Source organism: Mercurialis annua, linkage group LG1-X, assembly GCF_937616625.2.
Source record: "Mercurialis annua linkage group LG1-X, ddMerAnnu1.2, whole genome shotgun sequence".
In the NCBI taxonomy this organism is placed as follows: domain Eukaryota; kingdom Viridiplantae; phylum Streptophyta; class Magnoliopsida; order Malpighiales; family Euphorbiaceae; genus Mercurialis; species Mercurialis annua.
Window position 1 is genome coordinate 34,646,443 of NC_065570.1, and position 72,089 is coordinate 34,718,531.

At 33.3% G+C, this 72,089-nt stretch overlaps 1 protein-coding gene across 1 annotated transcript; it reads left to right on the top strand.

Annotated features, from left to right (window-relative positions):
- Positions 1 to 32,513: 32,513 nt before the first annotated feature.
- Positions 32,514 to 33,039, top strand: LOC126668462 (uncharacterized). Its single transcript, XM_050361654.1, has 2 exons — positions 32,514 to 32,863; positions 32,958 to 33,039. Exons 1-2 carry the CDS (start codon positions 32,514 to 32,516, stop codon positions 33,037 to 33,039), a joined length of 432 nt encoding a protein of 143 aa, XP_050217611.1.
- The last annotated feature ends 39,050 nt before the right edge of the window (positions 33,040 to 72,089 follow it).

Here is a 72,089-nt window from a genome sequence, read left to right on the forward strand (position 1 = left end):
GGATTCGTTTCGTAACGTTTGTAAACGTTTGACATAAATCGCTAAAAAGGTGAAACGCTTGGATTCGTTTCGAAACGTTTGTAAACGTTTGGCCTAAATTGCTAAAAAGATGAAACATTTGTATTCGTTTCATAACGTTTGTAAACGTTTAGCTTAAATTGCTAAAAAGGTGAAACGTTTGGATTTGTTTCGTAGCGTTTGTAAACGTTTGGCTTAAATCGCTAAAAATGTTAAACGTTTAGATTTGTTTCATAACTTTTTTAAACGTTTGGCCTAAATCGCTTCAAAGGTGAAACGTTTGAATGTGTTTCGTAATGTTTGTAAACGTTTGGCTTGAATTGCTAAAAAGGTGAAACTCTTGGATTTGTTTCGTAACGTTTGTAAACGTTTGGCTTAAATTGCTAAAAAGATGAAACACTTGGATTTGTTTTGCAAAGTTTTTCAACATTTGGCTTAAATTACTAAAAAGGTGAAACGCTTGGTTTTGTTTCGCAACGTTTGTAAAGGTTTGTCTTAAATTGCTAAAAATGTGAAATGTTTGAATTTGTTTCGTAACGTTTTAAACGTTTGGTTTTGTTTCATAACGTTTGTAAACGTTTGGCTTAAATCGCTAAAAAGGTGAAATGTTTGGATTTGTTTCGTAACGTTTGTAAATGTTTGCCTTAAATCGCCAAAAAGGTGAAACGTTTGGATTTGTTTCATAACGTTTGTAAACATTTGGCTTAAATCGCTAAAAAGGTGAAACGTTTGGATTTGTTTCGCAACGTTTGCAAACGTTTGGCTTAAATCGCTAAAAAGGTGAAACATTTGGATTTGTTTCGTAATGTTTGTAAACGTTTGGCTTAAATTGCTAAAAAGATGAAATGTTTGGATTTGTTTTGTACCATTTGTAAACATTTGCCTTAAATCGCTAAAAAGGTGAAATGTTAGGATTTGTTTTGTACCATTTGTAAATGTTTGGCTTAAATCGCTAAAAAGGTGAAACATTTGGATTGGTGTCGTAACGTTTCTAAACGTTTGTCTTAAATTGCTAAAAAGGTGCGCTTGGTTTTGTTTCGTAACGTTTGTAAACTTTTGGCTTAAATTGCTAAATATGGGAAACGTTTGGGTTTGTTTCGTTAAGTTTGTAAAGGTTTAGCTATCAATAGCTAAAAATGTGAAAAGTTTGGATTTGTTTCGTAACGTTTGTAAACGTTTGGCTTAAATCACTAATAAGGTGAAACTTTTGGATTTGCTTCGTAACATTTTAAACGTTTGGCTTAAATCGCTAAAATGGGTAAACGTTTGGATTTTTTTTCGTAAATTTTGTAAACGTTTGGCTTAATTCGCTAAAAAGGTGAAACGTTTGTTTTTTTTGCAACGTTTGTAAACATTTTGCTTAAATTGCTAAAAAGGGGAAACGCTTGGATTTGTTTCGTAACATTTGTAAACGTTTGGCTTAAATTGCTAAAAAGGTGAAACGCTTGGATTTGTTTCGTAACGTTTGTAAACGTTTGGTTTTGTTTCATAACGTTTGGATTTGTTTTGTAACATTGTCAACGTTTTGATTAAATCGCTAAAAAGGTGAAACATTTGGATTTGTTTCGTGACGTTTGTAAACGTTAGACTTAAATCGCTAAAACGATATTGGTCAAAAAGTACTTATCAAAACCCACTTCGAAAGATAAAATTTACAAAATAGATTTCAAGTTCATGTCGAGCCCCACAGTTTTAAACATCATTTTCCGGAAAATCTCTTTTATAAAACAATAGATATAATTGTTCCCAAACGCCTCAATTTAAAATCATCGAGTTAGCTGAGTGATTACCACTTCCAAACTCAACTCCAAATTTTGGTGACCCAAGTCAAACCCATAATATCTAATTATAAAACGTATGAAACACATTTTCAAATCCAAAAAAAACGTCATTCGTAAATAAGTTTCAGTATTTTCAAAATAGGTAGCTCGACGTCACCCAAAGTAATAACATCAACTCATCGCCCAAGTGGAAAAATAATTATTTTTTAACAATTTTTTCAGAAATACTGGCATTAATCAAAATTACTAAATCAAGCATAAGACCAACAACACCAAAGTTTTGACAAATCGAAATATGGTAAAATTACAAAATTAATGTTAAATTTTTAAATCGGTATCGCCTTTAAAAATAATATTATTTCAAAACAATCATTTTGAAAACAACAAGTTAAACGTAACATTTAAATTTTTAAAATACAAGAATTTCATTTTATTTCAAAATAACAACCCTTTTTCAATCCTTAGTCAAATGTAAGACTTTGAAATAAACGGATTTCATTTTACTTGCAAGATATTGAAAATAATATTTTAGGGTGTTGTGTCCAGACTATCCATTTGACTTTTTGCGTCAAAACACCAGTTAGACAAAAATAACATCCTTAAGGTAATTTAAAACCAATACGTGGCCAACAACGTAATTCACAAAACATGAATAAGATTTTTCGGTCAACAATCTTTTAATCCAAAACAATGTCAAAGCCTAACATAATATTAATTTTTAGAAACTAACGCTCACGGACAAAGGCAGAAATACTCATAAATAATTTAACGTCAACAACATCATTAAAGGCATAAAAGCCAAAGTTTATCAAATAACATCATACCCAAGTATGAATCTAGGAAAATCATCAATCTTAAGATTTCCTGAGAAATCATAAGCAACTAAAATCACCTAAGTGAAATGACCTCAAATGATAAAACATAGCAAGCAACCTCCAAGTAAAAAAAATTATCAATCATAGCATCAACACTAAACAATGACTGACACACATCACCTATAGGATGTAGGCTGAAAGTTTGAAACAAAAGATGACGTTTCAAAGACAAGACTCGAATCCTAATTCCGCAGTAGTTCCTATGACTCAATAACAAACTAAACAGAGTAAACACATAGCAAGCAATGGCCTTGGTTTGAAACCAAAGCTCTGATACCAACTTTGTCACGACCCAATTCATGGATCGCGACCGGCGCTAGGGTATGGGTATGGTTGTACAAAAACCCGTAGCAATCCTTGCGGAAAACCACTAATCATATAAACCTGCAGAAAATCCAATGCGCAGGGGCAACCGAGACTCCAACTTAAACTAACAGTTTAAAATATAAGTAATTCCATTAAATAAAAATAACTAGAATTAAACAATAATAATGCCAAAGCATAAAATAAATCCAGTCAGACAAATCTGACAAACAGACTATGGTAGTATAGACTTCTAGTTTACTACTGCCGTATAAGAATAAAAGTAGTTTGACAATTTATTAAAAGAAAATAAACCTCCGAGGAATAAAGATTTGGAGATCTGCAGACTCCCTCAAAATAATAAACCTGGAAAATTTGGGAAAACAACGGGGTCAGATATACTGAGATGAGTTCTGTAATACCCCAAAATACTTAATTATTTAATTCGACCACGTGTCCAGTTTTGAGACGCCAGAGTGGCGATATCGAAAGATTTTCCGATATCATTAAGATAAATAAGTTTTAAGTAGGTCGGTTTTGAAAGGTTAACAATGACGTATTTAATATTATCTCCTAGCTAGAAAGTTGGAATTGGAATGAAAAGGGAAAATGTCAAGAAAAGTCCCAAAATAAAGTACATGGAGTAAAGTGGTAATTTAGCCACTATGTTTCGAAAATGAAAATTTATAAGTTTTGACGGTAAAATATTAATATCGGGTTTCGTATTATTTATCGGGTATAAATAATACGTATAAGTTATAATAAAAGAATTTATTGATTTAGCTATGTACTAAATCGTACGAAAGAAAAGTTTGAAAGATAAGTTGTAACAAAGAAAGAAAGGAAGGATCAAAACGGACTTTATACCAAAACATATAAGTAAAACCAAATTCAAAGAAATGAATTAGAGAAGAAGAAGGATCTAGAGAGCTCCATTTTCACTGATCACGATCGTTTCGCCGCCGTTTCTCCGTTCGACGTCCGATTCGAGCGATTTTCGCGGCAATCTCTTCGGAATTGAACGCTCTATCATCTCCGAGCAACAAATCGAGGTAAGAAATCGATATGTTGTTCGAAAACAGTAGGTTTTATGGCTGTTTTGGTGAGATTGGGTATTAAGCTTGAATTTGACATTTTTGATGTTATTATAGCGTTTTGATGAAAACAAAGTTACGGGTTTTGACCGTAGGTGCGTGAGGCACGTCGGGATGGTGGCGAAACCCCGGAAATCGACTTCCGGGGGGCTGTTCACGTGGTGCACGACCGTGAGCCAGTGAGGTGCACGAACGTGCACTTGGTTGCACGATCGTGCACCCACCAAAGGGCACGCCCGTGCACCCCGACTCGTATCCACGTGTATGTGAAGCATATTCGATTTAGAAATTCTACATTTTCGAGTAATTTGACTTTAAAAGACGAGCTTCAGACTTTGAGAATTATAAATCTCGAGCTAAGCTCGACGTTTTAGATAGTCAATGATAATGGAAAACGCTAAGAACGTCATACGATTCTTAAGTATGAGAAGCGGTATTCGTTAAATCGTTTATACGACTAAGAGTTATTGAATACGTAAATAAGAATAAAAAACGAAACTAAACCCTAAAACCTAGAAGTATTATACGTGCAAAAATACGAGTTTCACGTCTAACTATTAAACGATTTATCAGACGTGTCAGCGAGTAGTGGGGTCAGTAGACGTGGACTAGCGAGAGCATACTATCATATCGACCACATCATTACTTGGATAGCGGTCACTGTGAGTTGCATTTACTTTCGCGTGTTATCAATTAAACTTATTTTGATATCATATTATATATTATTTACACGCATCGCACTATATAAATGAATTGCTGATTTGCTATACGTTTTGATTAATCTTTGTAGACAAGGACCTAGTATACGATCCAACAAAACTAGCTACCTATTGGTTGTCAATAGGCTCTGTGATCACCAGTAAATGAGTCAGTCTAGTGTGTTTAACTATGAGGTATGTTTTGATATTCATGCATGATATGATTATGAAAGCCGAGATATGAATGCGATGCGAGAGTGAACTCGGTTAGAGTGACCTGAGCCCCGTATCTAGTAGGTTGGACCTACCAGTGGGTTGGACCCACCACTTTGGAATTAAGAGATCGGTCGCGATCGACGTGGTAGAGTGTGAACACTCCCGGGTCGGACCATTTGGATCAGTATGATTTGATAATAGTGAATTGAGTTATGTTTCAGGATTTTAGTTTCGAAAGGATCGAGTACTTATTCGTAGGTATTTTTGTATTGATATTGATTTGAAATGCGATGCTATATTTTCATAATAATATCGCTAGTAAATGCAAACTCACTTTTGATGTATTTCAGGTGCTTACTGTGTGGACTTAGCTAGAAGCCAGTTTTGAAGTCCAGAAGTCAGTTGTGTATGTATAGTCTCCTGACTTCTGTGAGTGCTGCAGTAGTGGTCCCGTGTTGACAGAGTCGTAGCCTAGACAACAGTACAATTTGAGTGTACATATTACTTGCTGTCCTGTTTATATGTTTTTGATAGGCTACATGTAGTATGTTTTATCCACGGCCCCAGATGCCGGTGATATGTTCTGTTACACTAACTTTTGTATATAGTACCGCGAGGCCAGTTCGTACAGGGTACGGTAACTAGAGCCCCGGAGGTTTTAAATAGTTAGTGTAAATACTTGATTGTATATCATATATATGTATATTTGCTATCGTTGTATTATTTATTTATTATTTGCGAAAAATTAATAGTGGTTTGAGGCTTTCTACGGGTTCCGGAGCTACCACTCCCGTTCCCTAGCGCCGGTTGCGGCTCAATATTTGTGGTCGTGACAATGTTGGTATCAGAGCAGTTGGTCCAGTTACCACTGCAAGTTTGTTTCAGTGTTTGTTTGAGAGCAGTTGATCCAGTTACCACTGCCAATCTTGTTTGAATATTTGTTTGAGTTGGAATACTCTGTCAAGTAAGTAAACTTAGGAACTACTGCAGCAAGAGAGTCGGACCTTAGTTGCCTGCATTTGTTTGATATGTGTATTAGTAATATGTGGTACAGCGCGCACGAATTAGGGTTACCAAGCTATTAAGTGATTTGTATCCGTGTATACGAACGATTTAGGCAACTAAGTGGTTATTATTTAAGCTAGGAATGTTAAATGGTTATTTTCTTGCGAACTACATGCAGTTGGATAAGATGCTAAATGTTTACAGCACCTTATGAGTTAATATTGGAATTGCGTGTGGAAATAGGCTCAGATGGTCGCATATGTTTGAAATTGTTTCTTTTCAGCATGTCTGTGTTAGTAGTATGTGCCCTATGGCCATTTAATCGTGTATATTTGTAGAACAAATCCAATGGCAAAGATATATATGCTTTATTTTAACTAAGTGTCTTATCAACTAAGTGTTCATTTATTACGTATTGTCCTTATCACATTGTGATAGAATCTATTCTTAAGGTGTTAAGAATATGAGTAACAGTTTCTATTATACAAGTGATCTAAATAACCGTTCACGATCGATGGGATCCTACGAATAAGGGCATCGAATTATCCCAGAAAAATCGCCACCTCTGTTTATTCTCCTGATTAGTAAAGAGTTACTAAATTATAGGAAGTAGTGTGTCTCATACTACTTGATGGGGATTAGAATAAACATGTGGACACTCAAGGTGTTGAGTGAGTCGAACAAGTGACACTAGATGACTTATATATGGTAATTCATTAAAGTCAATTTAATGTCATCTAGTTCATAATTGTACATATGTCCTTTGACTTGCGGTGACACTATTTTGTATATAGGTGATTAGAGTTTGATACTCCTTAACCCTAGATCTTTCATGAGATAGGGCCGCTGGATGTGTTGGCTCTATTTAGTTGTATATGGAGATAGGGTTTTAACCTAGAAAGGATTCATCACTCTGGATGAACGGAGACAAGATTCTATGCTATCTCGAATTGTTCTTAATGGATGATAAAACCTGCGCAGGTGTATATGACTTACTTAGAAAGTTGTTTCTAGTGGAAGTCATATTTATCAAGAATTAGAACTGAGAGATGAGGTCATATAATCAAGACAAATAGTGTTTGACTTAACTGTGACACTAGTCGAGATTGAAATCTTAGATGAAGGGAATTTTGAGTGTACGGTAATTATGAAAATTGGTTCATAAAGAATGCATCGAAACATTCATCTCTATTTAGGGGTCGTGATATGTTGCTAGATATCACTCTCGATCTACGAGAATTAATAATTAAATGGGATTTAATTATTTAATATAAGAAAGGGGTTTCTTATAACTCTCGTTGCCATATAGATGTGAACCTAGTTAGTCACACACAATAGAGTGTGCAACTGATTGAGTTTACGAAAGATCGATTTCATATGGATACTAGCATATCTCGGAAATTAATCTAAGATGAAAAACAAGTACAAATTAGGGACTAATTTGTAAGAGTTATAAATTAGTAGGAACCTAATTGTACTATGTCCAAGTTAATTAGGGACTAATTTATAAGAGTTATAAATTAGTAGGAACCTAATTATATTTTAACAAAGTTTTATGATTAAAAGGCTTAAGTAATTAATTAATGTAATTTATGATACTTAAATCATTAATCATAAGCTAATGGAATGATGATGTCATGGTGATGATGTAATGATATAATCTTATGTCATATATGTGATGTCATATGATGACATCACCTATATGATGTTATCTATATGATGTCACCACATGAAAGGTGTCATGTGGTGGCAACACCTTTGCTTGGTGTGTGACACCTAGCATGCAAGGTGTTGCATTCTTAAGACATGATCTAGCCTATAAATAGAGCATGTCCTTGCTCATTTCAACACACCGCACAACACACATCTCACTACAAAGTTGTAGAGAGAGAAAGCACGTGAAGGAGTTCAAGTAGTCATCAATCACGGGAAAACTTGACGACGTTTTTCATACATCCGAGCAAGGACGTAATCGCGTCGAGAATTTGAGTTTAGGGCTGCTCGGCAAGTGGAACTCTTGCGGATTACTTAAAGGCGCGGATTCAATCGGACACATACTCATGTGGACGAGCTTGAGGTCGCCGTACTTTCGGGACTACAAGAATCGTTGGAGAATCGACATAGGTATTCTTCTTTCGATTCCTAGATGCGTGCTTTAATTACTAAATGATACGACGATCCATTTGTTGTTGATAGGATCAACTTTAGGATTCGGATTGTTGGAATTTCAATTTTAAAATTGAAATTTACGATCCGGACCCTCGCGTCCCGCTGCGCCAATTGTGGTATCAGAGCCACCGTATCATCGAGTATTAACGCTTTACGATTGAATATATGTATAAATAATCATGGACTTAGGGATTATTATTGGGCATGTAATTTATAATTCTGAGGGCTTATTTTTTTCCAAAACGAACAATCGCTATTGTGATATTTATTACATTTGATTAAATTCTGTCTAGGAGATTGGTACTTAAGTGGTCCGCTCGTGACCCTCCAATCTATCCTGGGAATTTTTTTAGTGTGATCATTTAACACAATACGTGATTCGCTTGTGCATTATGTTGTCATCGACCGAATATACGGAAAAAGCGAAACCAAAAAAAAAACCCAGAATTTTTTTTTCATAAAAACCAAAAATGCTGAAAAACGGGTTTTACACCCAGAAAAGAGTGTTCGGCCCGATAACAAAATTATTTGTTTTCCCTAAAAAAACCGAAATGCCGAAAAAGGGGTTTTACACCCATGAAAAAGTTTCCGACTCGGAAAAAAACCCGTAAAAATAAGGTAATTGTTTTTCTTTTTTCGAGGATCAGCAATCGGTTGAGGCTTTCGGAGGTTCTAGGATGAATCCTCGATACCTAAAAAAAAGTAGATATTACATAGTAAATGATTAGAGAATCATTTTCGAGATATGTAATAGTTTGCTCATTATTATGTGGCTAAAGAATGAGACCTATAAAGTCCATGATCATGCAGTGTGATTGCATGATTTATTTTAGCTTTAATTTATATGGGATGCATGCTAAAATGTGTTGTGTGTTTAGTGAGACCAGAATAACTTAAAACCCTAAGAAATCTTCCTAAAAGTTGAAAGATTAAGTTTATATTGATTAATCATTAAATTGTTTATCAATGGCTCTCTATTGGAGCAATAAACTAACACGCTTTGAGTTATCATCTTGTCGGCTATGGATACATAGGGGTGAGATGATATCGTCAAAAGATGTTGTTGAGTTTATTGTTAAGCATGAAATGTTACGGGTGTAGTCGATATAATATAAGGCGAGAAAGGCAATTAGGCGTACCTGAGTCGAATATTATTCAAATCGATACCTCTTAGTTGATTCAATGGGTTAGACTTAACTAATGTGGAAACGTAAGAATAGCATTAAGTACTTGAGGGTGAAAGCATTAGGAGCCGAAATTGATTGAACCTCATATGAGATATGATGAATAAGTAGTTGTTCACTTATATATCATTTTGATCCCAAGAATAGCATTAAGTACTTGAGGGAAAGATAAATGAATATAAGAAATCAATCACCCGCTTGAAATCTTTTCCAACGAAGATTTACGTTTCCTATTTTGGAAGTGTAGGATTCGAAAAAGATAGTGGGAGGCCGTTTTGATAAAGACCAAATCATTATGGTTAAATATACAAAATAACATGAATACTAAATAGAGATCTTTGCTATCTAAAGGATAATAAGATTAAATAGAATCCTTTATAGTGACATTCACGATAGTAATCGGCTAGTGGTTGAAAATCATTTTTGATTGATCAAGATATTTAGATGCCTCCAAGGTCATTGCGAAAAAGAAATGCACATCGGTTAACAAAGAAATGTGTTTTCATTTGTTAAGATGTAGGACAATATAAGTCATTGCCGGAAATATTTGGAATATTTAAAAGGCGGTTAGGTCAGTAAAAGAAAGTGTTTTCTTTTGTCAAACCGAAAGACATTGAAATGAAAATTGCATTAAGTATTGTGAATACTTAAAGGGCAATGACGAGAGGAACGACAATTCCATCAAGAATGTGTCTATCTCATGTTCCAATGTCAGTTGCTCATTTAAAAGTTTGGGTGTTGGATACCGATGCTAATCCTCATATTTGTTTATCCTTCATGGATTTGGTAAAAGTGAGAAAGATAGCAAAAAGATGAAGTAATCTTAAAGCTAGGAAATGACGCAAGCGTTGCGACAAGAGCTATAGGATCAACTTCAATTTTCTTAAATAAACATAAGTTGTACTTAAGCAAATATTTTTGTACTTGCCCAATATATATAGAAATATCATGTCCAAACTTGTATGACAAATTTGGTAGTTGATTTTCTATTTACAAAGGATGTTTGTAGTATTATGTTTGATAATACAGAGTTGGGTATAGATATGTACAAAATGTTCTTTATGACTTGAATAAAGATGTTTAATGAAAAAGATGTTTTGGAAATTAATACCATAAGTTATCAAACTTCTAAACAACTTTGGTATTTATGATTAGGACATATTGCAAAAGATAGACATAACAAGTTAGATAGGATGGGAATCTTGAGCAATCAAGATTTTGCATCGCTTACGACTTGTGAGTCATATCTTAAAGGTAAAATGACCTGATTATTCTTTGTGGGACAAAGTGGTAGAGCCAAAGCCGTTTAAAAGATCATACATAGTGATGTATATGGTACGTTTAAAGAAACAGACCAAGGTAGATACTTATACTTCATTTCCTATATCGATGATTTATCACGATATAGTTAAGTTTGTCTTGTGAAGAACAAATGTGAAGCTTTTGAAAAGTTCAAAGACTTCAAGAATGAAGTGGAAAACCAAATTGGAAAAGGTATTAATACTTTACGATGTGATCGAAAAGGGAAGAATACTTGACTACAGAATTTGGTACGTTCCTAAAAGGAATATGATATTATTTTTCAACTTACTCCTTGGGAACACCATGATTGAATGGTGCGTCTGTCAAGAAGGAGGTATCGTACATTATGGGACATTATACGATCAATAATGAGCTAAATACTGACTTATCCATCTTGTTATGGGGTCATGCAATTCTTATTGCAAATAAAATTCTAAATTAAATTCCAACTAAATTTGCACCATAGATACCTTATAAGATATGGTATGGAATCAAGTCTTAAGGATGTTAAGATTTGAGGGTGTTCGGAACATATCAGGAAACTGATATCCGATAAATTTGGAATCAAAATCAATCATGGAAAGGTTATGTTGGATATCCTAAAGACAGTTTAGGATATTATTTCTATATTCGAACCGAACAAACAATCGTTATTTATCGGTGGTAGTCTTTCTTGATAAAGCGTTTATTCAAGAGGGAGACTAAGAAAGGAATATAGAAATAGATGAGGAGTCATCTAGTTACCAACAAAATAATGAATCAATGAAGATTGATCAAACCCACTAAAAGCCGGAGTTAGTAAAAAATGTATCTACATTAACATCTCGAAGATCAAGTAGAGTATCTCGTCCACCGGAGAGAGATGGTTTTCCCGCATGATAAACAAGAGTTGTTTAGACATGGAGAAAAAGATCAAGTGTTGATCCCTCTACTTATGACGAAACTATATGCGATATAGATTTCAAAATGGTTTGAAGCATTAAAATCTAAAATGGATTCCATGTATAGTTACCAAATTTTGGGAACTAGTCCATCCAAAGGTATTATACCAATAAGGATTATATGGATGTTCAAGTGTAAAATTGGTACTAATGGAAAGGTGAAGACCTTTAAAGCTAGACTTGTTGCAAAAAGGGTTTTGCTAGAGGCAAGAAGTCGTATTGTGAATACACTTGCTCGCCGGTAGCCATGCTTAAGTCCATCAAGATTTTTCTTACCAAGGCTACCCATTTAGATTATGTGGATGTAAGAACCACATTCCTTAATGGTTAAATTAAGGAGTATATCTATATAGAACAAGCCGAGGATTTTGAATCCAAATAAGGTTCCAAGGCGTGTAACCTATAATGATCCATAATGGATGGAAAGAAAGCTTCGAGTTTCGTCGTCTTGTTAAAGTCGTAAGAAGTTACAAATTTATTAAAAACGATGATTAACCCAATGTTTACAAGAAGGTTAGTGGGAGCAGACTCACTTTCGTGATCTTGTATGAAGATAACATAGTTCTAATAAATAATAATATCAGAATGTTAACTTTTGTAAAACTTTGGTTTATCTAATACGTACTCCATTAAAGACCTTAGAAAGGTAGCCTAAATTCTCAGTAGTAGACTCTATGAAGATAGGTCTAAGAGAATAATTGGTTTCTTCTACAGGCTCTTCTTAGAAAGATATTGAAGTAGTTCAATATGGAAGTTCTAAGAAGGATTGATACTAGTTAGGCATGAAATTCTTCTTTTAAACGGAATGTCTTCCGAGACTTCTGAAGAAAGAAAGAATCTAGCAAAGATACCATAGGCTTCGGCAATTGGTAGTTTGATGTATGTGTTGTCACTTACAAAGCTAGAAATTGTTTATGCGTTTAGTGGGACTAATCGGTTTCAATCCATTCCACGTTGAGAACATAGGATGGTTGTTAACGATATCTTTAAGTACTTTTGAAGAACTAAAGATATGGTATTAATAAATGGAGAACGAGATTTTTAAGTAGACCGTTTTACAGATTATGATTAATAATCAGATATGGATAATAGAGAGTCTATATCCGGATTCATCTTTATTTATAATAAAGGAGTAGTGAGCGAGAAGTGTTCTAAGCAAGAATCAACTCCAGATTCTATTATAGAAGCCGAGTATATTATGACATGAGATATCTTAATAGAAGGTGTTTGGATAAATTATTTCGTAACTGAACTAAGTACGGTTTTCTTCCATTAAAGTCGACAGTTCCTCTTTTATGCGACCACAATGGTGCTACTGCCCTAGCAAAAGAAACCGGGTCTCACAAATTATCCGAACATAAGGAAAGGCATTATCATATTATCTAAAGAAAGTGTTGGAAAGAGAGAAATTGTTTTTCTAAAAGATAGCATCAGCCAATAACATGGTTGACCCACCGTCAAAGCCCATGACTTAGAGTCATTAAGATTTACATCTTGTGAAGATGGGGCTTAGATATAATTGTCAATGGCACTAGTATAACTGGGATATTGTTAGTAGTATATGCCCTAGGGCCATTTAATCGTGTATATTTGTAGAACAAATCCCAATGGCAAAGATATATGTGTTTTATTTGAACTAAGTGTCTTATCAACTAAGTGTTCATTTATTACGTATTGTCTATATCACATTGTGATAGAATCTATTCTTAAGGTGTTAAGAATATGAGTGACAGATTCTATTATACAAGTGATCTAAATAACCGTTTACGATCGATGGGATCCTACGAATAAGGGCATTGCATTATCCCAGAAAGATCGTCACCTCTGTTTATTCTCCTGATTAGTAAAGAGTTACTAAATTATAGGAAGTAGTGAGTCTCGTACTACTTGATGGGATTAGAATAAACATGTGCACACTCAAGGTGTTGAGTAAGTTAAACAAGTGACGCTAGATGACTTATACATGGTAATTCATTAAAGTCAATTTAATGTCATCTAGTTCATAATTGTACATATGTCCTTTGACTTGCGGTGACACTATTTTGTATATAGGTGATTAGAGTTTGATACTCCTTAACCCTAGATCTTTCATGAGATAGGGCCGCTGGATGTGTTGGCTCTATTTAGTTGTATATGGAGATAGGGTTTTAACCTAGAAAGGATTCATCACTCTGGATGAACGGAGACAAGATTCTATGCTATCTCGAATTGTTCTTAATGGATGATAAAACCTGCGCAGGTGTATATGACTTACTTAGAAATGTGATGTCATATGAATATGATGTCACCTATGTGATGTCACCACATGAAAGGTGTCATGTGGTGGCAACACCTTTGCTTGGCGTGTGACACCTAGCATGCAAGGTGTTGCATTCTTAAGACATGATCTAGCCTATAAATAGAGCATGTCCTTGCTCATTTCAACACACCACACAACACACATCTCACTACAAAGTTGTAGAGAGAGAAAAAACTTGAAGAAGTTCAAGTAGTCATCAATCACGGAAAAAACTTGACGACGTTTTTTCATACATCCGAGCAAGGACGTAATCGCGTCGATAGTTCGGCAAGTGGAACTCCTGCGGATTACTTAAAGGCGCGGATTCAATCAGACACATACTCGTGTGGACGAGCTTGAGGTCGCCGTACTTTCGGGACTACAAGAATCGTTGGAGAATCGACATAGGTATTCTTCTTTCGATTTCTAAATGCGTGCTTTAATTACTAAATGATACGACGATCCATTTGTTGTTGATAGGATCAACTTTAGGATTCGGATTGTTGGAATTTCGATTTTAAAATTGAAATATACGATCCAGACCCTCGCGTCCTGCTGCGCCAACAGTGGTATCGGAGCCACCGTATCATCGAGTATTAACGCTTTACGATTGAATATATGTATAAATAATCATGGACTTAGGGATTATTATTGGGCATGTAATTTATAATTCCGAGCGCTTATTTTTTTCCAAAACGAACAATCGCTATTGTGATATTAATTACATTTGATTAAATTCAAGGCGCGGATTCAATCAGACACATACTCGTGTGGACGAGCTTGAGGTCGCCGTACTTTCGGGACTACAAGAATCGTTAGAGAATCGACATAAGTATTCTTCTTTCGATTCATAGATGCGTGCTTTAATTACTAAATGATACGACGATCTATTTGTTGTTGATAGGATAAACTTTAGGATTCAGATTGTTGGAATTTCGATTTTAAAATTGAAATATACGATCCGGACCCTCGCGTCCCGCTGCGCCAACAGTCTGGGCAGAACTGAGCTCAGTCACATGCTGCTGAAGAACGGGAGGAAGCGCCTCCTATATTTTAAAATGGGTTTCACAGCGAAATAGGCGAACCATCTGGGGTCCATCAGAATGGATTCCACGCAGATATTAGAAGATCGCCAGAAATTTATCAAAATGGCTATATGTCTATGTCAGAGATTGGCAGTTCATCTGACAACAGAGATAGAGTACACTTGCCTGAAATAGAGTATAGTGAAGAAGAAGAGGAGGATCCTGAGGAAGATCCGGAGGAGGATCCTGAGGAGGATCCAGAAGAGGAGTTAGAGGAGGAATCAGAAGAAGAAGATCCTGAAGAAGAGGACATTGAAGAAGAGGTATTGTTAAATGAATCAGATATTAAGGAGTACAGAAGTGAGCATTTCTGGTCTAATGTGCGGAGGTACCGCAATTTGAGAGAAGATGCAGATATAGCAAACGGTCAAGCACAGATAGCTTTGAATCAAGTTAGAAGACAGATGCGCTCCTTTTCTAGAGGAATGCTAATAGTAGGGTTGTATTCTTCTGATTTTCTGCGAATGGTTGAGGAAGTCCCACATCTAAATGAAGATAACCGAACAATCAACCGTAGATACGTCAGGGGCTTAGGACCCGAGTTTGGTGAGCTATATGAGCATGTAGGTGAACATTTTGGGACGCTCACTATGATGGCCCATAGGATCGAGACAAACCGTGAGTGGGAGGGCGATCCCGTATGACCCTTCTATTTTAGGCGTGAGTTTCATCCTGATGACGTTAACCCATCCTCTGGTATTAGGACTAACCCCCACTTTGTGAATAGAGGCGGAGGCAACTCCGGTAGAAGAGTTAGGGGCCGACACACTATTATTGGTGGGCTTTCTTCTGCCAACAAGAAATGACATGTCTCTTGATAGTAATAACCTATTAAGGTCGGTTCAGTCCAGGAGGCTAGTTTGAAACCCGGACTCGCTGAGGTTCAAGCGATAGAGAGAGGGGTTGCTAAGTGACCGCGACTTTATAGAGTGAAAGACCTGGCTCGTAGAGATAGCTTCGCTAGCTTGCTCGTTTCCTTTCAACTTCCACTTCGATTGCCTTACGGCGTAAGAACACTGCATCTCCTCTTCGATGACCTTCTTTCTTCCCTTTCTCGTAGTCATTAAGGAACTTAGTGTTCCGCATCAGGCACCTCCAGGTATTAGCGATTTATATGCTTTGTGTATTTATATTTATATGTTTGCATTGCTGTGTATATGTTTGCATTACTGTGTATATGTTTGCATTGTTGTGTATATGTTTGCTGCATTGCATAATAGAATATTAGTATTAGGATATGCCTATAGGATAATACCTCAGATAACGAGAACCTATAGGAAACAATATTAATAAACACGCGACTAGTAAAAGAACATATAAACATGATTTACAAAAGCAATCATATAATAAACAATACATAATACATTATCGCGAACGTGATTCCTATATTACGTTCCAGAAGTGTTGAAGGAAAAGATGGGCTACTAAAAAAGGGAATCGATGTAGAACATCGGTACCTGCGTTTGTATATGACATGATACAGTGTATCAAGGAAGTGGATGTAGTGATTACAGCAATATAGAACTTTGAATTGAATTGAGTTATCAGAGATATGGAAAAAGAAGTGATGTGATAGAAGAATAGTCGAGAAAATAACAGAAAGTGACAGCAATACAAAAATTTATAATGTACCAAATAACAATAAAGGAAGCCGTTAATAGTCGCAGAGTGTACAATCTAGAGTAAACTTACGATTTTATGAAAATTATGACATCGCATAATCACGATAGGAATGCATAAAAGAATGATTTTCAAAATATAGATCATGCATCATATCTTTACAATAACAAAGAAAAATGTGATTTCGAGCAACTCTTTGGTGATGAGAGGCGTCATCACTGTGAGCTACAATTGTACTAACGATTTCAAACGATTTATGAAAAGTAGCTTAAAGAGCTGGCCAGCCAAATAATGTTTTGAAATCTTTTGTTTAGTAAGTGAACTCAGATGTGAAACTCTGCGACGGATAATAAAAGATTCTTAATAAATAAGAATAAAATTATAAAAGAAACTCCAATAACAAAACAAAGCCATGTTAACGATTAATTGCAACAAAGCTAACGGGGCTAAAGTAAAATACGAGGGAGGAATTATCGCCGGAGAGCATACGCAGATAAGATGCGATATGTGGCAATGTCTAAGGATACAGTATTTATCCTCATGTTAGAACAAAGGATGAAATGACAGAGAGTCATGTTAGACGAAAGAAACGTAATGAATACGCAAGGATGAAGAATATAATGATTATCAAGCAGTATTTGAAGAATATGTAATCTTATTAATGTCAGCGTTAAAAGACATAGGAATCACATTAAAAAGGAAGTAAAGGATACGAAACGACGAAGAAGATGATCTTATAAGATATGAAGGTTAGAAGTTAGATAGATCAAGAGATAAATGATGCTATATGACTGATATTAAGTAAAGTTACTAATATCAGCATTAAGAGTTATAAGTTGCGTTAATAGAAAGGAGAAAAGTTAAGTTGTAGAATTCTAGTATAAAGAGAAAGGCCACACGTATAGACATACGTATTAGTAAATGTAAGAATGGTGAAAATTATAAAGGAAAGTGTAATTGGAAAACTTTGATACCCTCGAAATTTAGTAAGATGATTAGAGAAGTAGAAAGTTCTAGAAATATATCAGAAGGATTATCAGAATAGAATAACCGCAATAGCGCTATTATAAACGGAGGGAAAACATAGTGAATGCAATGAATAGAGAACGAAACGATATTTCATTACTATCGAATGGATAAAAATGAAATACGCTTAAGAGACCATGACAGGATATAAGGGCGAAAGTTCATACTGGTACAAAGAGATCAAGTTGTTTAAAAGACAATTAGAACTATGTTATAAGTACTAAGACGATACCTTGAAGAGTGAAAATAAGATCATGGAACTACTCGAAAGTAAGAAGCGGAAGTGTAAGATGAAAAAGAAAGTTGTTTATACAGTAAAAAGGAACTACGATAAAGAAAGTAATGAAAACCTTTAGGATTGTAAGATTTAGGACAACTTAAGTACAAAAGAAGATAAGCCATTAAAGATATATTGGATCAGCTAGATCATAAAGGTAAGGATAAAGTTGAATGAAGGCTAATTAGTGAGAAACATTCTTGAGACAGTCAAATGTTAAAAAAACATATAAGATTCTTACGAGGTTACCATGAATAAGTGAAAGACAAACTTTGACTGAAAAGTCAATAAGAATTTCGAGGCAATCTTTAAAAAAAGTAATAAAGAAAGGTAAAAGAGATAAGAATGCGAATAGTATCAGTGAAGGAAAGCAATTGTACAGGCTACACGATCGAAAGTAATGTGAAGCGAAACGTTTAAAGCAATGCTAAAGGATGAAGGATCACGACCAACAGAACGACGTAAAATTCACGATAGCTTAAAGGAGCAAAGGAAAAAGAAACTGAAGATAGTAAAAGATGTATCAGCCTCAACTACGTTAATAAACAGCAAATGTAATAGACAAGATACAAGTTGAAAGAGATTGGTTAATGAGGAAAGAAGCGTCAGATAGTGAGAGAGAGAAGTAAAAATGATGATAGTCAATTAAGGAAGAAAAGCTACAACGACAGATGATAGTAAGGATTATGACCGTAGATTGCGATTACAAGAGAAAATACTCATAGAAGTATGGATAAAGTAAGTACGTCATTAAGGATGTAGCCGATACGTCGTGACTATTCACGTACAAAAGAAGCGAGTAATAACCCGATGACTACTAAGAAGGAAATGATGAATCGAGACGAAAGTAACAGTAAGAGGATTCTCAACGACATAACAGCAATAGGCTATTATAAATTGGATAGCCAATTGATTAGCTACAAGTATGAAGTCATAGCTATACGTGGGAAGGTAAGAGTTAAAGTAAAAGAAGAAGCTAGAACTGACCCGCAATAATGAACATCGAAGACGGTGTAAGAACAGTTGTAAGGTCCCAACAAGTTTTAGGAAAATTCGAGAACGAATTTTTGTAAGGGGGAAAGAATGTAATACCCCAAAATACTTAATTATTTAATTGGACCACGTGTCCAGTTTTGAGACGCCAGAGTGGCGTCGGAAGATTTTCCGATATCATTAAGATAAATAAGTTTTAAGTAGGTCGGTTTTGAGAGGTTAACAATGACGTATTTAATATTATCTCCTAGATAGAAAGTTGGAATTGGAATGAAAAGGGAAAATGTCAAGAAAAATCCCAAAATAAAGTACAGGGACTAAAGTGGTAATTTAGCCAATATGTTTTGAAAATGAATATTTATAAGTTTTGACGGGAAAATATTAATATCAGGTTTCGTATTATTTATCGGGTATAAATAATACGTATAAGTTATGATAAAAGAATTTATTGATTTAGCTATGGACTAAATCGTACGAAAGAAAAGTTTGAAAGATAAGTTGTAATAAAGAAAGAAAGGAAGGATCAAAACGGACTTTTTACCAAATCATATAAGTAAAACCAAATTCAAAGAAATGAATTAGAGAAGAAGAAGGATCTAGAGAGCTCCATTTTCACCGATCACGATTGTTTCGCCGCCGTTTCTCCGTTCGACGTCCGATTCGAGCGATTTTCGCGGCAATCTCTTCGGAATTGAACGCTCTATCATCTCCGAGCAAAAAATCAAGGTAAGAGGTCGATATTTGGAGCGAAAACAGTAGGTTTTATGGCTGTTTTAGTGAGATTGGGTATTAAGCTTGAATTTGACGTTTTTGATGTTATTATAGCGTTTTGATGAAAATGAGGTTACGGGTTTTGAGCGTAGGTGTGTGAGGCACGTCGGGATGGTGGCGAAACCCCGGAAATCAACTTCCGGGGGGCTGTGCACGTGGTGCACGACCGTGCACCACGGGTGCACGAACGTGCATCAGAGGTGCACGAACGTGCACCATCATGGTGCACGACCGTGCACCAGTGAGGTGCACAAACGTGCACTTGGTTGCACGATCGTGCACCCACCGAAGGGCACGCTCGTGCACCCCGACTCGTATCCACGTATATGAAGCATATTCGATTTAGAAATTCGACGTTTTTGAGTAATTTGACTTTAAAAGACGAGCTTCGGACTTTGAGAATTATAAATCTCGAGCTAAGCTCAACGTTTTCGATAGTCAACAATAATGGAAAACGGTAAGAACGTCATACGATTCTCAAGTATGAGAAGCGATATTCGTTAAGTCGTTTATACGACTAAGAGTTATCGAATACGTAAATAAGAATAAAAAACAAAACAAAACCCTAAAACCTAGAAGTATTATACGTGTAAAAATACGAGTTTCATGTCTAACTATTAAACAATTTGTCAGACGTGTCAGCGAGTAGTGGGGTCAGTAGACGTGGACTAGCGAGAGCATACTATCAGATCGACCATGTCATTACTTGGATAGCGGTCACTGTGAGTTGCATTGTACTTTCGTGTATTATCAACTAAAGTTATTTTGATATCATATGATGTATTATTTACACGCATCGCACTATATAAATGAATTGCTGATTTTCTATACGTTTTGATTAATCTTTGTATACAAGGACCTAGTATACGATCCAACGAAGCTAGCTACCTATTGCGTGTCAATAGGTTGTGTGATCACTAGTAAATGAGTCAGTCTAGTGTGTCTGACTATGAGGTATGTTTTGATATTCATGCATGATATGATTATGAAAGCCAAGATATGAATGCAATATGAGAGTGAACTCGGTTAGAGTGACCTGAGCCCAGTACCTACTAGGTTGGACCTACCAATGGGTTGGACCCACCACTTTGGGATTAAGAGATTGGTCGTGATCGACGTGGTCGAGTGTGAACACTCCCGGGTCGGACCATTTGGATCAGTATGATTTGATTAATAGTGAATTGAGTTATGTTTCAGGATTTTAGTTTCGAAAGGATCGAATACTTTATCATAGGTATTTTTGTATTGATATTGATTTGAAATGCGATGCTACATTTTTATAATAATATCGTTAGTAAATGCAAACTCACTCAGTATTTTCCCAGATACTGACCCCTCACTTTTGATGTATTTCAGGTGCTTAGTGTGTGGACTTAGCTAGAAGCCAGTTTTGAAGTCCAGAAGTCAGCTGTGTATGTATAGTCTCCTGACTTCTGTGAGTGCTGCAGTAGTGGTCCCGTGTTGATAGAGTCGTAGCCTAGACAACAGTACAATTTGAGTGTACATATTACTTGATGTCCTGTTTATATGTTTTTGATAGGCTACATGTAGTATGTTTTATCCACGGCCCCAGATGCCGGTGATATGTTCTGTTATACTAACTTTTGTATATAGTACCGAGAGGCCAGTTCGTACAGGGTACGGTAACTAGAGCCCGCGAGGTTTTAAATAGTTAGTGTAAATACTTGATTGTATATCATATATATGTATATTTTCTTTCATTGTATTATTTATTTATTATTTGCGAAAAATTAATAGTGGTTTGAGGCTTGATACGGGTTCCGGAGCTACCACTCTCGTTCCCTAGCGTCGGTTGCGGCTCAATATTTTGGGTCGTGAAAAGTTTGCATGTAATACCCCGTATATTTTTCAGTGTTTTTTTCGATGAGTTTCCGATTACAATTTGGAGTCGCTTCGAGTTCATGTTTCGTTTCGTGGTTTGAATAAATTAATTGGTTGGCCCATGTTTCTGTTGATTAATTTTTTTCTTTGATTTTGGCCCATGCACCTTGTTCTTATACAAGTGTTTATGAGTTATTAAGTTTATAATTTTGGCCCATGAATATCATGAAGCCCATGCACATTTGGCCTACTCTTGTTCTTGTTTTTCAATAGCAGCGTGCTGCACTTCTTTCATCCCTTTTCCTTCTTCTTTTTTTCATTCGTTGAAACCCTAATTATTAGACAAACCCTAGCCGACTCATTACCCTAAACTAATCTCAGAAACACTACCATCCTTATTACAATCTTCATTCCTCTTCTTGGCGATTCAGTTAGGTAAGTTTCTATCATTACTTTGATTGATTCGTTTCGATATCGTTAATATCGTTCTTGATCCATATCTTGTTTGTTTTAGCTATAATCTAAGATTCTCTTCGATTATTCATCTATACTTGACTCCCTCGTTAATCCCTACGTGTTGGAATCGAATTTGATACGTACGAATCCTTTCATTTTTGTGTCGTCGGTTCATTGCCTTGTGATTCATGTTCTGCCGCTGTTTTTAGGGAATGATTACTGCTGTTTGTTCCTGTAAGTTGACGATTGCTACACCTTGAATCTCTTTGTTGTTTTGACCTAATTGATGCTGCTCGGTTTCGATTTGGATTTGTCGAACCCCACCATTGTTAAGGCTCATGTACATGCATGGTTTTTGGTTGCCATCTTCTTACTTAATAACATTGATAATACATGTTTTCGTTAATTAAGGATAGTTTGAGTTTAGTAATGAAATTGTGAGATTTGGAGGATTGTGCTTGCTGCTGTCAGTATTGGAATCATGTTCATGAAGGATTGTCCTTGGCGGGAATTTTGCATATTGTTTAAATTGTTGAATTGTTGTCCCTGTTCATGGTTGATGGCCATTTATTTCTTAATTTTAATTGATGATTATTGTTGTTTACTCTAAGAATGGATTTGTTCTTTTGGCCATTTGAATTTTTATTAATTAGTTGGCTTTGGCGAGAATGGTGATTTCAATTATGTGTGGCCATTTTGGTTATTGATTCAATTATCCTGGACTATGTCCTTATTGTTTTGGGCAACTATTATTTTATTTTTGTCATAGGCTTAATGATTGATTTATTAATCAAAGTTTATTGAATTGGTTAAATACCAATTGAAACCGTACTTTTTGATATCGTTTAATTTTCTAAATTGGTACTGATAATATTATTTTGAAATACGAAAATAATATTTGTTAGAAACTTTGATTATATCATTTTTGATAATTTAAATTTGAAAACGATATTTATATTTATAATCTATAATTTTATAATTACTCGGGTAATTATAGTTTTGGAATTATTGACTTAGCGTGCCAATTTGGCTAAATTACAATTTAGCTTTTAATTTATTTATTTTTAAAACTTATTTGATTAAGTTTTTAATTGTAACTTGGGTTACTTAAAGTTAAAGTTATTGGGTTCCGTTTTTAAATATTGATTTATTATTTTATCAAGTTGATTCTATAATTATAAACTATGGTTTATAATTGGATATAATTATATTTATTTTATTAAAGTGATTTTTGGGAATTATAAACTCTGTTTTATATTTTGATAAAATATTTTGGGTCGGGTTAGACTTGGGTCACCCGACATGTGAGGTAGCTTGGTAGTTAATGGTAAGTCGGCTAACCCAATATTTGAGGAAATGGATTTAAGTTATTATTTACTTATTATTTAAGTAATATTTTGAAGAACGGATTTTAAAGCGGAAACCCAATAGACTTGGCTTATCTATTTATTGGGTATTGCGGTACTCGATGTGGTTTGTATTTTGAATCGGGTCATTATGTAATCAATTGTTCTTTTTGCTTTAGCTATGCTTGAGCGAGACTTGGTATTGTGCTAGTCCTATGTGGTATCTAGTATTTGTAGAGTTAGGGGTTGAATGGATTTTAACTTATATATTATTTTAGACCCGTCGACTGCTCGTGCTTCGGAGTCTACGCAGGGATAGCTGTTTGCCAAGATTCACGTGGATAAGCAAGCAGTGAGTTTGTAGTGCTATTTACCGCTTTATTAAGTACCGCAATTTATTTTAGTACTATAAATGCTTTTGAACTGTTTTTAAGCGATTATGGATCTAGATTGAAACGAGCTAGTCGATAGGCTTGTATCGAGACTGTGTGCACCGGTAAGTACTCTGGGATCGGCAGACTAATGTCTTGCTTACGCTGGTATATGACGAGGATATGTTCCCGTCCACTCTGGGTTTATCAGTATGCTATGTCATACTTACGCTGGGATCATTTCAATATTGTTTTCCATAATCATTTTATATTAGTATAAAATGTTTGATTTCAGGGTTTTAAACTTAATAAATGTAAATAGTATTGCGAACTCATCTCAGTATATCTGACCCCGTTGTTTTCTCAAATTTTCCAGGTTTATGATGTGAAAGCTGGTCCACTCCGATTCTTTTGATTCCTCAGAGGTTTTATGTTATTTAAACTAGTCACTGTTTTCTAACTCTTAGACCGCAGTAGAATTAGTTTAATAGTTACTTTGGTTATTGCACATTGGGATTGTCGGTTTGTCCGATTGTTTATTATTGGCATGTCCACTCTGGATTATATTTTATTAGTATATTTAAGGCATGTTGTTGAGCATTTCAGATATTTAAGTTATTTATATTAGAACTGTAATTTAAATTGCTAGACTTAGGTTGGAGTCTCGGTTGCCCCCGAGCAAAGTTTCTGCAGGTTTATATGTTTAATAGTTTTCCGCGAGACTTGCTACGGGTTATGGTACGACCATACCCATACCCTAGCGCCGGTTACGATTCATGAAATTGGGTCGTGAATAACTTGGTATCAGAGCTTTGGTTTCAAACCAAGGCCATTTGCATGCTCTTTGTTTACTCTGTTAAGTTGTTATTGAGTCATAGGTACTACTGCGGAATTAGGATTCATGTCTTGTCTTTGAAACGTCATCTTTTAATTTTATACTTTCTGCCTATACCGATAGGAGTGTGTCGAGTCAGTCATTTTTATGTCTTGATTTGATGCTAATATTTTTGATGTTGATGCCGTTTCACTTGGGTGATTTTAATTGCCTTTGATTTCTCGGGAAGTCTTATTTTGGTAATTTTCTTTAATTCATGCTTAGGCATGATGTTATTTTCCTTATCATATTGGTGATGCGTTTTACTGGGTGATAGTATTCTGGCTTTTACGCCTTTAATAAAATTGTTGACGTTGAATTATTTTGTAAGACTTCTGGCTTTAGCCGAGAGCCTTGATTTAAAAAAAATGAAAAAATGATATATTGTCAGGCTTTGACATTGTTTTGGGTTAAATGATTTTTGTCCGAAAAATCTTTTTCACGTTTTGTGAATTACGTTGTTGGCCACATATTGGTTTTAAATTACCTTAAGGATCTTATTTTTGCCTAATTAGTGTTTGACGCGAAAAGGTCAAATGGGTAGTCTGGACACGACACCCTAAAATATTATTTTCAGTATCTTGCCAGTAAAATGAAATCCGTTTATTTCAAAGTTTTACATTTGACTACGGATTGAAAAAGGGTTGTTATTTTGAAATAAAAAGAAATTCTTGTATTTTAAAAATTAAAATGTTACGTCTACCTTGATGTTTTCAAAATGATTGTTTTGAAATAATTTTATTTTTAAAGGCGATACTGATTTGATAATTTAACATTAATTTTGTAATTTTACCATATTTTGATTTTTCAACACTTTGGTGTTGTTGGTCTTATGCTTCATTAACTATTTTTTATTGAAGCCAGTATTTCTGAAAAAATTGTTAAAGAATAATTGTTTTTCCACTTGGGCGATGAGTTGATGTTATTACTTTGGGCGACGTCGAGCTACCTATTTTGAAATTATTGAGATTTATGTTCAAAAGGCGTTTTTTTTTTTCGGATTTTAAAATGTGTTGCATACGTTTTATAAATGGATATTATGGGTTTGACTTGGGTCACCCAAACTTGGAGTTAAGCTTGGAAGTGGTAATCACTCGGCTAACTCGATGATTTTAAATTGAGGCGTTTGGGAATAATTATATCTATTGTTTTATAAAGAGGTTTTCCGGAAAATGATTTTTTAAAACTGTGGGGCTCGACATGAACTTGAAATCTATTTTGTAAATCTTACCTTTCGAAGTGGGTTTTGATAAGTACTTTATGATCAATATCTTTATTATTTTGATTTAAGTTGATGTGTTAAAAATGTTATTGTATGATTTAAATTTTCATCAATTACGGGTTGTTTTGAGTTGTCACCATGTCGGTAAGAATTCTTGGATCACATAAGATGATCTATGCTCAATCCTTTGAAATTTATATTAGTTATCTATCTTAATGAGTAATTGTTTTACTGCAAGACGCTTAAGTGCTTTTTGGATGTCTGAGCAATTCTTGACCTATATTACTACGTTATTATCCTTGCCTCTCATGTTTGTTTAAGTTAAGCCTTATCAATTTTGTCCTTGTTGACCTCATTGTGTGGAGTAGCACGTGAGGGTATTCCTCGCTAGTTTTTCTTTGGCTTAACTTTGGCGTTGGTGTCGATGTGCCATTCAAACATTGTTTTGACCCTGCGATTAGTTTAGATGTTCTAATTGGTTTCGCCGGATCGAACGTTTTACCCTGGAAATAGAAGTGATTAATTTTCTTATCAATAAATTGGGTCTTTCTCCATATACTTTGTTTTTTAACAAAGTATCTTACTTGTTTTTAATATTAGCCATCGATCTAACAAATCTAATCTGCACCGTTAAAATAAAAATAGAAAAGTGACCTACTACCTATTTAACTGTATTCAAATAACCACTTAATCACGATATCAAAACTCTATATCGTTCTTAATCAACTCAACTTTTTCATTCCAAAAAATTTCAACAACTATTTCTTATTTGATCATGAACAATTCTCAGCAACTTGACATTTAATCAGTCTACGTTTCATATAATCATCAGGTATTCTGCTTTTAATTACAAACAAAGTGATTATAATCAATAATATTTTGCATAGAAAAAGCTATACATATATCAGTATTTTGGATAAAATTACAACAACTGGATCTTCTAGTAATCGTTTGAGCGATAACATTGCTTTTGTTGATTGGATTTCAGTGTCTGATACACTATGTTTTTTGTAATTAAATTTTTATCAATTTGTGTTTTCTTTTTTTGCTATTTAAGTTCATAAAGGATATTATATTACCTAATTCTTAGATTATGTATTTGATTTGTTTGCTTTGATGCGCCATCCTTTTCAGCCTTTTCACCGATTCTACCGACAACCATAATTTTCCCCTCCTCCATTTGCTGCCTAGGTAAATTTTTTTGATTTTTTATTACTGAAAACATATTGCTGAAACTTTAAATTTTTCTTATTCTTCTTTTAATTCAATGTCATAGAGTTGCAGAAATTTATCAAACAAATTCCAAATTTGGCTTTGGAGATTTTTGGTCTTCAATTAAGGTACATTATTGCTGCAACTATGTTGTTAAATCTTAATGTCTCTCAGTTATCTGTAGAGGTTCGTACTTGAGGTAAGTTGTAACACTCGACGAGTATGTAACCTTATCACGAGTAAAAACTTACACAGATATGTTTTTACTCGAGTAACTGGAATACTCTGCGAGTAAACTGGTTATCTCGAGTAGGAACATATCTGCAGATGTTTGTACTCGAGGTAAGATTCATCACTCGTCGAGTTAGAAACATTACCTCGAGTATAAAATACTGTAGTTTTATTAGTTAGATTTGTAAAAGAATTTTATTTCATAAGATTTGTTAATCCATTGTCTAATAGTAAATTCAAAAATACATGATAATCATGATTTTCATGTGTATTAGGATCATAGTACTAAGCTTTTTTAAACCATATTATTATGACTTATCATTATTTAGTTTTTTTTAACTTTATTATTATGACATATTATTTTTTTGGTAATATGGTGATGGAAGTGTAGAATTTTTACATATATTTGATTAATTTTAATTTATTGAGTTAATTATGAATGTATTTATTACACAGAACAATGATTGATAAGGAAGTCGTTGAATCAATTTCTAAAACAAAGATGGAGCATATGACATCATCCAAGGTATGCTCATTTTGAACTAAATATGTATATTTTTAATTGAAATTTTTTGTAAACTAAATAGTGTATATTTTTAATTTTTAATATTTTTCAAATATTATTTTTTGTTATATCAATTTTGACGAATATTTGTTATGTTTGGATGTTGTTTGTTTTATTGTTTTTATTATAATTAATTTATAAAAATATAACATCATAAGCAATTAAATTTTAATGTGCTTATAAAATATTTCAGGGTTATTTGGAGACACGTTGTGCGGTGCGCAAGTTTTGTAATGTTGTGGAAAAATTTAATGATGCCAAGATCAAGAATGTTAAAAATCTTGGATTTGGTGGGCTTTTAGACATCCAGAGTCAAAATTTAAAAAATAGCTTAATTGAAGGTCTTGCATTTAGGTTTGATGTGAAAACATACGAATTATCTGTGTATAAAGATAGAATAAAAATTACCACAGATTATGTTGAACGATCTTTAGGGTTATCTTCGAGAGGCCTAGATGTTTGTGAATACTTAGGAGCTTGTGATTACGATGTCTTCAAAAAGTATAATATTCCTAAGGCGACTTGTGATATTAAATACCTAGCTAAAGAGCTAGGTAGGCTACCTGCAAATGATGAGTTCAAAGTCAAATTTTTGTTGTTCGCAATTGAAACGATTATATCACCTAATACGAGTCATTATGTAAGTACATTTTATGGTGGTCTTCTGAAAGATATTACTAAAATTCAAAAAAATGAACTGGGCAAAATACACCATTGAATGTCTTGCTAGAGGAATTCAAAAGTTTAAAGAAACTGATTTTGGTACTAGCAATATCAAGAGATTGAATGGATGCATCTTGATACTCCAGGTATTATATAATCTTAATATAAATATATTTGTGGTATAAATTTTACTGATCGTTTGAAACTTATTTACTTACATATTTTTTGTTAGTTTTTTTATCTGGAACATATTAATGTTGGTTGTGTAAAATTACCAAACGATTATGAGAAGCCTTCCATCCAACATTGGGATAGCAAAGTTGTAACAAATGCTTTGTCTAAAGTAATGAGATATGGAGGTCTTGATAGTGACAAGGTAATGTTATTAATTATAATTTAGCAATTTAATTTCTCTGTCTTAATTTTTGTTTTTGGAGTTAATAATTACTTTTTCATTGATTATCTTATTATAAAAAGGTGTTGATATCAAAAGGCGATGATAGACCGATGGACCATCTATTAAGTAGTAAAATAATTTAATTGATTGAATATTTTAATATAATGATATATTATTTATAGAGTATTATGTTTATTGCAGGATGCAAATATTGTGACTTTTGAGATAAAATGTGAATTGTTGAATTTTAAAGAAGAAGTTGTGAATATTTTGAAAGGTATTACTGAAGGAAAACAACGATAGACATATGGAGAAAGTTAAAAGTGTGAGTGTTATTTTACATTTTAATTGTTATAATTCAGTTCACTTAACACTTAATATATAGATATTTAACTTTTATTTAATAAATCAAGTGTTGAAAACTAAAATGCTTGAGATGAGAAATGAGCTCACAGAATTTAAACGGGAAACTTTCATTACTATGAGAAATATTTTAAAGGACAACATAGAAAGTACCACAAAAATACAAAATGTGAGTTGATTAATTTCTCAATATGGTAACACAATGTATATTTTGGTTTTCTAATCATTGTTCAATTTTTTTTAGGAATTGAAATTTGAGATCCGTGAGCTCACGAAGGATAATGTGGATTCTGATATGGGGAACAAAAATATAGCTGGTGACGTAGAAGGGTTGATAAATGCTAAGAAAGAGTTAAAGGATGAGTTTACAAATTTCAAAAGTGAAATTTTAGATATGTTAGTGGAAGTAAAAAATGGGTTAGAAATTGTATCTCGGAAGATTAAAAAGAACATTGTTGATGATAAGGTGCACAATTTGATTGATTTTGATGCTGAGTTGTCTGAAAATGAATATGAAGTTCAGGTTAAGGAGAATAATGACTGTTCTGTCATTAAAGTACAAGATATGAATGAAATATGCAATAAAGATGATTGTAAGAAGTACTTTAAGAAAAAGGCAAAGATTTCGTTTCCTTCAAAAGACATGGAGAATTTTGGATCTGCATCTATGAATTTAGACAAGTTGGACACCAGTTATGTGAGTAATGATCATAAACTAGCAAGTGAGCCAACCGATCAGTTAGAAGGTAATGCAACTGTTGATGACAATCTTATTTTATTTGGCGGTAAAAAAGTTAGAGGTTCTAGAACTCAAAAAACAAGGCCGCGAATAACCCAGGTAACAATTATTTGAATTTGATCATTTTACTTGTTAATGATTGATATCAAAACTGTTTAGAACACCTAATTTATTGTGTATTATTTTTGTTTCTCAGCCACTAATTCAAAATTCTATACAAAGTTCTGGGTCATTTACTTGTGCTTCTAAACAAAAATCACCTTCTTGCAAACGTTCTAACTTGCGCAAAACGTCAGAACTAAAACCGATTAAGATGAGAAGATCAAACTTTATTATTAGTTCTCGTGGGAAAAAGGCAAAAAAGCGTCCATCTTCATTGAAGGTAACTGTTAAAAATATTACATGTTTTTCTAATATATTATAATTATAATTTTTTTGTGTTAATGATATGTATATGTATTTAATAATATATATTTTTATCTATTCTTACAAACTTATCGACGAGCCCTCTGAAAATTGGAATCCTATTATAGGTTTGGATGACAGTGTCAAAGAAATATGTGATGTTCTTTTTGAAAAATATTTTAAGAATGACTAAGTGTGATTAGAGGCTTAAAATTTATTTTTTATTTTTTATATTTAAATTTTATCAAAATTTTATTTTATTTTTTATATTTTGCTAGCCAAATTGTGTGCCGAATAGGTTGTGAATATGCCACGCACAAATCGATTTGTTCTTTAAAATCCAATGAATGGGTTAATTCTGAGGTAGCAGCTATTTTTTTTATGTTGATTAGATTTCATTTATTCATATTATGTTCAAATATATACACTAATTGTCAAATTTTATTCGGTAATAAATGTTATGATAAATGCCGCAATATCTATAGAGAAGGGAAACATTGAATGGAAAAATTGGTACTTACCGTTACATTTTACGGTATGTTTTATATTATATTTTTTGAATCAATTATTTTATTTGATATGTACTTGAATTGTATAAATTGGTAAATATTTTTTTGTATTTGTGAAAAATGTTAGCAAAAAGTTTTTCAAGATGTACAACCTCCACTTAGTAACTTTGTCAAGCATTATAGAAGTAAAGAAACTTACATGGAAAACTTGGGAGTATGCGAAAAAGTAAGTATTAATACTATTTTTATTATTGTGCGTACTTTATATTACTCAAATGTTAATAAATTGTTGTTTTTTCTAATAGATTTGTATTCCTATCAATTTGAAAGAAATACATTGGTTTTTATTGGTCATCGACATGAAGAAATGTAAAGCATTTATTTATGACAGCTGTCGGAGTGTTGACGAAGTGACAAGATCAATGATGTCCATAAATTGGTAAACAAATGCTGGAAATAAATTGTTTTAATTGTACTCTTTTTATAATTATTTTGTAACCTTACTTGTAAATCAAATGCAGTTAGTTTTTTTCGATGAACTGTTATCTCTTCCGGAATTGCAAACATGTGAGCAAGCCGCGCCCTTGAATATTAAAAGCTATTCTATTGTTGATGTGGACGTTTTTCAACAACCGAATACGTACGTAATTTTTGTTAATATTCAATTATTCTTTATAAAGAAAAATTTATAGATTTAGACATTTGAATTGTTGGAGTTTACTAATATATCTTTTAAATGACTTTAGGTATGATTGTGGTGTGTATGTACTTCAATATTTGAAAGACATGATAGAAGATAATAATGTGGTATGTATGCAAAATTGTGGCACAATATAATTTGTAACTAAATATTTTTTAACTGTGGTACTCACATATATTTTATAGTGTTTGCAGGTTAAAAAACCGTTACAAGAACAAACTCGTTATATTTTATTATCGTGGATGATACTATTGCCAACTAACAAAGAGCGAGAGGTTATAGTAGCAGCGGCTATTAATCACAAATTGAAAAAGACATTAACCAAAGAAAAAAAGTCTCATCATATTAGTTAATAGTTTGTCTTTACACTCTAGTTATGTCTCTTCGCTTGGAATCTTTTTATTTTGTTGGATGCATAAGTTGGTAGCTTTCTATAGTTTTTTAGCATTGATATATTGCATTGGTTTTATTTTTGGTTTCATATTTAACTAAAATGTAATTAGTTACAAATAAGTTATTTTACAATATTTCTAATCATATATTAACAAGCAATTTTAAAAGCAATCATAGGCTCATAGCATAATTTTATTGGTCCTCGTACTAAAAGGATCTATATTCAACCACCCCCAACATGTAGTTATTAGTTGTAAATATTTTTATGTGCAATTACATCAGATAAGTACCCCCTGAGTGAGCATGCAAGTCATATGTTGATCTATCTAGAATACGCACACTCAATCCAGCCATATGAACATTCGATCTCAGCAACCCAACAATCTGCAGCATAATGGACCATTTAATTGCAAGAGTTTCATTATTGACAATTCCCTAAATCTAGATAGAATGAGTTACTATTTATTTTAAAATTTGAAATGTAGTTATTCAACTATAATTTAAAGAAAGATCAAAATAAACATAAAACTTGGTCTTTTATAATCAATAATTTGATTTAAACTCATTTTGTAGAAATTATTAAAGTTCCATGGAGAGTAATAAAGAACATCACACTCAAGAAGATCAAACTCTGCATGTAGACAAGGATAACGTTGTCAATGAGTCTTCAATTTTTACAAATATCACTGATGATGATGTGCGAAAAAAAGTGTTTGAGTCATGGATGGATGCAGAATTTTTTTACAAAAATTACAGCAGACGAGTTGGATTTGGAATTCGTAAACGTGATTCACAAATGAACAACAAAGGTGAACCAAGAATGCAGAAATGGGTTTGTTATAAGGAAGGAAAAACAAATGAAGCAGGTAACGACATTGTCCAACGCAAAAAGAAGCATTCAGAGGTACGTCAAGAATGTCCAGCTATATTTCATGTAAAGTTGGATAAAAAAAACAAATAAGTGGGTCGTACAAAACTTCATATCTAGTCATAATCATGCATTGGCTGAATCGAAACATGTTCATTTTCAAAGATGTCACAGAAGTATAGATGATAGTGAACTTGCATTGGCTAAGGCCATGTGCACTGTAGGAATTAAACGAGTAAAATTATAGCGTTTATTGCTCAACAAAATGGTGGTCATCATAACATGGATTTTTTGCCGAAAGATCTTTATAACTATCTTGATTCTAAAAGAAGAGCAGAGACTGAAGAAGGTGATGCTAATAAAGTAATAAGATATTTTAAAGCTAAAAAGGAAACAGACCATGGGTTTTACTTTAATTATACAACTAGACCAAACGGGCAACTTGAAAAATTATTTTGGGCTGATTTTATATGTCGATTGGATTACTCATACTTTGGGGATGTGGTTGCGTTTGATGCATGCTACAAGAGAAATGTTTACAATACACCACTAGTCACTCTAGTGGGTATGAATCATCACCGCCAACCTATAATTTTTGCTTGTGCCTTGTTGGAGAATGAACGTACTTCGTCATATAGTTGGTTGTTAAATGAGCTTTTAAATTGCATGGGTAACAAACAGCCAACTTCAATTGTGACGGATGGAGATTTAGCCATGCGCTCTGCCGTCCAACATGTTCTTCCTAATGCGGTGCATAGATTATGTATTTGGCATATTGAAAAAAATGCTAGCAAGGAAGTTAAAATTGCCAACTTTAAAGAAGATTTTGTTAAGGTAATGCTTGCTCCTGTTGATGTTGTTGTTTTTGAATCTTTATGGACGTCATTGATTGAAAAGTACAGCCTGCAAAAGCACACATGGATCGAGTATATGCATAATCTTAACAAAATTGGCTTTTAAACACTCAATTTTCTGTAACCATCAACGCTTCAAACACAAGTTCATTGTGTTACCTAAATATTTTGATGATAATTTGTTGACAAAATTAGGCTTAAAATCCAAAATTGATGAAATATTTAGTAAAATGGGTTTGCAAGTGTTAGGTGGAGCTAGGTATCAAGTCTATAAAGAGTTAACTCTTGAATTTTATACCACCTTGAAGTATACTAGTAAGAATGGAAATCACATTGCTTTTAGAATCAAAGGGATAGACTATAGCATAGGGTATGAATTCATGATTCATAAATTTAGACTTCCTAAAGGTGGCTTAAAAGGTTGTCCTTCAAATTTTGATTCTTCTAGAGTTTGGAAGCAATTGACCAATGAAACATGTTTTGACACTCAACGTGCACCTAATGGACTCATTATTGAACCATCGCTTCTTTTATTTCATAAATATTTTTGTCATTCTATATGTGGAAAAAAAGAGTCCAATAAAACTACGAAGGAGGATCTACTAGTACTCGACCATTTGGTCCGACGTAATGCAAAAAGCGTTGATCTTGTACATTTGATCTTTAAAAGCATGATGGCCATGGCCACTCGTGCTACAACAGCCCTTGGAAATGGTCATCTAATTACATTTATAGCCTTGCAACTTAAAGCTATTAAGGAGGAAGATTTGGATAAGATGGATTGTTTGGGGGATGACTGCCTTAATGAATTTGTGCTCCGTAAAACGGACATCCTTGACGAGGATGGGGCAATAATTGATGTGAAGAAGCGAGATTGTTATTTAACTAGAATAGGAAAGCCGAAAAAGGGAAAGTCAAAAGTACAAGAAAGTGAAGATGAGAGTGAGGAAGATGACGAAAATGAAAGTGGAGTACGTGAGAGCGAGAATGTTCAAGATGTGGTGACAGGGGAGGATGTCGGTTTAGAGCAACCGAGAGAAGAGGAAGTGAGGCGACCAAGAAAGCCGAGGCAAAGGGGAACTTTTGAAGAGGAAGTACTTAGGCATTTAAATGAATCAAAAAAGAGGCTGACTGCCATGGAAGAAACCAACCTTAATATGTCTAAACATCTCACAGACTTGAGTAAGGACGTAAAAGAGCTTCGATGTGCACAAAGAAGGGCAAATCGCCTATGGAGGACTTGTTTCGGCACCTTGGGAGCACATGATCTTTCACCTCCACATTCACCGGATAATTAAGGTATGTATATTGCATAGTAAATCTTATTTACGATCCCATTTTGAATTTATTATGTTTTGCCTTTGATGAACGACTGTTGTGTTTTTTTTATAATATATTTTGACTGGTTTTGTTTTTCTAAATTCAGGTTTTAGAGCGGACTTGCTTTTATGATTGCATATTTGCTCATAACAATGATGATTTTCAGTTTGTTCATAATTATTTGTAATACCCCAAAATATTTAAGTATTTAATTTGGACCACGTGTCCAGTGTTGCATCGCCGGAGTAGCGATATCGGAAGGATTTCCGAGAAATTAAGATAAGTATAAAATTTTAGCAGGACGGTTTTGAAAAAAGATTATTGCGAGGAATTTAATATTATATTTCAATTCTAAAGTTAGAATTGGAATTAGAAGGAAAAATGTGAAGAAAAGCTCGAAATAAGGTACATGGACTAAAGTGGTAATTTAGCCACTACGACTTAAAATGGAAGTTATTTCGCCAAGGTCCGCGAAATGTTTTATAGTATATGTGGTAAAAGTTTCGGGTCAATCGGAGACCTTTTAAAATTTGGACGCGGATACGTTTTGGGCTAAATTGTAACTTTTGAAAAGTTCAAGGGCCAAAACGTAAATTAGCCAAATAAATCTCGAGAATAGTAATTAAAAGATTATTGACGGGAAATAATAATTATGGATTAGTATTATTTATTTGGATATAAATAATACGTAAGTAATTGAGTTAAAAGAATAATTTAACCGTTTGGTTAAATTAGAAAGTTTAAAAGAGAATTGGTTTAAGTTAAAGAAATGAAGGATTAAAAGGGACAATTAACCATGATATATATGTGATTCCTTAGGAAGAAGGAATTGATCAGAGAACAAAAGGAGGGTTACAGAAGGTTTTGACGAACGATTACGTCCCGCCGCGATTTCGCCGTTTCTCGTCCAAATCGCGAGTTCTTTATATCGATTCGCCCAGAATTTGATTCTCTATCATCGTTAAGCTTCAAATCGAGGTAAGCTTGACGTTTTTATTGTGAGAATTGGTAAATAAGGGATATTTTGTTTTAACGAATTAAACGAATCGTAATCGCGTTTCTATAGTCGTTTTTAGTGAGAATTGTGTTGGGTTATATATTAAAATGAAGCGGAGGCATGTCGGAAGTGTCGGAAAGCGGCGAAGCGCCCGGAAAATGACTTTTCCGGGGGCTGTCAAGGGTGTGCATTCGCACACATTGAGTGTGCGTTCGCACACTCCTTGAAACTTAGGGTGTGCGTTCGCACACTCATTGTGTGCGTTCGCACACTACCTAAAAGTTGCCAGATTCAGAAACCCTATGGTCAGTTTATAGATTTGCCTCTTAGGAACGCCTCTGTCCAATTTTATCTCGATCCAACGGTTCAATTGGGAGAGATCTTCGTTTTACTAAACAGTGTCAATGCGCAGGCAGCACCTGCGCATTGTCCTGAAAACTACTTGAAACTTCATCGGAATGAAACTAAACCCTAAAGTTTGAAGGTATCATACGTATTGGAATACGATTAAGAGATATAACAAGTATCTCGACTAAGTATTAGAATACGATCAAGGTTAAAAGTCGTATTTGAACTACGATTATATTAACCTAAGTTTATAACTTAGGGTTTTGATACTAAGCCTACGTTTATGGATTAAACGTACAGGTAACTCGACTAAGTAACGGACGTATCGACGAGCTACCAAGCCATTGGGCCGGAGTGGTTACGTGATTGGACAATGCATGGAGCTTACGCTTGCGGGATTATAATAATGCAGTTTTGGATAGCGGTCACTGTGAGTGGCAATTTACTTTCGCGTATTATTATTATAAAAGTTATTTTCATATATTACGAATATTATTATTATATACATAGTATTTATATGATTTGTTCATATAAGATATTGTGTTTGATGAGTTTGATTATATGTACGTTCTTGTATTCATTGTTGGAAGATGAATGTCTAATGTGCGGTCCAAAGAGACCAACTACCTATTGGGTGTCAATAGGCTGTGTGATCATTAGTGAGTCACTCTAGAGTGTCTGACTTTGTAATTAAGAAGTAAGATAATATAATTATGCATGATATGTTATGATTTCGATACGAGAGTGAACTCGGCTACGGTGTAGTCTGGAAGTCCCCGTATCTAGTGGGCTGGGCCCACCAGTGGCTGGGCCACCAGTGAGTTGGACTCACACTTTATGATTTCGATACGAGTGAGCACTCGGCTACGGTGTAGTCTGGAAGTCCCCGTATCTAGTGAGTTGGACTCACACTTTTGAAATTAATAATGTTTGCTTATATCATAAATTTATATATGTATTCAGCGTGTAACGCTATATTTTGATAATACTATAAGTAACTTGCAAACTCACTCAGTATTTTCCCAAATACTGACCCCTTACTCTAATGTTTGCAGGTAAGCAGAGTCGGATCAGACAAACCATCTCCATTGTGCCAGAAGTCATTGGACTTGCACAAGCATGAGTTCCTAGAGCTGCAGTAGTAGTAGATGTCAGTATTAGATAGACATTTGGATTTCAAATAGTTAGTTTTGAATGTAAACTGTAATATGATATTTTAATATTTACAATTATATTATGTAAAAGAGTTTTCTAAAAAGGTTTATATATGATATTATAATTTTAAATGCGAAAAATTAATAGTGGTTTTAGGCTTGCTACGGGTTTCGGAGCTACCACTCCCATTCCCTAGCGCCGGTCTCGGCTCAATAATTTGGGTCGTGACATTATTGTATGTAAAATGTGTAATTTCATAGAATACCTGATATATTTTAGCACAAAGGTCCAAGTTGGTGACAAGTTCCAAATACCTATTTTATGGCTGTGTGACAGTAACTGCCCTTCAATCACGTGATCGTGCATTTTCTGTGCCATCAATTGGGATTTTTCAATTGTTATCATCTTTTTTCCACTCTAAAAGATGCAATAGTACTAATAAGTTATAACCAAGGCCCTTTCTAAAGCTGTGAATTTTCATAAGTTGCTGTTTTTTATGTATATAGAAACACTTATTTTGTGATGGATTGGCTTTCTTGGTTGATTGAAGTTCAAGAAACAATGAGGTTCCAACTAGAAAGATAAGGTAATCATTGAATTCTAATTTTACTATCATGTAAAAATAGTGCTGGTGTAGCTTTTAAAGTGAGGGCCCTTTTGGTTTTAAATATGAAGCTTCTAGCTTAACAGTGTTAGTGTGCAGTTGAGAGTTGAAATTATGAGAACTCAATTACATCATGAGAAATTCGGATGTGAATATTTCTTGACTTTAAGAGTTTTCTTTGCGTTTTTGTAAAAAACTTAAGAAAAAATATCCCATCTTTTTCCTAAAAGAGTTTGGTGGAGATGTGATAGAGGTGTGGATGGCATGTGAATTTATTGGAAAGTGAGCGAATGCGACCTGTTTCTTCATCATCTTCGTCTCTGTTTTTGCGGGTATAAAGCAGGCATATGAATGAGTGCCTGGAAAATTCATGTAATTGTTCTTTGTGAGTGTGTGTATGTCTAATTGCACCTTCATTGCAGAAGTTCAACAACCATTGTTTAAAGCCCAAAGTCCTATATATCTGTTATATGTCCAGTTCACTGATATCTTCATTTATTTTCCTAACTTGCATATAAAATGTGTAATTTCATAGAATACCTGCTATATTTTAGCGTTATGATGTTTTTATATGCAATATTTTGGGTGAAATATTACTGAATACGTGCATTATCTCTTCAGGTTAGTTACCTAAATGGACTTGCAGATTTGTGCCTCTTCTATCACTAGTAGCTTTATGTTCTCAGAATAGCATGGTGGAGAAGGCCTCTACAAGACAAAAGAGGCCTCATTTTGAGTTACACCTTAGGGAAGTTTATTTTCTGATTTTGAGTTTCAGAGCTTCATATTTGTTGGGGCAGTGTTTTTACATGTTTGTTTTTGTTAATAACTATAAGTTAGCTTTTGGTGGAGCTGAGACATAGTCAAACTAATGTTGCTTTGTTTGTATTTGAAACTTAACGTTTTCTTTTACAATATTTGCATTGTGTTTTTGTAGTTCCTAAAATGTTCACCCTTTTTTCATCTGATTTGGTATACCTTTTTATTAGCAATTTTTATTTATTTATTTATTTTTTTACAAGCATTTAATATGTTGGAACTTTATCTAGTCTTTAGTAATGCTCCTTTGTCTCGAAGATTAGGCATCTTGTATTGTCCTTACTGCTTACATAAAACTTAACCATTCAAGCCACCTTTAAAAATCTATATATCTCTTGAAGAGCTAAAGTAACTAAATTGGAATTAATTGGGACATATTTCACGTAAAAAATCAAATTCGCGTAAAATTAAGCATATTTTCCGAGCTAAAAGGCATATTTCACGTAAAAAGTTTCACTTTTCACGTAAACTTAAAAATTTCCTATTTAGTTACCCGGAATCTAAAATATTTATTAGAGACCGTGAGTTATTTCAGACAAAAAATCAAATTCGCGTAAAATTAGATTTATTTCGCGTAAAAAAGGCATAAAATGTTTATTATTGAATGTTTTAAATATTTAAAAATCATTAAAATGATTTTGTTTAGTAATATTTCCACTATTGCTCATGATTTATTAGAGACCGTGAGTTTTTTTAGGAGAAAAATCAAATTCGCGTAAAGATAGGCATATTTCGCGTAAAAATAGACATATTCCATGTAAATATGTGCAATTTTCACGTAAACTTTAAAACTTCCTATTTAGTTATCCGGAGTCTAAGATGTTTATTACTGAATGTTTTAAATATTTAAAAATCATTAAAATTATTTTATTTTGTAATATTTCTGTTATTTCTCATTATTTATTAGAGACTGTGAGTTTTAAAAAGGAGAAAATTCAAATTCGCGTAAAACTAGTCATATTTCGCGTAAAAGAAGGCATATTCCACGTAAATATGTGCACTTTTCACGTAAACTGTAAAACTTCCTATTTAGTTATCCGGAGTATAAAATATTTATTATTGAATGTTTTAAATATTTAAAAATCATTAAAATGATTTTATTTAGTAATATTTCCACTATTGCTCATGATTTATTAGAGACCGTGAGTTTTTTTAGGCGAAAAATCAAATTCGCGTAAAGATAGGCATATTTCGCGTAAAAACAGACATATTCCACGTAAATATGTGAACTTTTCACGTAAACTTTAAAACTTCCTATTTAGTTATCCGGAGTCTAAGATGTTTATTATTGAATGTTTTAAATATTTTAAAATCATTAAAATTATTTTATTTACAATATTGCCGCTATTTCTCATGATTCATTTGAGACCGTGAGTTTTTTTTGGCGAAATATCAAATGCGCGTAAAAATAGGCATATTGCGCGTAAAAATAGGCATGTTTCACGTAAATATGGGTACTTTTTACGTAAACTTAAAAACTTCCTATTTAGTTATCCGAAATCTAAGTTGTTATAATTGAATGTTTTAAATTTAAAAATCATTAAAATAATTTTATTTTGAAATATTTCCGTTATTTCTCATGATTTTTAAAACTGTGAGTTTTTTTAGGTGAAAAATCAAATTCGCGTAAAATTAGGCATACTTCACGTAAATGGGGGCACTTTTCACATAAACTTAAAAACTTTCTATTTGGTTACCGGGAGACTAAGATGTTATATTTTAGCTATTTAAAATCATTAAAATGATTTTATTTTGTAATATTTTTGCTATTTCTCATGATTTATTAGAGATCGTGAATATATTTTTAGGCGGAAAATCACATTCGCGTAAGAATAGATATATTCCACGTAAAAAGGTGCACCTTTCACGTAAACTTAAAAACTTCATATTTAGTTACACGGAATCTAAGATGTTATTATTGAATATTTTAACTATTTAAAAATCATTAAAATTATTTTATTTTGTAATATTTCTGTTATTTCTCATTATTTATTAAAGACTGAGTTTTAAAAAGGAGAAAATTCAAATTCGCGTAAAACTAGTCATATTTCGCGTAAAAGAAGGCATATTCCACGTAAATATGTGCACTTTTCACGTAAACTTTAAAACTTCCTATTTAGTTATCCGGAGTATAAAATGTTTATTATTGAATGTTTTAAATATTTAAAAATCATTAAAATGATTTTATTTAGTAATATTTCCACTATTGCTCATGATTTATTAGAGACCGTGAGTTTTTTTAGGCGAAAAATCAAATTCGCGTAAAAATAGGCATATTTCGCGTAAAAATAGACATATTCCACATAAATATGTGCACTTTTCACGTAAACTTTAAAACTTTCTATTTAGTTATCCGTAGTCTAAGATGTTTATTATTGAATGTTTTAACTATTTTAAAATCATTAAAATCATTTTATTTACAATATTTCCGCTATTTCTCATGATTCATTTGAGATCGTGAGTCTTTTTTCGCGAAATATTAAATGCGCGTAAAAATAGGCATATTGCGCGTAAAAATAGGCATGTTTCACGTAAATATGGGCACTTTTCACGTAAACTAAAAAATTTCCTATTTAGTTACCCGGAGTCTAAAATATTTGTTAGAGACCGTGAGTTATTTTAGACAAAAAATCAAATTCGCGTAAAATTAGGTTTATTTCGCGTAAAAAAAAGGCATAAAATGTTTTATTATTGAATGTTTTAAATATTTAAAAATCATTAAAATGATTTTATTTAATAATATTTCCACTATTGCTCATGAATTATTAGGAACCGTGAGTTTTTTTAGGCGAAAAAACAAATTCGCGTAAAGATAGGCATATTTCGCGTAAAAATAGACATATTCCACGTAAATATGTGCACTTTTCATGTAAACTTTAAAACTTCCTATTTAGTTATCCGAAGTCTAAGATGTTTATTATTGAATGTTTTAACTATTTAAAAATCATTAAAATTATTTTATTTACAAAATTCCCGCTATTTCTCATGATTCATTCGAGACCATGAGTTGTTTTTGGCGAAATATCAAATGCGCGTAAAAATAGGCATATTGCGCGTAAAAATAGGCATGTTTCACGTAATATGGGCACTTTTCACGTAAACTTAAAAACTTCCTATTTAGTTACCCGAAGTCTAAGTTGTCACATTGCTTTTCGATCATATTGAAATATAAAAAACGCATTACAAATCATTGAGTTCTTTCTGATTCTTTGCTCATAAATCGACTTCACGGAAATTATAGCACATTGCACGTAAATTGGGGCATATTTCACGTAAATCAGGGCAGATTTCACGTAAATTAAGGAATATTTCACGTAAATTTGAATTGTTTTCTAATTCGTTACCCAAACTTTAAAATTTCATTATTAAATGCTTTAACTCCATAAAAATTATTAGAAAGAGCTAAGTTTGTAATATTTCAGCAATTTTTCACGATCGGATTGAAATATGAAAAACGGATTAAAAATGTTTTTTTGACAAAACATTGAGTTATTTGTAATTTTTTGCTCATAAATCAACTTCACAGAAATTATGGTATATTTCACGTAAATTGGAGCATATTTCATGTAAACTGGGACATATTTCACGTAAATTTAATTTTTTCCTAACTTGTTAGCCAATGTTTTAGATTTTATTATTTAATGTTTAATCTATATAAAAATTATTAAAATGAGCTAAGTTATAATATTTCCGGAATTTTTGACGATCGAATTTAAATATAAAAAACAAATTAATTTTTTTAACATAAATATTTAGATTATATTTTGCAAATAATGTTTTTGACATTATATGTAAGATTTTAATTTTATGGCATGATAAAATTATAATTTATGATAACATCTTACATAAATTTTAATTTTATATTATATACTTATTTAAACTTTTGTACTATTAAAAATAAATTTAAGAATATAAATAAATCTTATATGAAAAATGAGTGATCTAAATAAATTATTTATCTATACAAAACATATTAAACAGGTCAACAAGTTCCTTTTAAAAAAATCAAGCCACATGTAACTTTTTTATTGGATTAAAAAACAAAGTAACCCTAGCAAAACCCCAATAAATTTGAGGAGCGATTCTCAAGAGCTGTTTGATGATCCAAATTTCAAAAATCTGTCCTTGTCAGAGGAAGGCGATTTGAGTTATATTACTCACCACCGGTGGAATAATTCTTCTCGTGAGTGTTTGTCTCGTGCGTGGAATTTTGAACATTATCTGTTTCTAGGTCGGGCTGGTTTGTGACGATTTGTTGTATCGAAATTTTTGGCTGTTAGCATTCTAGAATTAGATATGGAATCTGTGAATCGAGGTAGATCAACGTAGTAATACACTGGTGTTTTCTTTAGGCAGATCGGTGAGACACCAAAACTGATAGTAGAGCTGTGAACGCGGTCGTGTTGTTTGTTGCCTTTGGAAAATTTGAGGGGGAAATTCGCTGTTAGGTAAATTTTAGTTTCACTGTTGATTTTGAGTTATTTCGTTAATGACTATGCAAGTTGGTGGACTAGGATAATAGAGATGGGCAAATATGTCAAAATGGATGAGTGCACGTCTCACAGAGTGTAATGTCTAGAAAATGTTCCAAAGAAAAATTGATTTCAAATGTTAACTTGTTAAAGAAATTGAAATATTTTTATCACGTAATTGTGCCCAGACATGTCATGAACATGCATTTGAAATGCCACGAATAGAAAATTGCATTGAACATTGAGTATGATCACTAACTAAAAGAGAAATAAATAATTGATACCTGCATTTAGTACATTCATCACGACATTAAATAATTAGGGTTGAATGCAACTCTTTGGGGATGAGAGCTGCCATCACCCTGACGCACAATTATGTAAAATGAATTTTATCAGTAAGACTTTTCAAGAAAAATGTTTTGTTATAAACTCGCGAGTTATATTGTGAAAATGGTGTTTAAAATTTTATTAAAATTCAAACGGTTTTGAAATTTTTATTTGGTTAGAAACTAGACAAATACTCTGTGATGACGGTGGTGATTAAGGAGAAGTTGCTTTGAAATGATTTATTCAATTTTGTTGGAGTATCAATATTTGTTAAATAAGGGCTATGGTTATAAGGTTGTACTCGAGGATTAGTTGTGCTAAGTGCGGAAAAATTTGAGTTCAGATTAAAAAATTGTGTCATCTTAGAGTATGCTTTTGAGGATTTTTGATTTAAGGAAATTGGTTATGCTCTGCATGTCTATTTACACTGAAAAAAATTAAGAGAAATTTTTCTTTTACAGATTCGATTTCTGTACAAAACGTTTTGATACCGATATGAAAATTTTTCGTAAATAAAGAATTCATATTTGTGAAATTTTAACTTTTTGAGAAGTGATGAAACTCTGTCAGTTTTGATTTAAAAACGGATTTTAAATTTTTCTAAATGAACGATTTTAGAAAAATCGTGAATTTATTTTGAAAGGAAAGTTCAGTGGTAATTTCAAATTGAGAGTGCTTTATTATGTTGATTCGTTTAAAAAAAACTAGATGATTTTTCAACCGGTTAATTATTTCATTGAAAATGAAATTAAACTTGAGGTGCTAGTGATTTCAAATTAAAGGCAGACAGTGTTACTATATATTTGTATTTACGGAAAACGTTTTTCTAAGAAAATTTTTGTTTTGGGCATAACCAATAATCTGATTAAATTACGAGTTGATCTATATGATCTTCTGTAGGATTCGAGATTATAGTGATCAGAAAAAATTAAGGATGGAAAAATTTGTTGTCAGGAGTTTAAATTATTTATTTCTTAGAAATTGGTGTGCTTCTTACGACTGGGTTCGAAACGTTGATGGTAATATCGAGTTGATCTTAGTTGGTGGATCCGAGATGATTTTAATGGTGTTAGTTTTCAACCGTTATTTTGTGAGAGCGTATTTGATCACGATGACATTTTGAATTGTTGTTAACTCATGTGAGGTGTTTGGTGTTGTGACCACTATAAGTGATATAGTGTGTATGCGTTAAGCAATGTAAGATTATTTCCAGTGAGAGTGTCTGTATATTTCAGTTTGTAGCATTGGAGTTTGGCTTAGTAAGATTATGATTTGAATTTTAAGATTGTTTCTACAATTGTGGTGTTACTTGGTAGTCTTGGAGACTGGAGCTAGTTCTTTTGAAATCTTCTTCCTCGTACAGCGTATTGGTTATTTCGCGATTGAAAAATAAATTTTTAATTCGTTCTCACGTGGTGTTTAGAGAGTCGTTTGAGGTACCAGATTGTTGAACTCAGAAATTTTTGCGAATGCGTCTGGTGATTTTTCGAGTTTTAAATCAGTTTTAAATTTGAGGTCGTATTCCTCTAGGTTGGGGCGAATGTAACACACCCATATATTTTTAATGTATTTTTTTTGGATAAATTATGTTTCGTTCTATTTGCCTCTCCTCAGTTGTCATTGTGGTAGCATTACCTTTGGGTAAGAGATTGGTTTAATCTTTTTAGACTGCAACTTTATTTTGCTTAAGTTGATTTATGCAGTTTTTATTTCGTTGAGTTGTCACCTTGTCATAAGTGATTTTTGGAATCAGAAAGTGTTATGCGTAGTTGTTTCTTTCGTTCCGTTGGGTACGCATTGCTCCGTTTGTTTTCGGGTTACATGTGATTTTATACGTGTTATAAGTGATTTTTACTATTGTGGTTTTGTGGTAAATTCGAGGACGAATTTTTAATAAGCTGGAGAGAATGTAATACCCTGTATATTTTTCGGTGTTTTTTTTTCCGATGAGTTTCCGATTACAATTTCGAGTCGCTTCGAGTTCATGGTTTGTTTCGTGGTTTGAATAAATTAATTGGTTGGCCCATGTTTCTGTTGATTAATTTTTTTCTTTGATTTTGGCCCATGTACCTTGTTTCTATACAAGTGTTTATGAGTTATTAAGTTTATAATTTTGGCCCATGAATATCATGAAGCCCATGCACATTTGGCCTACTCTTGTTCTTGTTTTTCAATAGCAGCATACTGCACTTCTTTCATCCCTTTTTCTTCTTCTTTTTTTTTTATTCGTTGAAACCCTAATTATTAGACAAAACCCTAGCCGACTCATTACCATAAACAAATCTCAGAAACACTACCATCCTTATTACAATCTTCATTCATCTTCTTGGCGATTCAGTTAGATAAGTTTCTATCATTACTTTGATTGATTCGTTTTGATATCGTTAATATCGTTCTTGATCCATATCTTGTTTGTTTTAGCTATAATCTAATATTCTCTTCGATTATTCATCTATACTTGACTCCCTCATTAATCCCTACGTGTTGGAATCGAATTTGGTACGTACGAATCCTTTCGATTTCTGTACAAAAAGTTTTGATACCGATATGGAAATTTTTCGTAAATAAAAAAATTCATATTTGTGAAATTTTAACTTTTTGAGAAGTGATGAAACTCTGTCAGTTTTGATTTAAAAATGGATTTTAAATTTTTCTAAATGAACGATTTTAGAAAAATCGTGAATTTATTTTGAAAGGAAAGTTCAGTGGTAATTTCAAATTGAGAGTGCTTTATTATGTTGATTCATTTAAAAAAAACTAGAAGATTTTTCAACCGGTTAGTTATTTCATTGAAAATGAAATTAAACTTGAGGTGCTAGTGATTTCAAATTAAAGGCAGACAGTGTTACTATATATTTGTATTTACGGAAAGAGTTTTTCTAAGAAAAATTTTGTTTTGGGCATAAACAATAATCTGATTAAATTACGAGTTGATCTATATGATCTTCTATAGGATTCGAGATTATAGTGATCGGAAAAAAAAATTAAGGATGGAAAAATTTATTGTCAGGAGTTTAAATTATGTATTTCTTAGAAATTGTTGTGCTTCTTACGACTGGGTTCGAAACATTGATGGTAATATCGAGTTGATCTTAGTTGGTGGATCCGAGATAATTTTAATGGTGTTAGTTTTCAACCGTTATTTTGTGAGAGCGTATTTGATCATGATGACATTTTGAATTGTTGTTAAGTGTTTTCTCATGTGACGTGTTTGGTGTTGTGACCACTATAAGTGATATAGTGTGTATGCGTTAAGCAATGTAAGATTATTTCCAGTGAGAGTGTCTGTATATTTCAGTTTGTAGCATTGGAGTTTGGCTTAGTAAGATTATGATTTGAATTTTAAGATTGTTTCTACAATTGTGGTGTTACTTGGTAGTCTTGGAGACTGGAGCTAGTTCTTTTGAAATCTTCTTCCTCGTACAGCGTATTGGTTATTTCGCGATTGAAAAATAAATTTTTAATTCGTTCTCACGTGGTGTTTAGATAGTCGTTTGAGGTACCAGATTGTTGAACTCGAAAATTTTTGCGAATGCGTCTGGTGATCTTTCGAGTTTCAAATCAGTTTAAAATTTGAGGTCGTATTCCTCTAGGTTGGGGCGAATGTAACACACCCATATGTTTTTAATATATTTTTTTCGGAGAAATTATGTTTCGTTCCATTTGCCTCTCCTCAGTTTTCATTGTGGTAGCATTACCTTTGGGTAAGAGATTGGTTTAATCTTTTTAGACTGCAACTTTATTTTGCTTAAGTTGATTTATGCGGTTTTTATTTCGTTGAGTTGTCACCTTGTCATAAGTGATTTTTGGAATCAGAAAGTGTTATGCGTAGTTGTTTCTTTCGTTCCGTTGGGTACGCATTGCTCCGTTTGTTTTCGGGTTACATGTGATTTTATACGTGTTATAAGTGATTTTTACTATTGTGGTTTTGTGGTAAATTCGAGGACGAATTTTTAATAAGCTGGAGAGAATGTAATACCCCGTATATTTTTTGGTGTTTTTTTTTTTCCGATGAGTTTCCGATTACAATTTCGAGTCGCTTCGAGTTCATGGTTTGTTTCGTGGTTTGAATAAATTAATTGGTTGGCCCATGTTTCTGTTGATTAATTTTTTTCTTTGATTTTGGCCCATGCACCTTGTTTCTATATAAGTGTTTATGAGTTATTAAGTTTATAATTTTGGCCCATGAATATCATGAAGCCCATGCACATTTGGCCTACTCTTGTTCTTGTTTTTCAATAGCAGCGTGCTGCACTTCTTTCATCCCTTTTTCTTCTTCTTTTTTTTATTCGTTGAAACCCTAATTATTAGACAAAACCCTAGCCGACTCATTACCCTAAACTAATCTCAGAAACACTACCATCCTTATTACAATCTTCATTCATCTTCTTGGCGATTCAGTTAGATAAGTTTCTATCATTACTTTGATTGATTCGTTTCGATATCGTTAATATCGTTCTTGATCCATATCTTGTTTGTTTTAGCTATAATCTAATATTCTCTTCGATTATTCATCTATACTTGACTCCCTCGTTAATCCCTACGTGTTGGAATCGAATTTGGTACGTAGGAATCCTTTCGTTTTTGTGTCGTCGGTTCATCGCCTTGTGATTCATGTTCTGCCGCTGTTTTTAGGCAATGATTACTACTGTTTGTTCCTATTAGTTGATGATTGCTATACCTTGAATCTCTTTTTTGTTTTGACCTAACTGATGCGGCTCGGTTTCTATTTGGATTTGTCGTACCCCGCCATTGTTAAGGCTCCTGTACATGCATGGTCTTTGGTTGCCATCTTCTTACTTAATAACATTGATAATACATGTTTTCGTTAATTAAGGATTGTTTGAGTTTAGTAATGAAATTGTGAGATTTGGAGGATTGTGCTTGCTGCTGTCAGTATTGGAATCATGTTCATGAAGGATTGTCATTGGCGGGAATTTTGCATATTGTTTAAATTGTTGTTGTTGTCCCTGTTCATGGTTGATGGCCATTTATTACTTAATTTTAATTGATGATTATTGTTGTTTACTCTGAGAATGTATTTGTTCTTTTGGCCATTTGAATTCTTATTAATTAGTTGACATTGGCGAGAATGGTGATTTCGATTATGTGTGGCCATTTTGGTTATTGATTCAATTATCCTGGACTATGTCCTTATTGTTTTGGGCAACTATTATTTTATTTTTGTCATAGGCTTAATGATTGATTTATTAATCAAAGTTTATTGAATTGGTTAAATATCAATTGAAACCGTACCTTTTGATATTGTTTAATTTTCTAAATTGTTACTGATAACATTATTTTGAAATACGAAAATAATATTTGTTAGAAACTTTCATTATATCATTTTTGATAATTTAAATTTAAAAACGATATTTATATTTATAATCTATAATCTTATAATTACTCGGGTAATTATAGTTTTGGAATTATTGACTTAGCGTGCCAATTTGGCTAAATTACAATTTAGCTTTTAATTTATTTATTTTTAAATTTATTTGACTAAGTTTTTAATTGTAACTTGGGTTACTTGAAGTTAAAGTTATTGGGTTCCGTTTTTAAATATTGATTTATTATTTTATCAAGTTGATTCTATAATTATAAACTATGGTTTATAATTGGATATAATTATATTTATTTCATTAAAGTGATTTTTGGGAATTATAAACTCTGGTTTATATTTTTATAAAATATTTTGGGTCGGGTTAGACTTGGGTCACCCGACATGTGAGGTAGTTTGGTAGTTAATGGTAACTCGGCTAACCCAATATTTGAGGAAATGGATTTAAGTTATTATTTACTTATTATTTACGTAATATTTTCAAGAACGGATTTTAAAGCGGAAACCCAATAGACTTGTCTTATCTATTTATTGAGTATTGCGGTACTCGATGTGGTTCGTATTTTGAATCGGGTCATTATGTAATCAATTGTTCTTTTTGCTTTAGCTATGATTATGCGAGACTTGGTATTGTGCTAGTCCTTTGTGGTGTCTAGTATTCTTAGAGTTAGAGGTTGAATGAATTTTAACTTATATATTATGTTAGACCCGTCGACTACTCGTGCTTCGGAGTCTACGCAGGGTTAGCTGTTTGCCAAGATTCACGTGGATAAGCAAGCAGTGAGTTTGTAGTGCTATTTACCGCTTTATTAAGTACCGCAATTTATTTTAGTACTATAAATGCTTTTGAACCGTTTTTAAGCGATTATGGATCTGGATTGAAACGAGTTACTCGATAGCCTTGTATCGAGACTGTGTGCACCGGTAAGTACTCTAGGATCGGCAGACTAATGTCTTGCTTACGCTGGTATATGACGAGGATATGTTCCCGTCCACTCTGGGTTTATCAGTATGCTATGTCATACTTACGCTGGGATCATTTGAATATTGTTTTCCATAATCATATTATATTAGTATAAAATGTTTGATTTCAGGGTTTTAAACTTAATAAATGTAAATAGTATTGCGAACTCATCTCAGTATATCTGACCCCGTTGTTTTCCCAAATTTTCCAGGTTTATGATTTGAAAGCTGGTCCATTCCGATTCTTTTGATTCCTCGGAGGTTTTATGTTATTTAAACTAGTCATTGTTTTCTAACTCTTAGACCGCCGTAGAATTAGTTTATTAGTTACTTTGGTTATTGCACATTGGGATTGTCGGTTTGTCCGATTGTTTATTATTGGCATGTTCACTCTGGATTATATTTTATTAGTATATTTAAGGCATGTTGTTGAGCATTTCAGATATTTAAGTTATTTATATTAGAACTGTAATATAAATTGCTAGACTTAGGTTGGAGTCTCGGTTGTCCCCGAGCAAAGTTTCTACAGGTTTATATGTTTAATAGTTTTCCGCGAGACTTGCTATGGGTTTTGGTACGACCATACCCATACCCTAGTGCCGGTTACGATTCATAAAATTGGGTCGTGACATCGCAATACTATTTACATTATTAAGTTTAAAACCCCTAAATCAAAACATTTAATACTAATAATAATATGATTATCGAATTACAATATTGAAATGATCTCAGCGTAAGTATGACATAGCATATTGATAAACTGAGAGTGGACGGGAATAAATCCTCGTCATATACGAGTGTAAGTAAGACATTAGTCTGCCGATCCCAGAGTACTTACCGGTGCACACAGTCTCGATACAAGCCTATCAAGTAGCTCGTTTCAATCCAGATCCATAATCGCTTAAAATAGTTCAAAAACATATATAATACTAAAATAGATGCGGTACTTAATAAAACGGTAAATAGCATTACAAACTCACTGTTTGCTTATCCACGTGAATCTCAGCAAATAGCTAACCCTGCATAGACTCCGAAGCACGAGCAGTCGACGGGTCTAAAACAATATATATGTTAAAATCCATTCAACTCCTAACTCTAAGAATACTAGACACCACATGGGATTAGCAAAATACCGAGTTAAGCATAAACGTAGCCAGAATAGAATGAACAATTAATCACGTAATGACCCGAGTCAAAATGAACCACATCGAGTAACACAATACTCAAATAAATAAATAAGCCAAGTCTATTGGGTTTCCGCTTTAAAATCCGTTCTGAAAAATATTACTTAAATAATAAATAAATAATAACTTAAATCCATTTCCTCAAATATTGGGTTAGCCGAGTTACCAATAACTACCAAATTACCTCACATGTCGGGTGACCCAAGTCTAACCCGACCCAAAATATTTTATCAAAATATAAACCAGAGTTTATAATTCCAAAAAAAATCACCTTATTAAAATAAACATAATCATGTCCAATTATAAAGCATAGTTTATAATTATAGAATAAACTTTGATAAAATAATAAATAAATATTTAAAACGGAACCCAACAGCTTTAATTTCAAGTAACCCAAGTTACAATCAAAAACTTAATCGAATAAGTTTTAAAAACGTTTAAGGGCTAAATTGTAATTTAGCCAAAATGACATACCAAAAAGATATTTAAAATCAAATATAATTATCCGAGTAATTATATTAATTTAGATTATAAAATAATCATCGTTTCAATTTGTCAAATTATATAACGAAATCCAAAAGATAAAATATAATTTAATCACGTTGGCACGCTAAGCCTAAAATCTCAAATTAACAATTAAATAATAATTATTAATTTAATTTAAATAACTCAAATATTATTTTTAGGTTTTAAAAATAATATTATTAATTTGATAAACTTTCAAATAAAAATGAAATCCCCAATTCCCATTTAATATAGTCAAAATAAATAATCAAATATAAAATCATTTATATTATAATAAGATTAATATTAAATCTAAATTAAAAATATTATTGTCCAAAGTAATTCCAAATTATAAATAATCATATTATTTAAATCGCTAATTAATAAGTCGAAACCAATTTCGTAAATTAAAATCAAAAATCAATTAAAACAATTAATAAATAAACTTAGGAACTCCTATAATTAAGTTACAAGAATTCAGTGACCAAACTCAACCTTTAGCCAAAATAATTCAAAAGACACCAATTATCCATCGTCACCTCATCATCTTCATTAACAAATTTCCCAAACTTAAGCATAACATATACAGAATGCAGAAACCGAAAATATCAAGCCAAGGATCATCAAATTATCATGTTATCATAACAAAGTAACAACATTAACAATTCAACTCAACACATTATCATCATTCTTAACAAATTTAATGATCTCAGTGGCTTCATAACAAGCATGAAAGATTTAAGCAAGAACCGAACTCAAGTATTAACAATGGCAACCGAGAAATCCAAGAACGAAAAGCATGAATCTAAACTGAGAGCTTACCCAATTAACTACCCAATAATCAAGAGGCTCGAAACATATAATCAACAAGATCAAAGCCAACAAAGGAAAATAATTCGGCAGATAACATAACAAACGAACACAACCAAGAACAAAGCAATACGGTGAGACGACGGCGATTGAAACAGAATCGATAGGGTACCGTTTTGCGAAAACAAGATTGGGAATTGTAGAGGCGTGAGTCTACTTTCACTAGAACGAAATGGATTTGAATTCGATCTCCAAATGGCTACGAGCGGATTGAAAAACGAAGGTATCGTTTTAGAATTGAAATAACCAATAACTTAAAAACGGTAAAACGGCGACGGCTATAATAGAAAATATAATGTACCGCTTTATGAAAACTAAGCTCGAACTTGTAGAGGGCTGAGTCTATAGTCTCATAAATTAAACGGAAAGAAAATTGGTGCTGAAACGAGGGAGAATGAATCAGAATACGTAAGTGTCGATTTCAGCTAAAAACAGAATATTCAAAGAAGAAACTTACCGAATTGAGTATCAAACTTTGGAGGAGAATTGGAACAAGAGTTCTCAGCGATTTGGAGTAGTGAGAATTGCTAGGGTTTGAGGGATATGTAGGGAAGAGTTTAGGGTTAGAATTTTAGGTAATTATAAGGAGAAAACGTGCTAAAACAGAAGGGAAAACGCGCGCATAACTGCAGCCAAACAGGTCTCGATCGAGACCTGCCTAATATTTGCAGGTCTCTAACGAGACCATCAGGTTTCGTTCGAGACTTAACGAGACCAAGTCTCGTTTGAGACCAATGGTCCAAACGAGACCTGGTTCAACCCAAATGTTGAACCACCCAACCCAAACTCGACCCGAACATCGAATCAAACCACGAAAACCGCAAAATAACTTAAAATACTACCAGAAACTCATCGAGAAAAGTTAAAAATTTTACGGGGTATTACAAATCGCTAAAAAGGTGAAACATTTGGATTTGTTTCGTAATGTATGTGTCACGACCCAAATTATTGAGCCGCGACCGGCGCTAGGGAATGGGAGTGGTAGCTCCAAAACCCGTAGCAAGCCTAAAACGACTATAAATTTTTCGCAATTCAAATCATATTTCATATATCGCAATGAAATCAAAATATACACGACCCCTGTTTGAAATATACATCAGAGTTAAAGCGTTTTACAAAATAGAGCATGTCTACTCTAAACTACTGCGGACTTGCTAGAATGAGAACCTGGTCTCATGACTCGTACTACTTCCGAGAATTAAAACTTCGGAAGCTTCGTTCTCCAAATCGTACCTAACTCAACCTGTAAAAATTGGGGTAGCAACGGGGTCAGTATAAAACTGAGTGAATACACATAATTACAAGTAATATTACATAAAGGGTGAAAACGTTTGAAAACCTCTTTATATAGAAAATATTCTTTTTTGATCATACTCCATACGGTATTACTTCCAAACATACTTCGTATGCTCATTCATATTCTCATAGGTCATGTACGTATCATAAACTAAGCGTTTATGTTATAAACGTACTTGACACCTATGCTTCATTCTTATATCTCATGTACGTTTACACTACATACATAGTTGACATGTTTTGTTTGCTGTTATAATTTTAATTGTCTTTGTTCTTTTCATTAAGTTTCACTGACTTTATCTTTCTGACATCGATAGCAAAGCCAACCGATGTGTTTCATCTATCTGACATCGATAGCAAAGCCAACCGATGTATTTCACATATCTGACATCGATAGCAAAGCCAACCGATGTATTCCTGATCACCTGACATCGATAGCCACGCCAACCGATGTGTCTTATATCATATCTTAATTATTGCTCTTATCTCATATTGATTCTCGATATATTATGCTTGACTTTATCTTCATATGAGTCTCGAGGACTATTATCGAGAATGGGTAAGATACAGGTCTCGGGATCCTCTACCGAGATCAACCTTGTATCTTAGTTCTTATATTTAGTTGTACCATAGTACAATTCTCATTTTACGTTTATTAATTATTTCTATATTCTTTTTGTCCTGTTATATTGATCCTTTATGGACCATGACATGCACATTACAATCTACAAACATACATCTATAACACACGCACGTATGGGTATTCATTATAATTAAAAGTACGTATGGGAACGTACTAGGTTTCTTTATAAATATATGAATAATAGTACATATAGGGATGTACTATACTTTTCTCGTGCATATTTGGTTCGATTTATATTGCTTAACCCTTTCCCGGTTCTTTAAGCATTCATATTCATTTCTATGTTATTAAAAATAACATAATACAAATATTTCAAAACATACGTACATATACTTTTAAACATATAAGTATTTATATAGTCGTCCGTATAGAAAAATACGGGACTTTATGAATATTAGCAAGTAATTAAAATATACTCACAGAATACGCTTATCCAAAAACACTTCGGCGCTTAGAAACGTCAAGCTTCCCGAGCTCTTTGTCCAGTTGCCTCTTGCCTCGCCGGATCTAAAACAATTTCAAAGCATTTGACTTTTATCAGAATCCTATTCTAGGATTGATTCTAGGCTTGAGACACAACAAAACACAAAACAAAACCCATCATGCTTCAAACGTAATCTTTTCGATAAACGAATCATACTTCTTTCGTTTCTTAATACTTCTCGGTTCAATCCTCAATAGAGAATATATGTTTTCTTAATAAAACCAATTGATGTCCATAAACTATTTCATTCCAAACAACTAGTCATATTTTACTCGTTTAACGTCTGAATCTTGCATTTTCGGAGTCCGGGAGTCGATATCGGAATAGGGAATCATCAAAAAGGCTTCAAAACGGGCTTGGCACGTCGTGCTAGGTTTTGGCACGTCGCGCCAAACTTTGGCACGTCGCGCCAAACTTTGGCACGTCGCGCCAAGCATTGGCACGTCGCGCCAATTGTTGGCACGTCGTGCCAATCATCTGCACGTCGTGCCAAGCATTGGCACGTCGTGCAGACAAGGGAAGCAGGCCCAAATCGACATAAAATCGCACAAAAATCATTCCGACATGCTTGAGACACTGCTGAATGTATCCGCTACTAAAACGACATCTAAATCCATCCAAAAACACAATAGAAACGTATAAAACGAATCGAATACGTAATCGCGATACGGTTTCGCCGTAACCAATTATTCAATTCAAACAACCATCCAATAAACTCAAATAAACGGCAAAACGACATGCTTACCGTGATTACCCGTTGAAATACGATCGATTCGAGCTATAGAACGTCGAAAACGGACGAGAAACGGAGATCGAACGACGAACCGTAGTTTAGCGTCGAGAGAAATGGAAATGAAATTGAGAATGAGTTCTGGATCATTCTCTTCCTATTTCTTTCCTTATATATAATTGGCTAATTGTCCCTTTTAATCCTTCATTTCTTTAACTTAAACCAATTCTCTTTTAATCTTACTATTTTAATCAAATGGTTAATTATTCATTTTAACTCAATTACTTACGTATTACTTATATCCAAGTGAGTAATACTAACCCAAAATTATTATTTTTCATTAATAATCTTTTAATTGTTATTCTCGAGGCTTAATTGGCTAATTTGCACTTTGGTCCTTAAACTTCTCAAAATTTGCAATTTAGCCCAAAACTAATCCGCGTCCAAATTTTAAAAGGTCTCCGATTGACTCGAGACTTTTACCATAAATACTATAACTTCGCAGACTTTGGCGAAATAAATTCCATTACGGGATTTATAATTTATTTTACATTAATTTCCGAAATTATTTCCTTAAATCCCGCTAATTAGGCTAATAAAATTATTCCAATTTCCCGATATAATTAAATTAAATTATTCTTAACTTAATTTATCAGAATTCCTGTCACGTGGCACGTCTTAATTATTTTGGGGTATTACATTCTTCCCCCCTTATAAAAATTCGTCCTCGAATTTTCATATACCTTTCTTACATATCTTGTTTTCCAATATCGTTTTGCCCTATGATCATTCCCTATTGAGTGATATGGTCACTCAATTAATACGTGTTTCACTACTCACGTAGTCTTTTCGTATTACTACTATCGTCATCTAATTCTAATTATCGTGATCTTAGGGGTTTAGTTTCATTATCCGCCATCTTCTCTTGTCTCGTTATCCCACTTATTGTATAGAAGTTTCTTCTTTTACTACTTAGTACTTGATTCATATTTATTATGAATCAATCCTCTTTTGTTGACCGTTTACGATAACATCTTGTTAACCAATCCTTATTCATAACTTATCATTCTTTTCTTTCCACACTTCCGCTGCGATACTCTGACTAATCATTCATAACCTGTTGACTTTACAGTTAAGTTCATACGGTCTCATATCTATTACTATTCCTAGGTGAAAGTATCTCGATATACTTATCAAGTATCTTCCTATGCTAACAATCCTTAACCCTCTTATTACTGCTTGATTCATAATTATTATGAATCAATTCTCTTTATTCGACCTTTTTGAACAAGGTTTGTTTGTTCGTAGGATTCATATCCCCTGACGTATTTAACTTATGTGTTCGACTTCCTTGTCCTAGAGGTAAACATGCTTTGAGTTTAAACGTGGTCGCTATCACTTTACATGTTTGTAAAGTAGCGTCATTGTACTTGTATTCCATATACAAGACTGCTTTAAAGATTTGCAATTCAAATCTCGATACACTTCATTATTCTATACACATATGTCCATATGTAGGCCTAACAAGATGATCAGTCTTGTTCTATACCTCTAGGTATAGAGTCATTGTCTGAGCTCACTTACGTTTGAAAACTCATCCGTTTAAAATCACGATATTTTTCATTTTCAAATCATGTCATAATTGTGCGCCGGTGTGATGACTTCTCTCATCACAAGAGTTGCAAAGACACTATTCTTTTCTTTCAGGCACACAATGTATATGATGCATGTCCTATTAGTGAATGCAATATTAATGTAGTGATGCATTTCTATTCGTGTCAATGCGATGTCTTTATGATTCGTGTCCGGGCACAATTATGTCTTTTCAAAACATTTTATTTCATCAAATACATTTCCTTTCACAAAACAAAATTTACGTAAGCTTCTATCGACATAAGACTCTGTACAAACTTTTTATTTATAGCGATTAACGCTCTATCATTCACAAAACATATCTATTACATACAAAAAGATGTAACCCTATTCGTCTATTTCAGGCGTCGTGCTAAACTCACGTCCTAAACGTTCTCCTCTGTACTATATTAGCTCAATAGATCCAATCATTATTGAGCTTCTTGTGTTTGGATTCCATAACTTCCACAACTACTATGTGGTCTGTCTTGTAATATTTAACCAAACATCATTGTAGAGACAAAACTGTTGGGTATTTCACATGATTCGTTGTATTGCGTTACACGGAAAGTGGACATTCGCTCTTGTAGTGACCTTGTTGTCCACACTTAAAGCATACATCCCTCGCAGCCTGACAGACACCTAAGTGTCTTCTTCCACATTGTGGACATATAGGGTTTGTAAAGCTTTAACTTCCTTGCTCAGACTTTAGATTCATGGTTCTAGCCCTTTTGGCTGATTTTCCTTGTCTGCCCTTCTTATGAGTCCGGCCATGTCGTTGTTCAGTTTCTTCTCTCACTTGACTAGACGTTTGATGTCCGTAATTCAGACGTTCACTTCTTGTCTGATTTGAGCGTGAAGGATCAGGGATTTCCTCAAAATGGATAAGTGCTCGTTCCATTTGTTTCGCACTATCCACAAGCTGAACAAATTCTTTATCAGTATGACTCAATAATCCTATAAATTGAGATCCCAATCCATTCACGAATCTTGTATTAACTTGGACCCCATCCATCATTAAATCTGGAGCAAATCTGCTCAGTCGATTAAACTCAGCGACATAATCGTGAACTGATCCATCTCCTCGAGATAACGATAATAATTTGTCTCTATTGCCTTCAACCAAAGCAAATGGTAGGAAGAATTCTTTAAATCGGGTCACAAACTCTGCCCATGTTATTTGACCCATTATCGATCTGATTACTTATCGAAACCAATCCATGGCTGAACCTTTCAATGACATCTCCGTCAATATTATTGTTTGCCTTTCATCTGCTTGGAGTCTACGAGCATTCTGCTCAACTTCTTCAAGGAAATCGAGTGCATCACTTGATCCGTCAAACTTCTTTGAGTTTAACTTCGTATAAGCCAATAACAAATCTCTATCTGTATTTCTCTCTTCGCGTTGATACTGTCATTGTATCAACTGCCCCATCATTAACATACAATTCCGCATATCAATTACTTCTGCGGCCAGTCGATTGACATCGACATTAGGTGGTTGCGGCACTCCTAGTGCCTGCACGTTCCCGGCTTGGCCTACTCCAGGTTCCTCTTGATCTCTGCCCCGTCCACGGCCCCTACCTGCCGATTGGGCCGGGTCATATTCGCCCGTATTACCTCTGGCCTCCTCGCGGGCCTCGTTTACAAGTTGTGCGACTGCACGCGCTTGTGTAGCTCTTTGCTCAGCCATTCTATTCGTATAGAACCCTCGATGTGTCCCTTAAAACATAACATAAACAAATCATCACAAACAAGTTCCTTTTGGCCTAACTTGGCCACGTCACGAACTTGGTAGTTTTGAGAGTATTCCGCTCTTTGTAGACTTAGTGGAACATTAAGAACATATAGTCATACATACGTGTTCCATTCCTATGCTACGCATGTCTATAAACATTCTATGTTGATCAAATCCAAAGAAAATTAGTGTCCCTTAGATTTTCTTTGGCTAAATTGCGTATCTTAAATCTTGTAATCATGATGCCTATATGGATTCAACAAAAACCAGCGGCATTCAATCATAAGGCACAATTCTATTCACAGCAATCAATCATAGATACGCATACGTTTCATATATCGTATTACTAATTACAGGTTTACGTACATGTGAGCATATCACTCTCCTGAGTGATCGCGTTTTGCAAAACAATACACAACTCATCTTATCAATCATATAACAGCTGATCATTTCAATCTCATCATCATTATTGATGATATTCTTATAATATGAGTCTCGAGAGTATATAACTCTTCACAGACTATAGGTACTCAAAAGCGTACTGCTTATTCGAGTAAACACAAACATATATTGTGCTCGCGCACACATCTAACTCGACTCCTATTAGCACACATAAGGGAGGACGTTTTTATAAAACGTTTGAAAAACCGATGAAATCGATGATAACGTTCAAAAGACATGACTGGAATTCCTATAATCCGCAGTAGTGCCTAGGTACTGACTGACTCTTCCCTAAACTCCAATCACAAAAGAACAATGGCCTAGGAATACTAAACCATTGCTCTGATACCAACATTGTCACGACCCAAATTATTGAGCCGCGACCGGCGCTAGGGAATGGGAGTGGTAGCTCCAAAACCCGTAGCAAGCCTAAAACAACTATAAATTTTTCGCAATTCAAATCATATTTCATATATCGCAATGAAATCAAAATATACACGACCCCTGTTCGAAATATACATCAGAGTTAAAGCGTTTTACAAAATAGAGCATGTCTACTCTAAACCACTGCGGACTTGCTAGAATGAGAACCTGGTCTCATGACTCGTACTACTTCCGAGAATTAAAACTTCGGAAGCTTCGTTCTCCAAATCGTACCTAACTTAACCTGTAAAAATTGGGGTAGCAACGGGGTCAGTATAAAACTGAGTGAATACACATAATTACAAGTAATATTACATAAAGGGTGAAAACGTTTGAAAACCTCTTTATATAGAAAATATTCTTTTTGGATCATACTCCATACGGTATTACTTCCAAACATACTTCGTATGCTCATTCATATTCTCATAGGTCATGTACGTATCATAAACTAAGCGTTTATGTTATAAACGTACTTGACACCTATGCTTCATTCTTATATCTCATGTACGTTTACACTACGTACATAGTTGACATGTTTTGTTTACTGTTATAATTTTAATTGTCTTTGTTCTTTTCAATAAGTTTCTCTGACTTTATCTTTCTGACATCGATAGCAAAGCCAACCGATGTGTTTCATTTATCTGACATCGATAGCAAAGCCAACCGATGTATTTCACATATCTGACATCGATAGCAAAGTCAACCGATGTATTCCTGATCACCTGACATCGATAGCCACGCCAACCGATGTGTCTTATATCATATCTTAATTATTGCTCTTATCTCATATTGATTCTCGATATATTATGCTTGACTTTATCTTCATATGAGTCTCGAGGACTATTATCGAGAATGGGTAAGATACAGGTCTCGGGATCCTCTACCGAGATCAACCTTGTATCTTAGTTCTTATATTTAGTTGTACCATAGTACAATTCTCATTTTACGTTTATTAATTATTTCTATATTCTTTTTGTCCTGTTATATTGATCCTTTATGGACCATGACATGCACATTACAATCTACAAACATACATCTATAACACACGCACGTATGGGTATTCATTATAATTAAAAGTACGTATGGGAACGTACTAGGTTTCTTTATAAATATATGAATAATAGTACATATAGGGATGTACTATACTTTTCTCGTGCATATTTGGTTCGATTTATATTGCTTAACCCTTTCCCGGTTCTTTAAGCATTCATATTCATTTCTATGTTATTAAAAATAACATAATACAAATATTTCAAAACATACGTACATATACTTTTAAACATATAAGTATTTATATAGTCGTCCGTATAGAAAAATACGGGACTTTATGAATATTAGCAAGTAATTAAAATATACTCACAGAATACGCTTATCCAAAAACACTTCGGCGCTTAGAAACGTCAAGCTTCCCGAGCTCTTTGTCCAGTTGCCTCTTGCCTCGCCGGATCTAAAACAATTTCAAAGCATTTGACTTTTATCAGAATCCTATTCTAGGATTGATTCTAGGCTTGAGACACAACAAAACACAAAACAAAACCCATCGTGCTTCAAACGTAATCTTTTCGATAAACGAATCATACTTCTTTCGTTTCTTAATACTTCTCGGTTCAATCCTCAATAGAGAATATATGTTTTCTTAATAAAACCAATTGATGTCCATAAACTATTTCATTCCAAACAACTAGTCATATTTTACTCGTTTAACGTCTGAATCTTGCATTTTCGGAGTCTGGGAGTCGATATCGGAATAGGGAATCATCAAAAAGGCTTCAAAACGGGCTTGGCACGTCGTGCTAGGCTTTGGCACGTCGTGCTAGGCTTTGGCACGTCGCGCCAAACTTTGGCACGTCGCGCCAAGCATTGGCACGTCGCGCCAATTGTTGGCACGTCGTGCCAATCATCTGCACGTCGTGCCAAGCATTGGCATGTCGTGCAGACAAGGGAAGTAGGCCCAAATCGACATAAAGTTGCTCAAAACTCATTCCGACATGCTTGAGACACTGCCGAATGTATCCGCTACTAAAACGACATCTAAATCCATCCAAAAACACAATAGAAACGTATAAAACGAATCGAATACGTAATCGCGATACGGTTTCGCCGTAACCAATTATTCAATTCAAACAACCATCCAATAAACTCAAATAAACGGCGAAACGACATGCTTACCGTGATTACCCGTTGAAATACGATCGATTCGAGCTATAGAACGTCGAAAACGGACGAGAAACGGAGATCGAACGACGAACCGTAGTTTTGCGTCGAGAGAAATGGAAATGAAATTGAGAATGAGTTCTGGATCATTCTCTTCCTATTTCTTTCCTTATATATAATTGGCTAATTGTCCCTTTTAATCCTTCATTTATTTAACTTAAATCAATTCTCTTTTAATCTTTCTATTTTAACCAAATGGTTAATTATTCATTTTAACTCAATTACTTACGTATTACTTATATCCAAGTGAGTAATACTAACCCAAAATTATTATTTTCCATGAATAATCTTTTAATTGTTATTCTCGAGGCTTAATTGGCTAATTTGCACTTTGGTCCTTAAACTTCTCAAAATTTGCAATTTAGCCCAAGACTAATCCGCGTCCAAATTTTAAAAGGTCTCCGATTGACTCGAGACTTTTACCATAAATACTATAACTTCGCAGACTTTGGCGAAATAAATTCCATTACGGGATTTATAATTTATTTTACATTAATTTCCGAAATTATTTCCTTAAATCCCGCTAATTAGGCTAATAAAATTATTCCAATTTCCCGATATAATTAAATTAAATTCTTCTTAAATTAATTTATCAGAATTCCTGTCACGTGGCACGTCTTAATTATTTTGGGGTATTACAGTATGTAAACGTTTGGCTTAAATCGATAAAAAGTTGAAACGTTTGGTTTTGTTTCGTAACGTTTGTAAACATTTGACTTAAATTGCTAAAAAGGTGAAATGTTTGGTTTTGTTTCGTAAAGTTTGTAAACGTTTGTTTTAAATCGTTAAAAAGGTAGAACGTTTGGATTTATTTAGTAACGTTTGTAAACGTTTGGCTTAAATTGTAAAAAGGGTTTCGTAATGTTTTAAACGTTTGGATTAGATTCGTAACGTTTATAAACGTTTGGCTTAAATCGCTAAAAAGGTGAAACATTTGGATTTTTTTCATAATGTTTGTAAACATTTGTCTTAAATCGCTAAAAAGGTGAAACGTTTGGCTTAAATCGCTAAAAAGGTGAAACGTTTGGATTTGTTTCATAACGTTTGTAAACGTTTGGCTTAAATTGCTAAAAAGGTGAAATGTTTGGATTTAAATTGCTAAAAAGGTGAAACGTTTGGATTTGTTTCGTAACATTTGTAAACGTTTGGCTTAAATTGCTAAAAAGGTGAAACGTTTGGATTTCTTTTGTATCGTTTGTAAACGTTTGGCTTAAATCGCTAAAAAGGTGAAACATTTGATTTTGTTTCGTAACGTTTGTAAACGTTCAGCTTAAATCGCTAAATAGCTGAAAAGTTTTTTTTGTTTCGTAGCGTTTGTAAACGTTCGGCTTAAATAGCTAAAAAGGTTAAACGTTTTGTTTTGTTTCGTAACGTTTGTAAACGTTCGGCTTAAATCGCTAAAAAGGGGAAATGTTTGGATTTGTTCCATAACGTTTGTAAATGTTTGGCTTAAATTGCTAAAAAGGTGAAACGTTTGGATTTGTTTCATAACTTTTGTAAACGATTGGTTTTGTTTCGTAATGTTTGTAAACATTTGTCTTAAATTGCTAAAAATATGAAACGTTTGAATTTGTTTCAAAACGTTTTAAACGTTTAGTTTTGTTTCGTAACGTTTGTAAACGTTTGGATTAAATCGCTAAAAAGGTGAAACGTTTGGACTTGTTTCATACTGTTTGTAAACGTTTAACTTAAATTGATAAATATGGGAAACATTTGGATTTGTTTCGTTACGTTTGTAAACGTTTGGCTTCAGTAGCTAAAGATGGAAAATGTTTGGATTTGTTTCGTCACGTTTGTAAACTTTTGGCTTAAATCTCTAAAAAGGTGAAACTTTTGGATTTGTTTCGTAACGTTTTAAATGTTTGGCATAAATCGCTTAAATGGGGAAACGTTTGGATTTGTTTCGTAACTTTTGTAAACGCTTGGCTTAAATCGCTAAAAAAGTTAAATGTTTGGTTCTTTTTCGCAATGTTTGTAAAGGTTTTGCATAAATTGCTAAAAAGGTGAAACGTTTGGATTTGATTCGTAACATTTGTAAATGTTTGGCTTAAATTGCTAAAAAGGTGAAACGATTGGATTTGTTTCGTAACGTTTGTAAACTATGGTTTTATTTCCTAACGTTTGGATTTGTTTTGTAACGTTTGTCAACATTTGGATTAAATCGCTAAAAAGGTGAAACATTTGGATTTGTTTCGTAACGTTTTTAAACGTTTGACTTAAATCGCTAAAAAGGTGAAACGCTTGGATTTGTTTCGTAACATTTGTAATCGTTTGGCATAAATCGCTAAAAAGGTGAAACGCTTGGATTCGTTTCGTAAAGTTTATAAACGTTTGGATTAAATTGCTAAAAAGGTGAAACATTTGGATTCGTTTCGTAACGTTTATAAATGTTTGGCTTAAATTATTAAAAAGGTGAAACGTTTGGATTTGTTTCGTAACGTTTGTAAATGTTTGGCTTAAATCGCTAAACAAGTGAAACGTTTAGATTTGTTTCGTAACTTTTGTAAACGTTTGGCTTAAATCGCTAAAAAGGTGAAACGTTTGAATTTATTTTGTAATATTTGTAAACGTTTTGCTTGAATTGCTAAAAAGGTGAAATGCTTGGATTTGTTTCGCAACGTTTTAAACGTTTGGCTAAAATCGCTAAAATGGGGAAACGTTTGGATTTGTTTCGTAACTTTTATAAACGTTTGGCTTAAAATGCTAAAAAGGTGAAACATTTGGTTTTGTTTCGTAATGTTTGTAAACGTTCGGCTTAAATCTCTAAATAGCTGAAATGTTTGGTTTTGTTTCGTAGCGTTTCTAAACGTTCGGCTTAGATAGCTAAAAAGGTTAAACGTTTTATTTTGTTTCGTAACGTTTGTAAACGTTCGTCTTAATTCGCTAAAAAGGGGAAATGTTTGGATTTGTTCCATAACGTTTGTAAATGTTTGGCTTAAATTGCTAAAAAGGTGTAACGTTTGGATTTGTTTCATAACTTTTGTAAACGATTGGTTTTGTTTCGTAATGTTTGTAAACATTTGTCTTAAATTGCTAAAAATGTGAAACGTTTGAATTTGTTTCATAACGTTTTAAACGTTTAGTTTTGTTTCGTAACGTTTGTAAACGTTTGGATTAAATCGCTAAAAAGGTGAAACGTTTGGACTTGTTTCGTACTGTTTGTTAACGTTTAACTTAAATTGATAAATATGGGAAACGTTTGGATTTGTTTCGTTACGTTTGTAAACGTTTGGCTTCAGTAGCTAATGATGCAAAATGTTTGGATTTGTTTCGTCATGTTTGTAAACGTTTGGCTTAAATCTCTAAAAAGGTGAAACTTTTGGATTTGTTTCGTAACGTTTTAAATGTTTGGCTTAAATCGCTTAAATGGGGGAAACGTTTGGATTTGTTTCGTAACTTTTGTAAACGCTTGGCTTAAATTGCTAAAAAGGTTAAACGTTTGGTTCTTTTTCGCAACGTTTGTAAACGTTTTGCATAAATTGCTAAAAAGGTGAAACGTTTGGATTTGTTTCGTAACATTTGTAAATGTTTGGGTTAAATTGCTAAAAAGGTGAAACTGTTTGATTTGTTTCGTAACGTTTGTAAACTATGGCTTTGTTTCCTAACGTTTGGATTTGTTGTTTGACGTTTGTCAACATTTGGATTAAATCGCTAAAAAGGTGAAACGTTTGGATTTGTTTCATAACGTTTGTAAACGTTTGGCTTAAATTGCTAAAAAGGTGAAATGTTTGGATTTAAATTGCTAAAAAGGTGAAACATTTGGATTTGTTTCGTAACGTTTGTAAACGTTTGGCTTAAATTGCTAAAAAGGGGAAACGTTTGGATTTCTTTTGTATCGTTTGTAAACGTTTGGCTTAAATCACTAAGAAGGTGAAACATTTGGTTTTGTTTCGTAACATTTGTAAACGTTCGGCTTAAATCGCTAAATAGCTGAAATATTTGGTTTTGTTTCGTAGCGTTTGTAAACGTTCGGCTCAAATAGCTAAAAAGGTTAAACCTTTTGTTTTGTTTCATAACGTTTGTAAACGTTCGGCTTAAATCGCTAAAAAGGGGAAATGTTTGGATTTGTTCCATAACGTTTGTAAATGTTTGGCTTAAATTGCTAAAAAGGTGAAACGTTTGGATTTGTTTCATAATTTTTGTAAACGATTGGTTTTGTTTCGTAATGTTTGTAAACATTTGTCTTAAATTGCCAAAAATGTGAAACGTTTGAATTTGTTTCATAACGTTTTAAACGTTTAGTTTTGTTTCGTAACATTTGTTAATGTTTGGATTAAATCGCTAAAAAGGTGAAACGTTTGGACTTGTTTCGTACTATTTGTAAACGTTTAACTTAAATTTATAAATATGGGAAACGTTTGGATTTGTTTCGTTACGTTTGTAAACGTTTGGCTTCAGTAGCTAAAGATGTAAAATGTTTGGATTTGTTTTGTCACGTTTGTAAACGTTTGGCTTAAATCTCTAAAAAGATGAAACTTTTGGATTTGTTTCGTAACGTTTTAAATGTTCGGCTTAAATCTCTTAAATGGGGAAACGTTTGGATTTGTTTCGTAACTTATGTAAACGCTTGGCTTAAATTGCTAAAAAGGTTAAACGTTTGGTTCTTTTTCGCAACGTTTGTAAACGTTTTGCATAAATTGCTAAAAAGGTGAAACGTTTGTATTTGTTTCGTAACATTTGTAAATGTTTGGCTTAAATTGCTAAAAAGGTTAAACGGTTAAATTTATTTCGTAACGTTTGTAAACTATGGTTTTGTTTCCTAACGTTTGGATTTGTTGTGTAACGTTTGTCAACATTTGAATTAAATCGCTAAAAAGGTGAAACGTTTGGATTTGTTTCATAACGTTTGTAAACGTTTGGCTTAAATTGCTAAAAAGGTGAAATGTTTGGATTTAAATTGCTAAACAGGTGAAACGTTTGGATTTGTTTCGTAACGTTTGTAAACGTTTGGCTTAAATTGCTAAAAAGGGGAAACGTTTGGATTTCTTTTGTATCGTTTGTAAACGTTTGGCTTAAATCACTAAAAAGGTGAAACATTTGGTTTTGTTTCGTAACGTTTGTAAACGTTCGGCTTAAATCGCTAAATAGCTGAAATGTTTGGTTTTGTTTCGTAGCGTTTGTAAACGTTCGGCTCAAATAGCTAAAAAGGTTAAACCTTTTGTTTTGTTTCGTAACGTTTGTAAACGTTCGGCTTAAATCGCTAAAAAGGGGAAATGTTTGGATTTGTTCCATAACGTTTGTAAATGTTTGGCTTAAATTGCTAAAAAGGTGAAACGTTTGGATTTGTTTCATAATTTTTGTAAACGATTGGTTTTGTTTCGTAATGTTTGTAAACATTTGTCTTAAACTGCCAAAAATGTGAAACGTTTGAATTTGTTTCATAACGTTTTAAACGTTTAGTTTTGTTTCGTAACGTTTGTAAACGTTTGGATTAAATCGCTAAAAAGGTGAAACGTTTGGACTTGTTTCATACTGTTTCTAAACGTTTAACTTAAATTGATAAATATGGGAAACCTTTGGATTTGTTTCGTTACGTTTGTAAACGTTTGGCTTCAGTAGCTAAAGATGTAAAATGTTTGGATTTGTTTCGTCACGTTTTTAAACATTTGGCTTAAATCTCTAAAAAGGTGAAACCTTTGGATTTGTTTCGTAACGTTTTAAATGTTTGGCTTAAATCGCTTAAATGGGGAAACGTTTGGATTTGTTTCGTAACTTTTGTAAACGCTTGGCTTAAATCGCTAAAAAGGTTAAACGTTTGGTTCTTTTTCGCAACATTTGTAAACGTTTTGCATAAATTACTAAAAAGGTGAAACGTTTGGATTTGTTTCGTAACATTTGTAAATGTTTGGCTTAAATTGCTAAAAAGGTGAAACAGTTGGATTTGTTTCGTAACGTTTGTAAACTATGGTTTTGTTTCCTAACGTTTGGATTTGTTTTATAACGTTTGTCAACATTTGGATTAAATCGCTAAAAAGGTGAAACATTTGGATTTGTTTCGTAACGTTTTTAAACGTTTGGCTTAAATCGCTAATAAGGTGAAACGCTTGGATTCGTTTCGTAACATTTGTAATCGTTTGGCATCAATCGCTAAAAAGGTGAAACGCTTGGATTCGTTTCGTAAAGTTTATAAACGTTTGGATTAAATTGCTAAAACGGTGAAACATTTGGATTCGTTTCGTATCGTTTGTAAATGTTTGGCTTAAATTGTTAAAAAGGTTAAACGTTTGGATTTGTTTCGTAATGTTTGTAAATGTTTGGCTTAAATCGCTAAAAAAGTGAAACGTTTAGATTTGTTTCGTAACTTTTGTAAATGTTTGGCTTAAATCGCTAAAAAGGTGAAACGTTTGAATTTATTTTGTAATGTTTGTAAACGTTTTGCTTGAATTGCTAAAAAGGTGAAACGCTTGGATTTGTTTCGCAACGTTTTAAACGTTTGGCTTAAATCGCTAAAATGGGGAAATGTTTGGATTTGTTTCGTAACTTTTATAAACGTTTGGCTTAAATTGCTAAAAAGGTGAAACATTTGTTTTTTTTTGCAATGTTTTTAAACGTTTTGCTTAAATCGCTAAAAAGGTGAAACGCTTGGATTTGTTTCGCAACATTTGTAAACGTTTGGCTTAAATTGCTAAAAAGGTGAAACGCTTGGATTTGTTTCGTAACGTTTGTAAACGTTTGATTTTGTTTCGTAACGTTTGGATTTGTTTTGTAACGTTTGTTAACGTTTGGATTAAATCGCTAAAAAGGTGAAACATTTGGATTTGTTTCGCAATGTTTGTAAATGTTTGGCTTAAATTGCTAAAAAGGTGAAACATTTGGATTTATTTTGCAACGTTTATAACCGTTTGGCTTAAATTGCTAAAAAGGTGAAACGCTTGGATTTGTTTCGTAACGTTTTAAACGTTTAGTTTTGTATCGCAATGTTTGTAAACGTTTGGCTTAAATCGCAAAAAAGGTGAAACGCCCTATTTTGTTTCGTAACGCTTGTAAACGTTTGGCTTAAAATCGCTAAAAAGGTGAAACGTCTGGATTTGTTTCATAACGTTTTTAAACATTTGGCTTAAATCGCTAAAAAGGTGAAACGTCTTGATCTGTTTCATAACGTCTGTAAACGTTTGGCTTAAATCTCTAAAAAGGTGAAACATTTGGATTTGTTTCGTAACGTCTGTAAACGTTTGGCTTAAATCGCTAAAAAGGTGAAACGTTTGGATTTGTTTCGTAACGTCTGTAAACGTTTGGCTTAAATCGCTAAAAAGGTAAAACGTTTTGTTTTGTTTCGTAAAGTTTGTAAACGTTTAGCTTAAATCGCTAAAAAGGTGAAACGTTTGGATTTGTTTCGTAACGTTTGTAAACGTTTGTTTTAAATTGCTAAAAAGGTAAAACGTTTGGATTTGTTTCGTAATGTTTATAAACTTTTGGCTTAAATTTCGAAAAAGGATTTCGAAATGTTTTAAACGTTTGGATTAGTTTCGTAACGTATGTAAACGTTTGGATTTAAATTGCTAAAAAGGTGAAACATTTGGATTTGTTTCGTAACGTTTGTAAACTTTTCGCTTAAATCGCTAAAAAGGTGAAACGTTTGGATTTCTTTTGTATCATTTGTAAACGTTTGGCTTAAATCGCTAAAAAGGTGAAACATTTGGTTTTGTTTCGTAACGTTTGTAAACGGTTGGTTAAAATTGCTAAAAAGGTGAAACGCTTGGATTTGTTAAAAACGTGAATCGTTTGGATTTGTTTCGTACCGTTTGTAAACGTTCGGCTTAAATCGCTAAATAGCTGAAACGTTTGGTTTTGTTTCGTAACGCTTGTAAACATTCGGCTTAAATAGTTAAAAAGGTTAATCGTTTGGTTTTGTTACGTAACGTTTTTAAACGTTCGGCTTAAATCGCTAATAAGGGGAGATGTTTGGATTTGTTCCGTAACGTTTGTAAATATTTTGTTTAAATTGCTAACAAGGTGAAACGCTTGGATTTGTTTCATAACGTTTGTAAACGATTGGTTTTGTTTCGTAATGTTTGTAAACGTTTGGCTTAAATTGCTAAAATGTGAAACTTTTGAATTTGTTTCGTAACGTTTTAAACGTTTGGTTTTGTTTCGTAAATTTTGTAAACGTTTGGTTTAAATCGCTAAAAAGGTGAAACGTTTGGCTTAAATCGCTAAAAAGGTGAAACGTTCGGATTTGTTTCTTAACGTTTGTAAACATTTGGCTTTAATCGCTAAAAAGGTGAAATGTTTGGATTTGTTTCGTAACGTTTGCATACGTTTGGCTGAAATCGCTAAAAAGGTGAAACATTTTGATTTGTTTCGTAACTTTTGTAAACGTTTTGCTTAAATTGAAAAAAAGGTGAAACGCTTGGATTTGTTTCGTAACGTTTCAAATGTTTGGTTTTGTTTCGTAATGTTTGTAAATGTTTGGCTTAAATCGCAAAAAAGGTGAAACGTCCTGTTTTGTTTCGTAACGCTTGTAAACTTTTGGATTTGTTTCGTAACGTTTGTAAATGTTTGGCTAAAATCGCTAAAAAGGTGAAACGTTTGGATTTTTTCGTAACGTTTTTAAACATTTGGCTTAGATCGGTAAAAAGGGGAAATGTTTGGATTTATTTCTAAACGTTTGTAAATGTCTGGCTTAAATCGCTAAAAAGGTGAAATGTTTGGATTTGTTTCATAACGTTTGTAAACGTTTGGCTTAAATCGCTTAAAAGGTGAAACATTTGGATTTGTTTCTTAACTTTTGTAAACTTTTGGCTTAAATCGCTAAAAAGGTGAAACGTTTGGATATGTTTCACAACGTTTGTAAACGTTACAAAACAAATTCAAACGTTTGTAAACCTTACAAAAATGTGAAACGTTTGGATTTATTTCGGCTTAAATCACTAAAGAGTTGAAACGTTTGGATTTTTTTCGTAGCGTTTGTAAACATTTGACTTAATTTGCTAAAAAGGTGAAACGTTTGGATTTAAATTACTAAAAAGGTGAAACGTTTGGATTTGTTTCTTAACGTTTGTAAACGTTTGGCTTAAATCGCTAAAAAGGCGAAACGTTTGGATTTCTTTTGTATCGTTTGTAAATGTTTGGCAAAAATCGCTAAAAAAGTGAAACATTTGGTTTTGTTTCGTAACGTTTGTAAACGTTTGGTTAAAATTGCTTAAAGGGTGAAACGTTTGGATTTGTTTCGTAGCGTTTGTAAACATTTGGCTTAAATCGCTAAAAACGTGAATCGTTTGGATTTGTTTCGTACCGTTTGTAAAACATTCGGCTTAATTTGCTAAAAATCCGAAACGTTTGGTTTTGTTTCGTAACGTTTGCAAAAGTTCGGTTAAATCGTTAAAAAGGTGAAACATTTGGATTTTTTTCGTATCGTTAGTAAACATTTGGCTTAAATTGCTAAAAAGCTGAAATATTTGGATTTAAATTGCTAAAAAGCTGAAACGTTTGGATTTGTTTCATAACGTTTGTAAACGTTACAAAAATGTGAAACGTTTGAATTTGTTTCGGCTTAAATCGCTAAAAGAGTGAAACGTTTGGATTTTTTCATAAAGTTTGTAAACCTTTTGCTTAAATTGCTAAAAAGATGAAACGTTTGGATTTAATTTGCTAAAAAGGTGAAACGTTTGGATTTGTTTTGTAACTTTTGTAAACGTTTCGCTTAAATCGCCAAAAAGGGAAAACGTTTGGATTTCTTTTGTATCATTTGTAAACGCACTACAAAAAATTTGGCTTGTAGGGACGAACGTAATTTATCATGTTAAGTCTGAAATTTGTCACAACAACGTTATTGTGACCACTTTGTGACAAATTTTGTTGGTCACAACAAACAAGTCACAATAAGTCCATTTTATAGTTTGTCACCATAAATTTGCTATTGTGATAAAAGTGTTTTGTCATATTCATATTTATTGTGACGAAAATTTATATCACTAGTAATCAAATCTTGTCAAAAT

Coding starts and splice junctions, on each gene's coding strand:
- LOC126668462 (XM_050361654.1), top strand. CDS start 32,514: ATGGAGAGTAATAAAGAACATCACACTCAAGAAGATCAAACTCTGCAT. Junction 32,864..32,957: donor CCAGCTATATTTCATGTAAA/GTTGGATAAAAA, acceptor TCATTTTCAAAG/ATGTCACAGAAGTATAGATG.